The sequence below is a fragment of the Myodes glareolus genome, chromosome 1, assembly GCF_982192425.1.
Source record: "Myodes glareolus chromosome 1, mMyoGla1.1, whole genome shotgun sequence".
Classification (NCBI taxonomy): Eukaryota; Metazoa; Chordata; class Mammalia; order Rodentia; family Cricetidae; genus Myodes; species Myodes glareolus.
The window spans coordinates 75,876,522-75,945,057 of NC_142026.1; the positions used below are offsets into that span (position 1 = coordinate 75,876,522).

Here is a 68,536-nt window from a genome sequence, read left to right on the forward strand (position 1 = left end):
GACAAAAACCCTCCGGGCTGTACCCAGTCCTGGATGAGTTTGCACACCTGACCCTCTCAGATACCTCTGAGGAGGAGTTGGATCTAGAGGAGGAGGAAGAAGTAGAGGAAGTTGCCGTGGAGTATGAGTGGGGACGGTATAGTCCGGACAACTGGGATCCACCCCCATATTGCCCGTGAAAGGGGCAACTGACAGGGATCCCATCCGCGCCAGTTGCCTCAGGTGCATTTTTTATAAAACCCAGCACATGGAGTCGGCAGGCCAGTGCATTTCCAGTATTTGAAGACCCCGCTACGCAGAATAGGTATCATGAGACAGTAGGGTATAAGCAACTGAAGGATCTGGCTGAGTCGGTCAGGACGTATGGGATGAGTGCTAGTTTTTCCCTGGCCCTCATGGAGCGTCTTGCCCAGAATGCCATGACTCCTTCAGATTGGTTTGGCGTGGCTAAAGCATGCTTAACCTTAGGGCAGTATTTAGAGTTTAAATCAATTTATACTGACTTCGCCTATTCCCAGGCCAGAACAAATGTGATGAATGGGAATCAGTTCTGGACAGCAGACATGTTACTGGGACAGGGGCAGTGGATTGATAATCAGACAGCCCTCCCAGTAGAAGTCTATACACAAATTAACACAATAGCCACACGGGCATGGAAAGCCATCCCCAACAAAGGAGAAGTGGCCGGTAATCTTACAAAAATAATCCAAGGCGCCACAGAACCATTTTCTGACTTTGTGGCGCGTATGATGGAGGCTGCAGGCTGCACGTTTGGGGACATGGACCACGCCATGCCCCTCGTAGAGTAATTAGTGTACGAGCAATGTACTAAGGACTGCAGGCGTGCCATAGCCCCGTGGAAGGCAAAAGGCTTGCAGGCATGGATGAAAGCATGCAGGGAAGTTGGAGGGCCCTTGTCCAATTCAGGGTTAGCAGCGGCCATGTTGGCAGCTGCAAAAACAGTTGGTAAAGGGCGTGGCGGATGTTTTTGGTGTGGGCAGGAAGGACATTACAAGAAACAATGTCCAAACAATGGAGGGGGGAGCAAAACAGGAAATCGCAAGCCCGATGTTTGCCCTAGGTGCAAGAAAGGGAAACATTGGGCAAATGAGTGCCGGTCGGTAAAAGACATACATGGGCAGCCCATTACAACACCTCAAGGGCCAAAAAACGGGAACAGGGGCCCCCATCCCCAGGGCCCACGAATATATGGGGCACTGCAGAACCCGTCATTTCACCCCCCATCACAGCCAGGAGAGCAACCTCAGGCTCTGCAGGGCTGGACATCTGTGCCACCTCCAGAGTGGAGTACAGCCTGTAGAGTCAGATTTTAAAGGCCCATTACCCAAGGACACAGTGGGTCTGCTTCTTGGCAGATCCTCGTCTGCCTTGAAGGGATTGGTCATTACTCCAGGAGTCATAGATCCTGATTATGAAGGAGTTGTAAAAATACTGTGTGCTTCCCATCAAGGTATAACAGCTGTCTCTCCAGGGGATCGGATAGCCCAATTAATAATTTTACCCAGTCTGCATGCTAGCTTCCCCGCTAAGGATAAGTATAGAGGTGACAGGGGCCTTGGCTCCACTGGAGTTGATCTGGCATGTCTTTCGCTAACACTAGACAACCATCCGATAATAGATTTAAAGATAGAAGGGAGGACATTTTCTGGACTGTTGGATACTGGAGCCGACTACAGCATTATAGACAAAGGCTCTTGGCCTAAACGCTGGCCACTGCAGTCATCCTCCCAAACATTACTAGGCTTGGGCTATGCCCAGGCTCCAGAAATAAGTGCAAAGGAATTAACCTGGTCCTTTAGTGAGGGACAAAAAGGGAGATTCCAATCCTTTGTGGTGAATCTTCCCATTACCCTCTGGGGAAGAGATGTGTTAAGCCAAATGGACATGAAACTGTCTACTGAATATTCTTCGGCTAGCAAAAATATTATGATGAGTTCAGGATTTGTACCAGGAAAAGGGCTTGGAAAAGGTCTCCAAGGCATGACGGAACCTATAGAGGCACAAGGAAACATAGATCGTAGATGGCTGGGTTTTTCATAGGGGCCACTGGGGATGGAATTCCTATACCTTGGACTACCTCCACCCTGGTCTGGATCCACCAGTGGCCCCTCTCCTAGGAAAAACTGCTTGCTGCCCAGGAATTAGTCCAAGAACAGCTAGCTGCAGGTCATCTTGAACCCTCTCAATCACCTTGGAATACGCCCATATTTGTAATAAAAAAGAGATCAGGCAAGTGGAGGTTGTTGCATGACCTTAGGGCAGTTAATCAACAAATGCAGCTTATGGGCCCAGTACAACGGGGCTTACCAATCCTTTCTAGTATGCCTGCTGATTGGCCAGTAATCATACTTGACATTAGGGACTGTTTTTTCTCAATACCCTTGACAAAGGAAGACTGTTGCCGTTTTGCCTTTACATTGCCCTCTGTCAATCATGAACAACCAGACACACGATTTCAGTGGTGCGTCTTGCCACAGGGGATGGCCAACAGTCCCACTATGTGTCAGCTCTTTGTTGGACAGGCTCTTAATCCAGCACGCCTGAAGTATCCCAACATCCGAGTTTGTCATTATATGGATGACATATTAATAGCTGCACCAACGTCACTATTGCTGGAAGAAGCTTATGTACAGATCGTTAAGGATCTAGAAAACAAAGGCCTAGTTATAGCCCCCGAAATAGTACAGAGGGACGAAGTGGGGAAGTTTTTGGGAGCCCTTCTTTCATCAACTCAGATTCAGCCGCAAAAGATTCAGATCAGGACAGGTCAATTGGAGACTCTAAATGATTTTCAGAAGTTGCTAGGAGATATTAATTGGCTTAGGCCATATTTGCCTATAACTACGGCTGAGCTTAAACCACTATTTGCCATTCTAGAAGGAGACCCCAGGGTTACGTCTCCACGCATTTTAACCCCAGAATCACGGGAAGTGATCAATAAGGTAGAAAAGGCCATTGAAATGGCGCATCTGACACGCATAGTGCCTACCGAACCATTATACCTTTGTATTCTTCCCACCGTCTTGCAACCCACTGCTGTTTTATGGCAGAAGGGCCCGTTACTCTGGATTCATGAACATGCTTCCCCACAAAAAACAGTTGAACACTACCCTACTGCTGTGGCAAATCTAGCATTACAAGGTCTTAAGTCAGCCGTATTGCATTTTGGCATTTTCCCACATGTTCTGCTTGTACCATACACTCCTTCCCAAATTCAAGTTCTAGGGGATACAGTAGATGATTGGGCTGTACTTCTTTGTAGCTTTTCTGGAAAAAATAGATAACCATTATCCTAAAAGTCCCTTATTACAGTTTGTAACCCGTCACCCAGTTATTTTTCCCAAAATTACCTCCGCCAGGCCCTTGGCAGGAGTCAAAGACATTTATACAGATGGCTCCAAAAGTGGCCGAGGAGCCTATGTAGTGCTTGGAGAGAACCCAGTTGTTGTTCAATTTGAACCAGAGGCACCTCAAATTGTGGAATGTCGCATAGTCTGCCACGTTTTTAAAATGTTTTCGGAGCCATTTAATCTGATCTCTGACTCGCATTATGTTGTCAATGTAGTTTTACACCTTGAAATAACTGCAGATATCAGCCCAAAAAGTCCCGTGGCAAGCGTCTTGATTGAACTCTGCAGCCTCATTAGGCAGTGAATTAAACCCTTTTATATTGAACATATAAGAGCTCATACTCTCCTTCCAGGCCCCATGGCAGAACATAATGCCTTGGCAGATACTGCTGCTAGGACCCTAGCGTTGCCAGTCCTGACTGACCCAGAACTCGCTAAACAGTTCCATCAATTATATCATGTACCAGCTACAATTCTGCGCTTAAAGTTTAAAGTACCACGCCATGTTGCCAGGAAGATTGTGACTTCCTGTCCCTCTTGTGTAACCTTCCAACATCCACCTCATACTGGGGTCAATCCTAGAGGGTTACGACCTCGTGAGATGTGGCAAATGGATGTTACACATATTTCTAGTTTCAGGAGATTACAGTATGTTCATGTGTCTGTCGACACCTGCTCAGGCATTATCCATGCCTCCCCTCTTACAGGAGAAAAAACAGCTAATATTCTTACACATGTCTGGAAGCTTGGGCAGCCTGGGGAAAACCCAGGATTCTTAAAACGGATAATGGCCCTGGCTACACTTCAAAAGGTTTTCAAGCCTTTTGTAAGCAACTGCAGGTGACCCATGTCACAGGCCTGCCATATAATCCCCAGGGTCAAGGTGTGGTGGAGCGAGCTCACCGATCCCTGAAAGAACTCATACAAAAACAAAAAGGGGGAATAGCAGAAGGTTACTCTCCCAGGAACAAAATATTTATTACGCTCTTTACTTTAAATTTTTTGATTGTCAATGATAAAGGACAATCCGCTGCCTGTAGGCATGTGGATCCGATTCAGATAAAATTTCCTCCTGTAAAATGGAAGGATGTGTTGGATAACACATGGAAAGGCCCGGATCCAGTTATAGCCAGATCCAGGGGAGCTGTTTGTGTCTTTCCGCAGGACCAAGACAATCCTGTTTGGGTGCCGGAAAGACTGACTCGAGTGCTACGCCATGAAGACCTTCATAATAGTGCTGAGCCTGATGGCGATCCGCACAACTGTCGCCAAGAAGATGACGCTGTGGGCAGTGACCAGAACCTGGCCCATCCCGATGCCAGTGCATGCAAACTCTAGTGCACTTCCGGTAATTTTTTCTACATCCTGCGATATGGATGTGCCCTGCATGATTCCTATTGGCGGTAACCCACAACGCTTTAATGCTTCTAAGATTAACTTGTTAGGCTCCTATTGTTTTTCCCTGAACAATGCCAACTGCATTCTATTAAGGAAGAGAAATATTACTGCCTGGTTAAATCCTCTTCAGAATGATAGGGTCTCTGTCAGAACGATATTTTCCATCCTGACACGGGATATTCAAGGACAGCACACAGGCAGCGGCAGTGATGAAAATGGCTCAAACGCAGTAAATATTACCACCCTAGCCATTACAAGCACTACACGCATACCCCAACCTTATGATGGGACCCAGATTGGCACTCGATTTACAGCTTCGCCCCATTGTGAACCAGATACCTCATTTCCCCCGGTTTTTACCATATGCCAAAGCAAATCATGGGAGAAAAAAATCAGTTAGTGAGGGTTTTACTATGTCACCCTCACTAAAGCGATTTGTATGGGGAAGAGGAAATGCTTCAAGTGTTGGAGATGGTTGGCCTTGGTTTCAGTGGCTTGTCTCTAATGAGGCCGGTGTCGTGTCTGATATTTCCGCCTTGGCTCGGACCGATGACGTAGTACATAAGATGCTTAACATCTCAGGAACAGTAAAAACTGGGCGATTATATAATATCACTGTTAATGGAGAGAAGTCTAACGCCATTTATTCCAGAGCTGAGGTATGTGTGCAGGCACCTTTTGCGTTTTTACTTGTGAGTTCCACTAACCACATTGCAAATTGTGCTGAAGATCTATACTGGCTTGCAGAATGCTGGAATAATACCTGGCCAACTGCAGTGGTCATGAAAGTGCCTACTATAGTTCCCATTCCAGTGGAAGTAGATCCGGATACTTTTCCGCTGATGACCTTGCTAAGGGAACGTAGGGACTTTGGTATTACTTCTGCAATAGTGGCTGCCATAGTCTTTTCGGCAGGCAGTGCTATAACTGCGGCAGTGGCTATGGCCAATCAAGTACAAACAGCACAAACCATTAACAAAGTTGTGGAACAAACATCAAGGGTCCTAGAGACCCAGAATGTGGTTAACAAACACTTGCTGTCAGGCATTGTGGCAGCTAATCAAAGAATAGACTTAGTACAAGTACAAGTAGAGGAATTATATAGTTTGATACAAGTAGGATGCATTTCACAAATGAAACATATGTGCATAACCCCTTTGAGATTTATTGATGCAGGAAATAAGAGCAAAAGGATGGGAGACTATTTAGCTGGAAACTGGTCGCGAGAGGCAGAGCAACTCATTCAGCAGCAGCTGGTCCAAATTGCTGAACTTAATGGAACCCGTGTTGATCCTGTCACCCTCAAAGAACTGACCTCTTGGTTGACTTCAGTTCTCACCTTCTTTAAGGAATGGGTTGGGGTGGGATTGTTTGGCGCTTTAATATGCCTAGGCGTTTTCCTATATCTGTGGCTACTGTACCGTCTCCAAGCGCAACAGGCTCGAGATAAAGCTGTGATCGTTCAGGCGCTGGCAGCGATTGATCAGGGCGTCTCCCCCCAGGTATGGCTTGCCAGCCTTAAGAGGGATTTGTGAGGCCTCAGCCCTTCACCCAGCGACATTATTGTCATTGCACCTGGTAGAGTGGGGCTCTTGCAGAAAGCCAATGGCCTTTGCACCCAGATTGGCCTTGTTGCCCTTGCACTCGGGAAGGCATTGGTGGCCAATGGCCTTTGCACCCCAATCGGCTTTGTTGCCCTTGTACTTGGGAAGGCGTTGGCATCCTTTCCCTCCGGAACCACTGTCCTTGATCGGTTGGAGCATCATGAGGTTCTGACCTGATCGGATACGTGCCGGGCATCTATTAATATATATATATATATATATATATATATAATATATATATAATATATATATATAATATATATAATACATATATATATATAATATATATATAATATATATATAATATATATATAATATATATATAATATATATATATTATATATAATATATAATATATATATATATATATATATGGGGGAGATGTAGGGCGCCAAGGTGCAACAACCCTGCTGTCATTTCCTGCCTCTCAAGCAGCTTCGGCCCTGCCCCGAGGCGCTTGGCGCACTTTCCCCGAATGGCACGATCCAGTCACCAATCATGAGCTGACGCATAAGATCAGGAGCGGCCAGAGCCATTCAGACTCGGACAGGTCTCAGGCTTTGTTCTGCATGGCTTATAAGTCGTGCGTGCCAGGGTCCGGGGTCCTTCGCCATCAACCTCAAGTTTGTACGCTCCCAATAAAAGTACGTTCTGAGAAGAATCCTGTTGTGGTTGTCTCTTCTGCTGGCGGACGGGGCGTGCCACACCCTTTGACTTCTGCAACAAGTGTCTTGTACGTTACACCTGCTAATGTTATAAATGCTCCTGATGTGGTTGAACAGTTGAATGCATGTTTGGATGGCCCTTGGAATTCCACCTTTTTAAATTTCACCCTGCAGACAGCTTATCATATTGTTAGTATTAATAGCACATGAATCCCTGCTGTGTATGGATCAAGTCAGTAGAATGCCATGGCCCAGCTTGGGGGTTGGGTCCAGCAATTGTCTGGAATGCTCACTTATACTGATATTGCTATTGGGAATATCTGTTTTTGGATTCTCTGCTGCTTTATGTGGCAATCTCACATACATCACATAGTCACTCGACAAGTGTTGCTTGGACTGTCTTCCGGTAATCAGGAAGTGTCCCAAGTCTGGCTGGAGGTGCTGCAGTCATGAGGAATCCCTACAAAGGGCAACTGTCTTGGTTTAGAGAGCTACCCTAAGACAGGGATTTAGGCCTCCCATAGATGGGTAAGAGTCTCTATCTGGGGGAGTCCTAAAATGGGAGTTCTCATGGTTTGAAAATAAAAAGGGGGGAATTGTTGCATCTCTAGAGGACAGGCCTTCGCACCCCAACTTGATCTGGTTTGCACCCTTTTTTTGTACCCAGGCTCATATTTATTTTTTTTCATTTATTTATAAAAAAATTTCCACTTCCTCCCCTCCTCCCAATACCCTCCCATTCCCCCCACTCCCTCTACTCCGCCCTCTCCAGTCCTAAGAGCACTCAGAGTTTCCTGCCCTGTGGGAAGTTCAAGTTCCTCCCCTCTCCCTCCAGGTCTAGGAAGGTGAGCATCCAAACAGACTAGGATCCCAAAAAGCCAGTACATGCAGATGAAACAAGACCCAATGTCATTGTCAATGACTTCTCAATCAGCCCCCATGTCAGCCACATTCAGAGAATCCAGTTTGATCACATGCTCGTTCAGTCCCAGTCCAGCTGGCCTTGGTGAGCTCTCATTAGATCAGTCCCTTTGTATCAGTGGGTGAATGTGACCCTCACGGTCCTGACTTCCTTTTTCATGTTCTCCCTCCTTCTGTTCCTCATTTGGACCTTGGGGGCTCAGTCCAGTGCTCCAATGTGGGTCTCCATCTCTATCTCCATCTATTGTCAGATGAAGGTTCCCTCTGGTCCTGCCTTTCTTGCTCACGTTCTCCCTCCTTCTGCTTCTCATTTGGACCTAACAAATGGTGCTAGCATAACTGGATGTCAACCTGTAGAAGAATGAAAGTAGATCCATATCTATCACCATGCACAAAAATCAAGTCCAAATGGATTAAAGACATCACCATTAATCTGACCACTTTGAACCTGATAGAAGAGAAAGTGGGAAGTAGTGTACAAGACATAGGCACAAGAGACCACTTCCTAAGTAGAACCCCAGTAGCACAGACAATAAGAGAATCAATGAATAAATGGGACCTCCTGTAACTGAGATGCTTCTATAAAGCAAAGGACACTGTCAGTAAGACAAAAAGGCTACCTTCTGACTGGGAGAAGATCTTCACCAACCCCTCATCAGACAATGGTCTAATCTCCAAAATATACAAAGAACTCAAGAAACTAGACACTAAAACTCTAATTAACCCAATTAAAAATGGGGTACTGAACTGAACAGAGAATTCACAACAGATGAACTTCAAATGGCCAAAAGATACTTAAGGTCATGTTCAACCTCCTTAGCGATCAGGGAAATGCAAATCAAAACAACTTTGAGATACCATCTTACACCTGTCAGAATAGCCAAACTCAAAAACACCAATGATAGCCTATGCTGGAGAGGATGTGGAGTGAGTGGAACACTCATCCATTGTTGGTTGGAATGCAAACTTGTGCAGCCACTGTGGAAATCAGTGTGGCGGTTTCTCAGGAAACTGGGAGTCAACCTCCCTCAGGACCCAGCAATTCCACTCTTGGGAATATACCCTAGAGATTCCCTAACATACTACAAAAGCATTTGTTCTACTATGTTCATAGCAGCACTATTTGTAATAGCCAGAACCTGGAAACAGCCTAGGTGCCCCTCAATAGAAGAATGGTTAAAAAAGGTGTGGAACATATACACATTAGAGTTTTACTCAGTGGTAAAAAAAATAATGACATCTTGAAATTTGCATGCAAATGGATGGAAATAGAAAACACTTTACTGAGTGATGTAACCCAGACCCAAAAAGAGGAATATGGTATGTACTCACTCATAAGTGGATTCTAGACTTAAGTAAAGGTCTTTGAGCCTATAATTCATGATCCTAGAGAAGCTGAATAAGAAGGTGAACCTGAGAAAAATCATAGTTATCCTCCTGGATATTGGAAGTAGACAAGATTGCCAGGCACTTGGGTGCATGGGGGGAGGGGAGTTGGAAGAAAGGGGAGATGGTTAGAGAGATGGGATGGGGGAGGATTGGGGATGGCTTGGGGGAATGGGATGGGGGAGGGAGGGAGGATGGATATGGGAGCAGGGAGGTATATATCTCAACTAAGGGAGCCATTTTAGGGTTTGCAAGAGACTTGATTTTGGAGAGGTTCCCAGGCCCAAGGAGAGGTTCCCAGATTGTTCCCTGGGCAGCAGATGAGAGGGTGCCTGAACTGGCCTTGGCCCATAACCATACTGATGAATATTTTGTATATCACCATAGAACCTTCATCTGGCGATGGACAGAGATAGAGACAGAGTCGCACATTGGAACACTGGACTTAACTTCCTGGGTCCAAATGGTTTGCTCTCTTGGTTGGTTCAAAACAGGAACATAAACAGGAACAATCTGTTGTTTTCAGCAATGTTTCTAAGGATGTTTACCCCTAAGCCATGGAGTTAAGGTTACGAGCTTCCTGCTTTTGCTGGTTTGGCCTCCCCTGCTGAGGACTATATATACTGTGTGAGAAAGTCGAATAAAGGGCTTGTCTGCAGAACCTGAAGTTGTGTTCTGTGTTAATCCTGACATCCCTCACTCAGAAGAACGACAGTTGCCATGCTGGTGCAGCAGTCCCAGCAGTGTCTTTGTAGGTTATTCCATTCCTTCGTGTGACTGTCTGTGTCTTTTGAAACTGTTCTTGGTCTGCTCTGTACTGTTCTTCTCCAAGCCTCAGGTAGCCACTGAGTTCTCTTTTGGCCCTGTTCTCTTGGTCCACTCTGTGCAATCACAGTTTGTGCTTAATTGTTCCTTTCTTGGTCCTTTGTGTCTAGTAGCAGGCTGTTTCAGACTTCCACTGAGGTTGTGGTGGGATTCTAGGAAGGTTTGGTGTGGAGTGGGACTGGTAGGTTTCAGGTTCTGATGGATGAGATGGGATATTTTAGCAGCCCACTTGCAGAAACATTGCCTTCTGTTTAGAGAAGCTGACACAGGTGGGGGGTGCTGCGCCAGTGCAGCCTGGATGCTTAGACTGGTGGGGGATTGAGACAAGGAAGCTTCTTTTCAGGTGGAAGAACAGCAACCTTTATTTTTCCAGAGCTAAATCCTTTTATACCTTTACACAGCTTCCATGGAAAACCACTGGCCAAAAAGAACACAAATATCCTTTCTCAATTACAGACCACAAGGAAGTTCTGCTGTTGGTCAGAGGGGGTGAGGGGAAGTTAGATCACAACTGGAGGAGGGACCCAGGGTTTTATTCAGGTAGGGGGAGACTTGAAAGTGGGGTGTCCAACCATGTGTGAAGACATTCACCTCTTGGTTCTTTCTGTCAAGACTGCTAAAATTAAAGGTAATCTGATTAGTTCTGTGGAAAACAAATACAGATGAACCCTCCTAAACGATATACATCTCTGAAGGAGATCTAAATGAATTTACTAATGAATAAATGAAGCATACATTTTATCATTTGGTTGAGGTTATTGCCTAAAAGTGATACACTGGCTGTCACTAAACACCCCATCTACAGACAAGATTATAGATGATCATCCAAAGATTGATGGCAAGACCTTTTTAATAAAATTAAACAACTTCAACTTCACAACAGATTGAACATGCCATAGTTGATCTGGTGTTTTCATTGAGCTTTAACTCTGTATTCTAGTGTCTTTGGTACTAAAATATACTTTATCCTGTACCAAACATAAACTGTAGATAAAAACACATCCAAAAACCTTTTGATCTACAAAGATATCCTCCCCACAAGATAGATTAATGAATGGTTGCACAAAATTTCTAAGAGTAAGTAATTAATATCAGGTTAGATTGACTATCAGATCCACAAAATTGCTCCAACCAGAAACTACATGGGTGAAGAAAAATCAGAGGACTAGATGGTCTAGTTATCTACAGTAAAACCAAATCCTAATGTACAAAAAAAAAAGAACAAGTGTCTTGCAATGGCATTGTGTTGCACTTATAGATCAGGACCTTGCTTAGACATCATTAGAGAAACTTTCTGCAGCAGAAAGAAAAAAATATAGAAACCAGCAACCAGACATAGGGATGAGAAAAATAAACCTCAATTTAAAAGAGTTTTTCATTCACATTTCTTCCTGCAAGCCACAGAAAATAGTATGGAAGATGATGTACAGAGTATAAAAGCCAGGGTGGATGGAGGACACCAAAAAAAAAAGTCTTTTATATAAACAGAATTGAAACACAAAGGAAATCACAAAACCTGAAGCAACAGGCACAGTTCTTACATGTGTATTTCTCAGTTGTGGTTACATACCTGAAAGTAGAAGTAAACATAAGCTTCATCCTTAATCCTGAAATAATATCCAATTTATAATCAATGACTAATAATAATTCCCTTTCCTACTAAACGTCTCAATAGGGAATTTGAATGCCTAGAAAGAGATGTGAGCAGAAATTCACTCAACCTAATTCTTGGATGTTCTTGTCTCCCAGTGTTGTATCAGAGTTTCCCCCTTATCTCTAATTGTTAGCTTGCCATAGCATATATATGAACCAACACATACATTACATACATTATATATATATATGTATATATATTATATATTACATATGTATAACAATTCCTTCTTTTTAACCTACTGATACTTTGAATATTTATTATAGGTTTCAGGTTAAATTTTTATGGGAGTCATGAGTGTGCAAATGCATGGGTCTGATTCTCATTGATTCTCTTTAGATCTTTCCTAATGTTTCTTCATTTTGACCTAACATAATGTGTTAGCTTTTCTTAATCTTAGTATAAATTTTTTACTTTCCCATAGAAAACTGTTTTGAAATGAGATATAGAAGAGGTGGATAAAACATAAAGGGATTATGGGAAGGAGTATGGAAGAATAAAGGAAAAAGGCAGGAGAAGCCATAATGAGGGAATATTATGTGGGGAAAATATTTTTAATGAAGGAAGCAAATAAACCAGTGTTCCATTTCAGTGTTTCATAAATTCAATTCTAAAAATTATTTTAATTTCAATTAGGAGTATGTGTGTTTTTTGAGTGTGTTATTATGTGCACATCTGAATGTACATGTTCTTGGAAGTCAGGAGGAGGGCAACTCTTTTTTTATTAATTTATAAAAATTTCCACTTCCACCCCTCTTCCCAATATCCTCCCATTCCCCCCAATCCCTCTCCTCCTCCCTCTCCAGTCCTAAGAGCAGTCAGGGTTTCCTGCCCTGTGGGAAATTCAAGTTCCGTCCCCCTCCCTCCAGGTCTAGGAAGCTGAGCATCCAAACAGACTAGGATCCCAAAAAGCCAGTACATGCAGAGGAATCAAGTCCCAGTGCCATTATCAATGGCTTCTCAGACAGTCCCCATGTCAGCCACATTCAGAGAATCTGGTTTGATCGTATGCTCCTTCAGTCCCAGTCCAGCTGGCCTTGGTGAACTCTCATATGGATCAGTCCCCCTTATGTCAGTGGGTGAACGCACTCGTCAGATCCTGACTTCCTTGTTCATGTTCTCCCTCCTTCTGCTCTTCATTTGGACCTTGGAGGTTCAGTCCAGTGTTCCAATATGGGTCTCTGTCTCAATCTCCATCCCATAACCATACTGACGAATATTTTGCATATCACCATAGAACCTTCATCTGGCGATGGATGGAGATAGAGACAGAGACCCACATTGGAACACTGGACTTAACTCCCTGGGTCCAAATGAGAAGCAGAAGGAGAGAGAACATGAGCAAGGAAGGCAGGATCAGAGGGAAACTTCAATCGACGATGGATGGAGATTGAGACAGGTAGGGCAACTCTTTCATTGGAGTTATTGTTATAGGGACTTCAAGTTGTGGGGAATGGATAGTGAACTCACTTCCTCAGAAAAAGCACACATGAATTTAAATGCGGAGAACATTTTATCTTCCTCAATATCCTTTATATCTATTTATCATACATTGCTCTCTCTCCTAAATTTTATTCTTCTAACTCCTAGGATGCAACAGTATTCATTTTTTCTTTCCCCAAAATTGGGCATATTAGTTTCATCATCTGATAACAATGTTTAATATCTACTAAAAGATTTCTCTGTTTGCATTTGCATTCAAAGTCCCACATTCACTCATTTATTAATAGAATTACTTAGCATTTATTTTAATGTTGGCGGGGAATTGAGGAAAACATCCCTTATACACTAATTGTAAAAAATTGAATCTTATAAAATAAGTGGCTGTGTGGATCATTATAGATTAAAATGTACAGAAAAGTAGTATATATGACACTGCTGTGCCTCATCATTAGAAGACATGATGAGAAATTTAGCCATTCATACAGTTTACATTGTATTGTATTAGGTGGTTCTGTACCAATTCTGTAGTTGTCAGTTACAATTTATGAAATGTGTGTTTCAGGAAGATGTTTTCCCCCTTAGCTTTTGAAGAAAATTTCTCTCTGGTCTTAACAAAATTATGTAGCACTTGGGGATAAAAATGAATCCCAGTAGGCCTGCACTGGAAGCCAAGATGGACAAGACCTCCACAACCACCATTATCTTGCCCTTGGTGCTGTGGTAGACAGGGAGGAAGGTGATCCAGACGCTGCAAAACAACAGCATGCTGAAGGTTAGCAACTTGGCTTCATTGAATGTGTCAGGAAGATTCCTGGCCAAGAAAGCAACAATGAAGCTCCCTAATGCAAGGGAACCATGGTATCCCAGGACACAGTAGAATGCAGTAACTGAGCCCTTGTTGCACACAATGATGATTTGGCCATGCTCAGAGTGTACGTCTTTGTCAATAAAAGGAGGAGAAAATTGCAGCCAGATTGTACAGATAATAATTTGGATGAGCGTACAGATCGCAATGATGTAGTTGGGTACACCAGAAACCAGAAAATACCTCATCCTTCTTCCAGGTGCTGTAACTTTGAAAGCAAGCAGCACAGTCACTGTTTTGGCCAACACAGTGGAAACAGTCACAGTGAATACAACTCCAAATGTGATTTGTTGTAGAACACAAGTAGCTGAGTTGGGTTGCCCAATGAAAAGCAAGGGGACACAGGGAAACAGAAGATAAGTGAAATTAGCAAGATGTAGCTGAGATTCTGGTTATTGGCCTTCACAATGGGAGTATCATGGTGCTTTACAAATATCCCAAGAACCACAGTTGTGAATGCAGAGAAGAACAAGGCCATTAGGGTAAGAATCATCCCTAAGGTATCTTTGTAGTTTAGAAAGATCACAACTTTTTGAATACACTGGTTCTGCTCTCTGTTTGCATACTCATTCTCTGGACACCTTACACAGTTATCTACATCTGCTGGAGACAGAAAACATGATTAGTACAACTTCTGCCATTTATTGACAGAATATTTCAACTCAGTGTGTTGAGTAAACATTGTGATATTGGCATTCTTTGCTGATGATATATTTGAGAGACACTGATGCATAGCAAGACTTTCATTTCATAATATGCATTCATTATCTTTATGGGAAATGAAATAAAACAATATGCTAACTATGTGTTAATAACACCATTTTATGTTATCAGAAAGCACAGATATTTTCAGTACTTTCTGAATGCTATGATGAACTGACTGAAAGTAGTGAGTTTACAGAAATAAAATTATTAATCATTGTATTGCACAGAGTGTATTTTAATATCTCAGATCCCATGGTTACTGAGATGCCTCCTGTATTTCTATTTATTTTATGAATGCTTTCCCTGAAATAGGTGGAGATTGTGTCTTCTATTGGTACAAGTTATGTGATACATTTTCTAATATGAATTTACCAGCCCAAACACACTATATAGAAGAAACAGGAAACAGAATCTGTAGGGACTCTTGGAGTCCTGCACACAACATGCTAAGATCAAGTTCTCAACCTAAAGGATATTGACTTGTATAAAGGGACAATGCATAGGGAATAAGAATCAAAGACAGGATATAGAAAATGGATTAGGAGTTAATCAACAAGAGAGGAGGGAAGGGGGTTTTTGGTCAGGGAGAACATAGCATTGACTTTTGTTAGAGGAGACAGGTGTGGAATAAATGACAATAGCAGTTTATATAGGTAAAAGAGGAACTCGCTCACAGTACAGATAATTTAGCTTTGATTGGACAGGTTAATTAGAACAACCATAAAGTACATTTTGCTAGCTAGATTTCAATACTTTGATAGCTGATGGTGAGCATTGGGAGGAATAAGTGACCAAATAAGGTATTAGAGCTTGGTGGCTAGTTTAAGGGAAATACTAGCCATGTCATTGTTTCTGTTGATGTGAGGAGAAACCATGACCACAGTTACTCTTACAAATGAAAACATATAAATGAGTGTCCTAAAGTTTGGAGGCTCAGACCATATTATTATCCTGGGACATGTTAATATGGAGGCAGACATGGTGCTGGAGAAGGAGCTGAGGATTCTATATCTTTGATCCATAGGCAACAGAAAGTAAATGGTCTCACTGGTAATGAATTGAGCATATAAAACCTCAAAATCTCCCTCTTCTATGACATGTTTTTGCCAGTAAGACTTCAACTACTCCAACAAGTCCAGAACTCCTAAAGGGCCAGTTACTATCACTGTAATACAATGTTCTTTAGCACAGAAAAAGGAATGGGCAAAAAGGTCAGGTCTTGCTGAAATCACATTTTCCATTCTTGGACTGATAAAAGTTCCTTCAGAATCAGTAAGTTGTATGTGTGTGTATATGTACATGTATGTGTACATGTAAAAGTAACAACAAAGCTCGAATATCAAAGTTATTTAGTTTATATGGGCAAAGTAGAAAAATGGGAATGAGATAAGAAAGTTATATAAACATATTTTTTGTTTTAAAAAGCAAAATATAATTAAATAAAATAAAAAATGTTTTCACTTGTGTCCTATTCTGTTGTATGACTGTCAAAACTGATTTTTGAGAAATGGCCAGCTAATATAGACTCTCAATGAAAGTATCTTGTGGTGTGAAGTATGATTAATAAAATCACAGGGTCAGAAATTGGGCTCAACCAGAAGATCTGAAAACCAAAACTTCAGTCACTGACTCTCACCTCAACCTCAGTCTGAAATGGCTATCCTGCCTTCTGGAATCTCAAAAGAGACTGTGTCTGAGAGCTATCATCCACCATTTTATATTCCCCTCTAGGGCTTAGATTAAAGGCATGCACCACTGGGATAAAGGCATGCAACACCCAATTTCTATATTAACTAGGGTGGCTACTAGGATTAAAGGTGTTTGTTACCATAATCTTGTCTGTAAGCTTGACTAGTGGGACTGTTCTACTCTCAGATCTTCAAGCAGTATATATTTATTAAAATATAGTTGAACTGCCTCTACATTTCCCCTTTATGTAAAAAATAATAAAAAGGCTATTATTAATATGAGAAAACTATATACAATAATTACAATGACTATATACAATATAAATATACCCACAATATTGAGTCCATTTGCATTTGACAAGTTGAGAGAAAATATTTTGTAAATATCCCATCTTGGTGAGTTTAAAGGCTTATACAAAATTTACTTTCTATTAGTGGCTTACTTTTGCCACAAAGAAGGTAAACCCCATGAAAAATTTCTTCAATGTCCATTATCTTCTCTGAGGTAGATTGGTTTGCTCTATGCTCCTAATAATTAGTTGATAATACTAATTTTAATTAATAATACTCTTCTTAATTAATAATACTAATTTTCAAGGACGAGAAATTTGCATTACATTGTTAAATGAGCTATATAGGTCCAATACCTTGAACAAGATTCAAAATGCATATACAATATGCTTTAGCAAAATTAATATCAAATTTGTATCAATATACAAAATTTGTATAAAATATACAAAAGTAAAACCAATGTGAAACATTTAAAGCTAATAGTTGCTTTTTTAAAAATTAGAATCAATAATCTACCTCGGCATTGCTATATCCTCCCTTTTTCTTTCCAGAGTAGATTCAATAATCTATATCTCTATTTGATCATATTTCTATCTCCGGTTTTCTTTCCATTACTAATTTCTTTTTCTCTCTCTTCTTTCTTTCTCTTTCTTTCTTTCTTTCTTTCTTTCTTTATCTATTTATTTATTTATTTTTAACACAGTATTTTCCCAGTAGCTATAGAGCCTGTCCTGGAACTTACAGAGATCTGCCTGCTTATGCCTACCATGTGCTGTGATTAAAGGCAGGCATCACTACAGCCTGGCGCTTTTTTTTTTCAAAATAAGAACCTTGAATCTAATTTGTTTGTTTAGCTGTATTCCTGAACATTAGCCATAACAATTTGTAACAAATATTTTAAACAAAAATAAATACCCATAATCTATTAGGGGGGACTGGAGCATAGTTTTCTATGACTGGGGGTGCTGATAATCTTTTGTTACCAAAAGAGAATTTATAATTATGGTCAAGTACTTATTGGAGTATTCTGTGAGACTGGATCATTGCAGCCAGAAGTCTTAAGGCTGTTATGGATGTAGAACTCAGAGGAAACTGCAACAAATGTACTCTGAAGCATTGGATCATCTGGGTCATCCATTTCCACTAGAGATTTTTTTCAAGTAATCTTCCTTGAGCAAAACTTATTTTTCTTAACCCAAATGAATCCACAACCTCTCACCTTTTTGGAAATAAAAGTAAAACATCTCCAAAGTAACATATTTTTTGACTTACATTTTTTTATTTATTTTTATTTGTTTGTTTATAAAAATTTCCACTTCCTCCCCTCCTCCCCATACCCTCCCATTTCCCCCACTCACTCTCCTTCTCCCCCACTCCCTCTCCTCCCCTCCCACTCCCTTTCCTCCTCCCTCTCTAGTCCAAAGAGCAGTCAGAATTTCCTGCCCTGTGGGACGTTCAAGTTCCTCCCCCCTCCCTCCAGGCCTAGGAAGGTGAGCATCCAAACAGACTAGGATCCCAAACAGCCAGTACATGCAGACAAAACAAGACCCAGTGCCATTGTCAATGGCTTCTCAGTCAGCCCCCATGTCAGCCACATTCAGAGAATCCGATTTGATCACATGCTCCTTCAGTCCCAGTCCAGCTGGCCTTGGTGAGCTCTCATTCGATCAGTCCTCTTGTATCAGTGGGTGAACGCACCCCTCACGGTCCTGATTTCCTTTTTCATGTTCTCCCTCCTTCTGCTCCTCATTTGGACCTTGGAGAGCTCAGTCCGGTGCTCCAATGTGGGTCTCCGTCTGTATCGCCATCCATCGTCGGATGAAGGTTCCCTCTGGTCCTGCCTAGCTTGCTCACGTTTTCCTTCCTTCTGCTTTTCATTTGGATCTAGGGAGTAAAGTCCAGTGTTCCAATATGTGTCTCTGTCTCTATCTTCATCCATCGCCAGATGAAGGTTCTATGGTGATATGCAAAATATTCATCAGTATGGTTAAATCAGTGTGGCGGTTTCTCAGGAAACTGGGAGTCAACCTCCCTCAGGACCCAGCAATTCCACTCTTGGGAATATACCCAAGAGATGCCCTATCATACTACAATAGCATTTGTTCAACTATGTTCATAGCTGCATTATTTGTAATAGCCGGAACCTGGAAACAACCTAGGTACCCCTCAATAGAAGAATGGTTAAAGAAGGTGTGGAACATATACACATTAGAGTTTTACTCAGTGGTAAAAAACAATGACATCTTGCATTTTGCATGCAAATGGATGGACATAGAAAACGCTTTACTGAATGAGGTAACCCAGACCCAAAAAGAGGAATATGGTATGTACTCACTCATAAGTGGATTCTAGCCATAGTTAAAGGTCTTTGAGCCTATAATTAGTGGTCCTAGAGAAGCTAAATAAGAAGGTGAACCTGAAGAAAATCATATAGTTATCCTAATGGATATAGGAAGTAGTCAAGATTGCAAGGCAAACTTGGGTGCACGGGGGAGGGGTGGAAGTAAGGGGAGATGGTTAGAGAGAAGGGAGAGGGGGAGGATTGGGGATAGCGTGGGGGAATGAGATGGGGGGAGGAAGGATGGATATGGGAGCAGGCAAGTATATATCTCAACTAAGGGAGCCATTTTAGGGTTGGAAAGAGACTTGTTTCTGGAGGGGTTCTCAGGCCCAAGGAGAGGTCCCCAGATTCTTCCCCGGGCAGCAGGGGAGAGAGTGCCTGAACTGGCCTTGGCCCATAACCATACTGATAAATATTTTGACTTACATTTTGAGGACAAGACATTTTCAAAATATACAGGTTGGATCAATCCAGCAGAATCAATAAACAAATGCCTTTTGGCAGCTGTTGCTCCTTCCTCAGAAGTCAAACAATTCAAAGACAACACAATAGCACACAGTACCCAGTTTTTCTGTGTATTTTGGGTCTTTACATGGTAGCTAAGACAGGACAGATGGGATCTGGGAGCTCTAGCTTTTCTCCTGAACCCAGGTGGCAAGATTTGGGTCCAGCTCCTAGAACTGGAATTCCAATCAATCAGTGCCCCGGGCTGGTGTATAAAAATCATCAAGCAAACATCATTTTCATGAATTCATATCCCAAAAAAATCAGGTGCCAAAAGAAGCATGATAAAGAAAAACTCAGGGTCAGAAATTGGGGTTCAACCTGAAAATCTGAAAAGCAAAGCAGTCAGTCACTGGGTCTTACCTCAACCTCAGTCCGAAATGGCTATCCTGCCTCTCAGAATCTCAAAAAGAACTATGTTTGAGAGTGTCTTCCCCCATCTTATATTCCTCTCTAGGGCAGGGACTAAAGGCATGCATCACTGGGATTAAAGATTTGCAACACTCGATTGCTTTATCAACTAGGACAGTTACTGGGATTAAATATGTATGTCATTGTGGCTACTGGGATTAAAGGTGCATGTTGTCATAATGTGATCTGTAAGGCAGACCAGTGGGAGTGCTTTACTCTTAGATTTCCAGGCACTCTTTATTTATTAAAATACAATTCAATTGCCACTAAAATGGTATAACAATTTACTTAAAGTGACTTTGTTAATAAACATAGCCCTATAAAACTAACTTAGGAAAGTGATATATTTTATTTCTTTGGTTCTCTTTTGTACCATTTGATAATGCCAGTATGACTGAGAGAAGATGATCTATGTAATATGAAGGATTTACCTCTTTAGCAAACACTTACTCGTCTCATTAGAAACTTCATTCTGTGGGCAGGGGCTGCAATCAAAACAGCAGGCTGCCATTCCCTCCTGCAAGAATTTTCTGAATCCAGGACCACAATCCACACTGCACACAGAGGATGGCATCTGTGCAAAATCAGACATGCTACTGTCAGGAGGTTTACCTTCTCTTTCTAAGAGTCTATCCTATTATTATGTTTAAATACCCATAAACTGAATTTCTATACATCAAAGGAATGATCAGATTAAACTTAATATATTTTATAATACCATGCATACAAATGTACGGAAACAAATTGATGTAAATTTGAGTAGATTTCCAAACATACAAATTAAGGAGGAAGAATTGATTGTTTGATATGAACACTATAGAGATTGCAAAGTGTTTTTTTCTACTTAATTTTCATCACCTTGACACAAAGTACATTAATAAGTTAGAGGGAACCTTAACTAAAATATTTCTCTTCATTGAAATATCCTGCTGTCAATTTATTTAAGCATTTTATTAATGGGTAATTGATTTAGGACTGCCCTGACCTCTGTGGGCAGTGCTGTCCCTACATAGATCTGTGTGAGAAAGCCTCTTAGATATGTTCCTTCAGCATCTATGATTTAGTTGCAATCTCCACATGCCTGCCTGCCTTGTCACTTCTTTGCCATAATTCATGAGTCCAATCAACCCCCCCAAAAATATGATTTTGGTCAGTATTTAATCACAGGAACATAAGAGAAAGCTGGGATAAATGGACATCTGAAACAGGGGAGTATCTCTCTAAATGTCAAATAGCACACATGAACTCCAAAAACATCATGGCAAAGCATGACGTAGTGTAAAGAGGAAAAAGAACAGATAAATAGGCAGAGTGAGCAACGGCTTAACTGATATGCATTGAGCTTCAAGGAATGGTGTTTCCTGATGTGTTAATGCTTTAAAAGCCTGCAAATATTTGGCGAACCTGAATAAAAGTTTGATTTTGTAAAAATTTTATTGAAATGCTTCTAACAGTTTATAATAAAAGATCTTTTTATAAATAGAAAGCTTTCAATTGGGACCTATACACTGTTGTAGTTATCTGCTGATTGTTGTGTGCTCACTCGGCATCTTCTGATCAGAACTGAGTTGTGTGTCAACACCACAGTGTCTCCTCTGTATTGGTACTTTCATGTTCTCCACAGGATAATTAATTACAAATCTTCCTTTTTTTTCTTGTGGTTTTCTTGAAACAGAGTCTCAAATTTTAGTATTGGTAGACCTAAACTCCCTAAATAGAGTATATTAACTTAGATCACACAGAAATCTTCCTCTCCTGCCTTCTGAACACAGGGATTAAAATATGCATGCTACCAGTGTGCATATTTCTTCTCTTCTTTTCTTTATTTAAATAAAGTTTTACTATTTATTTTTTTGTATTTGCTAAGATATTAAGGACTATTTTCAAGAAGCATGGAGAAATGTCAATCTTTGTCTAATCTCTGTTTATTCAAGCCAGTGACTATGCAAACCTAGTTCCCTAGGACATGCTATGCAGGTCAGGCTGGACATAAACAGATAAAATGTTTTCTACCTCTGCCACCCAAGAGTTTTGATTAAACATACACACCAACACATACACCTGGCTTCAGTTAGGATTTCATTGGAAATTTTTTGAGTTTCTTTTCCTGTAGTACAATGTTGTCAAGATGATTATCATAGAAAAACTTTTTAATACGATAAGGCTAGAAAACATTGAGTAATTAATGGAAAAGTAAGCCTTATTAAGTCATTATGGGATCCTTCTATGTGTAAAATTTCATTTTATTTCAATTTTAACTCTCAATCAATGTTGAACTGTTGCAGGGAGTAGGCTGCTTGTTCATCCCAGCTGCTCAGCTAGCTTAGCTTCAAAATAACTACACAGATATTGTATTACTTAAATCACTGCTTGGCCCATTAGCTCTAGTTTCTCAGTGGCTAATTCTCACATCTAATTTAACCCATTTCTATTAATGTGTATTACCATGTGGCAGTGGCTTATCAGGTAAAATTCCCAGTGTCTGTCTCTGGCGGATCCATCGCATATCTCCCACTGTTTTCTTTCTCCCAGAATTCAATTCTGCTTTCCCTTCCTACCTAATTTCTGCCCTATCAACAGGCACAAAGCAGTTTCTACATTAACCAATGAAAACAACACAAAGACAGAAGGATATCTTACACTAGTTAACTTAGTTAAAAGTCATTTCTGCACATCATATTTGAATAATCATGTAGACCTGTGCTTGGGTCTATTTCTGAGCTACACTTCCTTAACTGTTTTAAATCTCTTAAACAATCATTGTAACCATGGAATAAAGTCATATTTGTCACAGGGATGATCTTTCTGTTGTGTTTTTGACGTATACTACTCAGTGTTTAGCTGAGAATTTTCCATTCAAGTTAATGAAATTGTAGTGTCTGATGTTCTTTATTATGTCTCATTTCCATAAGATTCCTTTCCTCCATCTTTATAGAAATGTCTTCATGTTAGTAACTAAAGTGGTTTTTCTTTGGAAGCACAAATGAATGCATATTTTACAAACCAAAATCTTGCTGTTAGTGTATTATGATAGGAGAATATGAAAATTAATATTTGGTTTTGAGAATAATTTGCTAATTGTTGTTCATTTTATTTAGCTATATATGTATTTTGGAGATCAGACATTTGTTTGATGCGGGGTTGGTGAAGATCTTCTCCCAGTCAGTAGGTTGCCTTTTTGTCTTAATGACAGCGTCTTTTGCTTTACAGAAGCTTCTCAGTTTCAGGAGGTCCCATTTATTCAATGTTGCCCTTAATGTCTGTGCTGCTGGGGATATACATAGGAAGTGGTCTCCTGTGCCCATGTATTGTAGAGTACTTCCCACTTTCTCTTCTATCAGGTTCAGTGTGTTCAAATTGATACTGAGGTCTTTAATCCATTTGGACTTGAGTTATGTGCATGGTGATAGATATGGATCTATTTTCATTCCTCTATAGCTTGACATCCAGTTATGCCAACACCATTTGCTGAAGATGCTTTCTTTCTTCCATTGTAGACTTTTATCTCTTTTGTCTAAAATTAGGTGTTCATAGGTTTGTGGGTTAATATCCAGGTCTTCTATACGATTCCATTGGTTGACTTCTCTGTTTTTATGCCAGTACCAAGCTGTTTTCAATACTGTAGCTCTATAATAGAGTTTGAAGTCAGGGATGGTAATACCTCCAGAAGTTCCTTTGTTGTATAAGATTGTTTCTAACAGTTCTTTTTTGTCCTGTATTCTAATGCTCTCATTGTCATGCTTGACCAAACATTTATATTAGTTGTCAGGTTTAGGAGCTTTTCAAGTGTCTTCCATTGTGGTCATAAATTTCTATAAATTGTATGCATCAATGAATATTCATCTATTTCTGGATGAGTTATGGTTCTCTAGAGTAATAGAATTTACAGTATTCTCTCTCTCTCTTTCTCTCTCTCTCTCTCTCTCTCTCTCTCTCTCTTTCTCTCTCTCTCTCTCTCTCCCCTCTCTATGTATGTATGTATGCATATGATATCATTTAGATTGTGGTCTAGCTCATCCAACAAATGCTAGTTAAGAATGGGATCTAAGAATACAGAAGCCACCCAGTTCATGATGCTGGATGTGTCAATCTTCAGTAAACACTTCAATCCTAAACATGTTGGTTCATTATAATGCCAGTGAAGTAATATCTCAGTTGATCTTCAGTAAACACTTGAATCCAAAAAAATGATGGCTCATTATAAAGTCAATGCAAGAATGGACTTGCTAGCAAGGTGAGAACCAGCCGACACAGTATAGCTTTCTCTTCTCTTTGCTCTTGTATAGGCTTCCAGCAGAGTGTGTAGCACATATTGTAGGGGATTTTCAAGATCAAAGTATCAAACTGCTCTTCCTGCACAGGGTGTAGCACAGATTATAGGAGGATTTTCCAGATCAAATGAAATAAGTGATTAAAGTTTTTCTTCCCAATTCAAGATTCACATAAATGATGCTTATTTTTCCAGATTAGATTAGATGAAATTTCATAGCATCATAGCATGGCTTCCTTTCCTTTCCTTCTTTTTCTTTCTCCTTCTTTCTTTCTTTCTTTCTTTCTTTCTTTCTTTCTTTCTTTCTTTCTTTCTTTAATTTCTCAGATTTATTTTAGAGGCATATTTCTCTTTCTAGCCCTGGTTGTTCTGAAACTTGCTATGTAGAAGAGGTTCCCTCAAACCAAGTGGTCCACCTTGCTCTGCCCCCTGAGTTCTGGCATTAAAGAGTATTACCACAACCTGATGTAAGGCATATCTTTCTATCTCAACAATCTGGGTCTCAATTCTATCTTCTTACTTCAAAATAATCAAAAATAACTCACAAGTGTGCTCTCCATTTTTGGGTTTTAATAAATTCAAGATGTAGTCAAATTTATTCCCTTGAAGAGATCTCAAAGCCTCGTTTGATTATAAAGGATAACTTTGTTGGGTACAGTAACATGATTTTGCAAACATATCTCTAAGTCCTTGAATTGGATCACTGATACTCTGCCCTTTTAAAGGAATTGATGAGGGAATCTTCTGTTATTTATGAGAGGTATTTCTATGAAAAGGATTTCTATTCTGAACCCTTCAATTTCCATTCAGTACCATTAAAATGCAAATTAATTTAAAATATATCATAGGAAGGTTTTTTTCTGATAATTTGTGTATAAATGCCTCCTGTTTCCAGTTGGCCATGTATCTCATTGTATTTTGGGAAATTACTGTTGCATTTTATTGAACACATTGTTAATTTCTTCATTAATTCTTCTTCTGTCTAGTTTTAATAACTTTGATTATTTAATCACATCCCCTTTGTCTCATATATATTTCAATTGTTCTTATTTTTACCTATCATAGTTTCAGTGTTCTAATTCTTCTGCTTGTCTCTGATCCTTGCCATCCTATACTCAACTTGAAATTTTCCCTTATGAGAAATTTTTTTGAGATAGTTATTGGATTTCTTTTTTGTTTCCTTTACATATGTTAGTCTGAATATTTTTATCATATTCTACCATTTGGAAAGTATCTATCACATGCTCACTCAGTTCTTTATGATATGCAAGATTTTATGATTTCATTGCTTTCTTCTGGAATTGATTTGTGTTCTGTTTGATGACATGGAATTTTGTTATTATCATTCTTTGCATTTTTCTAGTATGCCATTGAACATACATCATTTTAGCCTATGACTATAATATTTGTAGTTGTGTTGGCTTGAAGTCTCATTTTTTATTCATTTGGTTTTTCATTGAAATTTGCCTATATGGGAGATGAGCACTGGTTGCAGGGTTCATAATCTTCTGTATCTTTCAGTGGATATTTTTGCAATGCTCTATTTGGCTTGGAAACAGCACACTTGAAAGTTCATTGTTGCTCCCTGATGCATTTGTCTGTCAGTGGCTATACCTTCAGTTCATATGTTCTATTCCCTGAGAGTAACTCTCCTCATCACTCTGAGATAAAATAGTATTTTGTAAATTTTATGCTACCTCAGTTATCTAATACAATTTCAGATCTAGTTTGACGAGTTTCCTGAAATTAACTCCTTTATTTTCAGCCATATAATATTGGAGAAGTTTGAATTGGATATCTTAAAACCATTCACATCAGAATTCACACTTGTAGCATACACTAGACCCATAATGGAATTCATCTTTTACACATGTCAATTAGCCATTTCTTTTATTACAACTATTTCCTTCCTACATAGTTAAGGTAACTAGACACACTCTTTGCTTTGAGTAAAATATGAAAGAATTTACAGGACCAAGCAATGTTCCTCTAGTTAGCAATTACTTTAACAGATATTCATCCATTGGCACCACACATAGCAGTGTTGCACAGATATACATACAAAGAAAGCACCCATATCAACTTAAAACCGAAAAGAAAGAATAATGAATAAAGTTATAATCACAGGGTTATGAAAATATTACCTTAATATATTGTTCAAGATGTTGGAAATTTAGTACCTGCTGGTACAGATATTTAATAACAATTATGTAATAAAAAATAAATGATTTCTATATGTTTACTTTCTCTTCCCTTACATTTACCCTCAGTCTTTCAACTCTTGTGTCAATTGTTCTACAAAATGAATGACAATCACTGTCTAGCTATCAGAATTGTACCAAGAAAAAATAGGTCTATTTACTAGAAAGAATATAGCACAGTAGTAACAGTCATTATACATTATATATTAAAAATAAGAAAAACATTCTGGAATGATAAATATTCATTGTATGCATAATAAAATGTCACATCAAAAAGGGAAATGTACAAACATAAAATATGAGATCACAAAATGCTTTGTAATGTGACTATTTCTTTTAGTTGGTTACAAGACAACACAAATTGTTTTCATTGTCTGTGTTACTGCTGTGTGATGCAAAATAATGCAGTTAAGTCAGACCCACCTGTCTACTTCCTGTAACCTGCTCTATCATGTCTTCATATAAATGCAGTTGTTGACCATATGGAAAATATGAGATAAACTCTCCTATTTTCACCTTAAGTCCAAGACCATATGGTAAATTCCAAGTCTGAAAAATGTCATACTCTTCCTGAAGTTTTTCTTTCTGGTTCATAATCACTCTGTCTCCAACTGGATTAGTGAAGCGTGTTTTCCTCAGAAAGGAGTGCAGCTGAAAGAAACAAACCATGCTAAAATGTGTGTGCCCTTTCTTGCATTCATAAAATGCATTTTATTTCATACTAAAGGCAATATTATTGAAGGTATCCATGGGAGAAATATCAATGAATCAAGTGGACTAATAAAATTATTATAATGTTCCTAGAAGTTAAGCTCTTTCAGAAAACATACCCAAACAGAAACACAGACATATATGCAGATACCAAACATCAATATGAAAATACACACACACACACACACACAGCATGAGAGACTGAGAGACAGAGACAGGCAGAGAAAGAGAGAGACAGAGATTAACTTCCATACAGACATACAAAATGCAGCTACTTACATTTTGTACAGACATAAACATAAATGCCAACACTCACACATGGAAACAAAACTACACACAGTGAGTCATATGCACCAAAACAGACACACAAAAACAGAAAGCTGCAAAACACATGAAAAAGCCCACAAATACATGTACAAATTAATTTACATATACACACATGGAGACACTCACAGACAAAAACACCCACACGGAAACATATTGATATAGATGGATTTGTGCTCACATACAAAGACTGATTCAAGAGGTGGGTAGGCAGACAGACAGACAGACAGATAGAAAAAAAGAAGGATGGAGATAGAGACAGAGACCCACATTGAAGCACTGGACTGAGCTCCCAAGGTCCAAATGAGGAGCAGAAGGAGGGAGAACATGAGCAAGGAAGTCAGGATCACGAAGGGTGCGTCCAACCAATGAGACGGTGGGACTGATCTAATGGGAGCTCACCAAGGCCAGCTGGACTGGGAGTGATGGAGAATGTGATCAAACTGGACCCTCTGAATGTGACTGTCAATGAGGGCTGACTGAGAAACCAAGGACAATGGCACTGGGTTTTGATTCTACTGCATGGACTGACTTTGCGGGAGCCTGGTTTGTTTGGATGCTCACCTTTATAGACCTGGATGGAGTGGGGACGTCCTTAGACTTCCCACGGGGCAGGGAACCCTGACTGCTCTTAGGACTAGAGAAGGAGGGGAAGGTGAGGAGGGTGAGGGTAAAAAAGGCGAGGAGGAGGTGGAAATTTTTAATAAAGAAAGAAAACAAAAAAAGATATACATATGTGTAAGCAATATACAACAGTGAGATCAACACATATAAACATGTGCACTGACAAAATACTCAGGAAAGTATTTACAGGAGGAGGAGCTTGGGCGTTCCCCGACCCCATAGACGCCCAGGTCGCCCTGCAGTGCTGGCTACCCCCTCCCACCTGCCTTCCCAGCTCCCATCCAGGTACGAATTCCTATATTTCTCCCTTCCCCCTGGGGCCATAAAATTTCCCCAGCTCAGCTGCCTTGCGAGCTGGGCCTGGGCTGCAGGCACATCCCAGCTGGAGGCAGTTGCTGGGTCTTAAAGGCCTCCCTGAGGACAGGTGGACCAGGGGCCAGCTCAGCCACATTCCTGACCAGCAGGAGCCCTGACTTCTAGCAGAGGGCCATCTGAAAGGTGAGTTTCCTTTGGGCCGGGGCAGGGTCCCGGTGAGGAGGAGGTTGGGTGTTCCCCGACCCCATAGACGCCCAGGTCGCCCTGCAGAGCTGGCTACCCCCTCCCGCCTGCCATCCCAGCTCCCATCCAGGTACGAATTCCTATATTTCTCCCTTCCCCCTGGGGCCATAAAATTTCCCCAGCTCAGCTGCCTTGCGAGCTGGGCCTGCATTGTAAGCACATCCCGGAAAGAGGGAGTGCATGTGCTTCAATAGCCTGCCTGAGGAAAGGTGGGCATTCTGTCAGTGAAGTCCCTGCCCAAGAAGGGAACCTGACCCAGTAACAGAAGTTCCAATAGAGAACATTTGAAGTAAGTGATGGGTAGACGCCAAGGCAGGACCTCATTCAACAATCTGAAAAACAACATGAAAACACCAGATCCCAAGGACCCTACAATAGAAGGACTTGAACACCTTAACCCAGAAGAAGTGGAAAAAAGTGCCATTATGAAAGCAATAGAGTCCCTTAAACAGGATATGAATAACTCCCTTAAAGAATTGGATGAGAAAAATAACAAAAAGTTTGAAGAAATGAGTATAGAATTAGATGAGAAATATAACAAAAAGTTTGAAGAAATAAGTAAATCCGTGAATGAGACCCTGAGAAACCAAGAAAAAACAATCAAACAAGTAAAGGAAACAGTCCAAGAATTGAAAACTGAAATGGAGGCAATGAAGAAAACACAAACTGAGAACCGGCTGGATATGGAAAACCTAGGTAAACAAACGGAAACTACAGAATCAAGCATAACCAATAGAATACAAGAGATAGAAGAACGAATGTCAGATTCTGAAGATACCATAGAGAAAATAAATGCTCTGGTCAAAGAAAATGGCAAATCCAACAAATTCTCTACACAAAACATTCAGAAAATCTGGGACACAATAAAAAAAACCAAATCTAAGAATAATAGGGATTGAAGAAGGAGAAGAACTGCAGATCAAAGGCCCAGAAAATATATTCAACAAAATTATAGAAGAAAACTTTCCCAACCTAAAGAACGATATTCCTATGAAGGTTCAAGAAGCATACAGAACACCGAAGAGACTGGATCAGAAAAAAAAATCCCCTCGCCATATAATAATCAAAACACAAAACATACAGATTAAAGAAAGAATTTTAAGAGCTGCAGAGGAAGAAGGTCAAGTAACTTATAAAGGTAAACCTATCAGGCTTACACCGGATTTCTCTATGGAAACCATGAAAGCCAGAAGATCCTGGATAGAGGTACTGCAGAAACTAAGAGACCATGGATGCAAACCCAGACTACTATACCCAGCCAAGCTATTGTTCACTATCAACAGAGAAAACAAAATATTCCAGGATAAAAACAAACTTAAACAATACGTAGCTACTAATCCAGCCTTACAGAGAATATTAGAAGGAAAATCACTACCGAAGGAATCCAACATTCCCAACACAGCCTACAATAACTCGAACATCTAGCGACCATTCACAAGCACAAATCAAAGAAGATAAACACATACACTCTACTACCTAAAAAAAAAAAATGACCGAAGTCAACAACCACTGGTCATTAATATCACTTAATATCAATGGACTCAATTCACCTATAAAGAGGAAAAGACTTAGAGATTGGATACGAAAACAGGATCCAACATTCTGCTGTTTACAAGAAACACACCTCAACCACAAAGACAGACACCTACTCAGAGTAAAGGGTTGGGAAAAGGTTTTCCAAGCAAATGGACCTAAGAAACAAGTGGGCGTGGCCATTCTAATATCTAACAAAATCGACTTCAAACTAAAATCAATCAGAAGAAATGGAGATGGACATTTCATACTCATAACTGGAACAATTCATCAGGAGGAAGTCTCAATCCTGAATATCTATGCTCCTAATATAAAGGCACCCACATATGTAAAAGAAACTCTTCTAGAACTCAAGGCAGTCATCAAACCACACACACTAATAGTAGGAGACTTCAACACTCCTCTCTCACCAATGGACAGGTCAATCAGACAGAAACCAAACAGAGAATTGAGAAATTTATTGGAGGTATTGAATCAAATGGACTTAAAAGATATCTATAGAACACTCCACCCAAATAGGAAAGAATATACCTTTTTCTCTGCAGCTCATGGAACCTTCTCGAAAATTGACCACATACTCGGTAACAAAGCAAACTTCCACAGATACAAAAAAATATTAGTAACTACCTGTGTCTTGTCAGATCACCATGGACTAAAATTAGAATTCAACAACAATGCTTCCCCCAGGAAGCCAACAAACTCATGGAAGTTGAACAGTCAACTACTAAATCACCCCTGGATCAAGGAAGAAATAAAGAAAGAAATTAAACTCTTCCTTGAATTTAATGAAAACAAAGACACAACATACTCAAACCTATGGGACACTATGAAAGCAGTGCTAAGAGGAAAGTTCATAGCACTAAGTGCCCAATTAAAGAAAACGGAGAAAGCACACATTGGAGACTTAACAGCACACCTGAAAGATCTAGAAAAAAAAGAAGCTGATTCACCCAGGAGGTCTAGAAGACTGGAAATAATCAAACTGAGGGCTGAAATCAACAAAATAGAAACACAGAAAACAATCCAAAGAATCAATGAATCAAAAAGCTGGTTCTTGGAGAAAATCAACAAGATTGACAAACCCCTATCCAAATTAATCAAACGGCAGAGAGAGAACATGCAAATTAATAACATCAGAAATGAAAAGGGGGACATAACCACAGACACAGAGTAAATTCAGAGAATCATTAGATCTTACTATGTAAGTTTATATGCCACAAAGTTGGAAAATGTAAAAGAAATGGACATTTTTTTAGATAAGTACCATATACCAAAGTTTAACCAAGAACAGGTGAACAATCTAAATAGACCTATTAGTCGCGAAGAATTAGAAGCTGTTATCAAAAATCTCCCTACCAAAAAAAGCCAAGGACCAGATGGTTTCAATGCAGAATTCTACCAGAACTTCCAGGAAGAACTAATACCTATACTCCTTAACGTATTCCACAATATAGAAACATAAGAGTCATTGCCTAACTCCTTTTATGAAGCTACAGTTACCCTAATACCAAAACCACACAAAGACACAACAAAGAAAGAGAATTACAGGCCAATCTCACTCATTAACATCGACGTGAAAATTCTCAATAAAATACTGGCAAACCGAATCCAAGAACACATTAGAAAAATTATCCATTATGATCAAGTCGACTTCATTCCAGAGATGCAGGGCTGGTTCAACATACGCACATCTATCAATTTAATCCATCATATAAATAAACTGAAAGAAAAAAAACCATATGATCATCTCACTAGATGCTGAAAAAGCTTTTGACAAAATTCAACACCCATTTATGATAAAGGTGTTGGAGAGACTGGGGATACAAGGATCATACCTAAATATAATAAAAGCAATATACAGAAAGCCGACAGCTAACATCTAACTGAATGGAGAGAAACTCAAAGCCTTTCCACTAAAATCAGGAACGCGACAAGGCTGTCCACTCTCTCCATACCTCTTCAATATAGTGCTTGAAGTTCTAGCAATAGCAATAAGATAACATAAGGAGATCAAGGGGATTCGTATTGGAAAGGATGAAGTTAAACTTTCGTTATTTGCTGACGATATGATAGTTTACATAAGTGACCCCAAAAACTCTACCAAAGAACTCCTACAGCTGACAAACACCTTTAGTAACGTGGCAGGATACAAGATCAACTCCAAAAAATCAGTGGCCCTCCTATACACAAAGGATAAAGAAGCAGAGAGGGAAATCAGAAACATCACCTTTCATGATAGCCACAAATAGCATAAAATATTTTGGGGTTACTCTAACCAAGGAAGTGAAAGACCTATTTGACAAAAACTTTAAGTCTTTGAAGAAAGAAATTGAGGAGGATACCAGAAAATGGGAAGACCTCCCCTGCTCTTGGATTGGGAGAATCAACATAGTAAAAATGGCAATTCTACCAAAAACAATCTATAGATTCAATGCAATCCCCATCAAAATCCCATCAAACTTCTTCACAGACCTTGAGAGAACAATAATCAAGTTTATATGGCAAAACAAAAAACCCAGGATAGCCAAAACAATCTTATACAATAAAAGAACTTCTGGAGGCATTACCATTCCTGACTTCAAACTCTATTATAGAGCTACAGTATTGAAAACAGCTTGGTATTAGCATAAGGACAGAGAAGTCGACCTATGGAATTGAATAGAAGACCCAGATATTAACCCACAAACTTATGAACACCTAATTTTCGACAAGGGAGCTAAAGGTATACAATGGAAGAAGGAAAGCATCTTGAACAAATGGTGCTGGCATAATTGGATGTCAACCTGTAAAAAATGAAAGTAGATCCATATCTACCACCATGCACAAAAATCAAGTCCAAATGGATTAAAGACATCAACATTAATCTGTCCACTTTGAACCTGATAGAAGAGAAAGTGGGAAGTAGTCTACAAGATATAGGCACAGGAGGCCTCTTCCTAAGTAGGACCCCAGTAGCACAGACAATAAGAGAAACAATGAAAAAATGGGATCTACTGAAACTGAGAAGCTTCTGTAAAGCAAATGACACTGTCAGTAGGACAAAAAGGCTGCCTTCTGACTGGGAGAAGATCTTCACCAACCCCTTATCAGACAAAGGTCTGATCTCCAAAATATACAAAGAACTCAAGAAACTAGACACTAAAACTCTAAATAATCCAATTAAAAAATGGGGTACTGAACTTAACAGAGAATTCACAACAGATGAAGTTCGAATGGCCAGAAGACACTAAGGTCATGCTCAACCTCCTTAGCGATCAGGGAAATGCAAATCAAAACAACTTTGAGATACCATCTTACACCTGTCAGAATAGCTAAAGTCAAAAACACCAATGATAGCCTATGCTGGAGAGGATGTGGGGTGAGAGGAACACTCATCCATTGTTGGTGGGAATGCAAACTCGTGCAGCCACTGTGGAAATCAGTGTGGCGCTTTCTCAGGAAACTGGGAGTCAACCTCCCTCAGGACCCAGCAATTCCACTCTTGGGAATATACCCTAGAGATTCCCTAACATACTACAAAAGCATTTGTTCTACTATGTTCATAGCAGCACTATTTGTAATAGCCAGAACCTGGAAACAGCCTAGGTGCCCCTCAATAGAAGAATGTTTAAAAAAGGTGTGGAACATATACACATTAGAGTTTTACTCAGCGGTAAAAAAAAATGACATCTTGAATTTTGCATGCAAATGGATGGAAATAGAAAACACTTTACTGAGTGAGGTAAGCCAGACCCAAAAAGAGGAACATGGTATGTATTCACTCATAAGTGGATTCTAACCATAATTAAAGGTCTTTGAGCCTATTATTCGTGATCCTAGAGAAGCTAAATAAGAAGATGAACCTGATGAAGATTATTTAGCTATCCGCCAGGAGGTAGGAAATAGACAAGTGTCCCAGGTAACCTCGGGTGCATGGGGGGGGGGTGGGAGGGTTGATGGAAGGGGAGAGGGTTAGAGAGAAGGGAGTAGGGGAGGAATGGGGAAAGCTCGGTGGCCTGGGATGGGGGGAGGGAGGAAGGATGAATATGGGATCAGGGAAGAATATATTTCAACTAAGGGAGTCATTTAGGGTTTACAGGAGACTTGATTATATATGGGCTCCCAGGTCCAAGGAGAGATCCCCCAGATTGTTCTCTGGACAGAGGAGAGGGTGCCTGAATCGGCCGTGGCCCATAACCATACTGATGTATATTTTGCTTATCACCATAGATCCTTCATCTGGCGAAGGATGGCGATACAGACGGAGACCCACATTGGAGCACCGGACTGAGCCCCCCAAGGTCCAAATGAGGAGCAGAAGGAGGAAGAACATTAAAAAGGAAATCAGGACTGCGAGGGATGCTATCACCCACTGATACAAGGGAACGGATCTAATGAGAGTTTACCAAGGCCAGTTGGACTGGGACTGAACGAGGACGTGATCTAACCAGATTCTCGGAATTTGACCGGATTCTCTGAATGTGGTTGGCCCGAAGTCTTACTGAAAAGACATTGACTATGATACTGGGACTTGTTTCCTCTGCATATACTGGATTTTTGGGATCCAGTCTGTTTGGATACTCACCTTCCTGGACCTGGAGGGAGGGGGGAGGAACTTGAACTTCCCACAGGGCAGGAAACCCTGACTGCCCTAAGGCACAAAGAGGGAGGAGGAGAGGGAGTGGGGGGAGTGGGAGGGTGTTGGGAAGAGGGGCGGAAATGGAAACTTTTATAATTTAATAAAATTTACTTAAAAAAATTTAAAAAAGTATTTACAGGAACAAACTCCCATACAAAAAGATATTAACACAAGACAAATTACAAATTTATGTTCAGTTCCAAATACAAATAAATATGCAGATATACAGAAACATATCTTTACACAGTAACACAGATACAAACAGAGATACCCAAAACACACAAACATACAACCATACACAAAACGAACCATGCATTCACACATATGAATACAAATGTAAGTCCTTAACTGAAAAATGACACTGTTTACTGTGTAATTACTTTCACTCAAGATGTGAAATGAGGTCACTTGTGGAAAAATTATCTCATAAACTGATTATCACATATCTGACAATAAATACACAAGGATTTATTTTCTCATAAGAAGAGGATTAAGGAGAAAGAACTTAGGCTTACAGTTTTTGAAGTGGTGTGGTGTTACTCTGTAACAAAATTAGTGATCTTCCTTTATAAATTGTGCCTTCCACACCATAGATTTTGCATTAAGATTTATACCAGCATCCAGATTTACATCACTTCAGAGAAAAGTTTCCAGAAATCTTTCTATTTTATGAAATATTCCCTAATCTAGTAAATTGGGGCATTTGACAGAAACAAAAATAATTGGACATTGATGACATCAAATATCATCCAAAATAAGAAACACTACCTTCGAGCAGTAAGTATCATGTCCTTTTCCATTATTCATTGCTTGAATATATACATGCTGAATAAGCATTTCATGGAGGGCATGGGCTACTGTATATACCGCATTATATATGTCATAACTCTCATCACTAAAGGCCATGCCAAAAGTCTGTACTTTTAGCCACTGAAATGAGGCATTGAATAAGCAATTCTTCAAGGTCTTACACATAGAAGCTGAGACTTTGCAGTTCAAGTTCATCCACTCTTGACTGGCCAGAAATTCATCAGTGTATTTGAGAGGGTTCAATGTCTGGACAAAAGTTTTAAAACTAGAAATCTCAGAATGGTGGTGTGCAAAAGTTATTTTCCCATTGAATGAATTAAGTGGGAAGTCATTCTTACTTGTAGTGCCATCCCACTGTGAGGTGGTGACCCATATTCTCTGTAAACCTAGAGATTCCCACTTTCTAAATCCTACAGCTAGAGTACTGTCTGGGTCACCATAAATGATAACTACATTTGTTGATGATGTCATGATTTGGTTACAATACGCATCAGCTCTTGGTAAAAATAAATCCATCTTGACTGGGATCATACTCACAAAGGCAAAACAAAAAGTTATTTTTTCCATCTCTTCTCTTAACTGTGTGAGAAATTGAGTACCCTGGTCATTATCTGAGATGGCCAGCCCAATCCAGTTCCAGTTAAAGTAAAGCATCAAAGAGATCATGGCCAGGGCTAAAGATGTATCCTTGGCAGCCATCTGATACAGATAGGGAAATTGTTCATGATTGTTGAGGATGGGGTGAAAAGGTCCATAGGTAATCTGAAGGACCTACAACACAGAGAACAGCATGAGGTAACACACACGCATAAGAACTTGGAAACACACTTTCGGCGAAGAGTTCCTTAAAAGCTTGTTATCTGTTACTTTTTCCCTCACCTCAGTTTCAAAAAAGGAAATGAAGCCCCATCAAGACTGAATAACAACCATGAACTACCTATTTAACATAAATTTGAAGGTAGTATACTCCTAACAATATTCTTAGCATCTACGACTTATAACAGCAGAATCAGAATTTCTTGAAAACTCACAACACAAAACCTCACCTGTTGAGGTGTGAAGAGGTTGAGCATGGTCCCTGCCATCACAGATGTTGCCAAATTTGGTCCTGTAAGCACCATGGAACATATAGTCTGTTCATCACAGATATAATTAAAGGGAGTATCACGAAATTCATCAGAAAATTGCAAGTGACTATATAATTTTGTCCCAGTTGCACAACCACCTTCTGGGCATTCAAATATGAATGATGAATTTGGTAAAAGATCAGGGTTCCTGTTGACTTCATCCATGGAAAAAGCTAAGGCCAGTGCAAGCTGGATGTTTTTAGTTGTTCTGTAAAAGAATATGATTCTTAATATGTACAAAAATCTACAGATGATACTGTGTAGTCAATGGATGCACTATTCTGAGCTGTACAGTATTCCAAACCATTGTCAATACTGTAACAATGGCCTATGCTTTGATATTGGAATAAGTAGCTGGAAGCTTGTAAAAAGCTTTAAAAGTTCATCAGAGTGCATCTTCCATAAATAAGGTAAGCCATCGGCATCTTTCTAAGTGTGTTTTTTGAGCTTCTGGTTTTTGAATGCTAACTCTAAAGATAAAGACAACAAAGAGGGTTTGACCAAAAATATAACTTTTCATGTATTCATTTTGAAATCATCAAGCAATGTGAAAAATTCAAGAGACATGTGAGCCTATGAGTTTATCATATTTTCTACAGATTAGACTGTCCTCAAATGTACAGAGATATGCCAGCTCCAGGTTCTTAGTGCAGAGATTAAGGCAATGTACTACCTTCTTTGTATTCTTCACCTATTTTATGTTTACACAGAATGTCATATATTCACACTGGATATATCTGAACTATAAATTTTATATTACAGATCTGCTTTTACTACCTTTCCAGTACACTAACACAACAATAGTAGTCTACATTAATTTGTATATGCCGGTTTAACATCTTTGTAAAATAGAAGATGATAAAGTGTAAAATATGATGAAAATATTTATGAGGCCTCTTTTGTAATAAAATTGGGTCACAAGCATGCTGGGGGGGAATAATACCAATTTGTGTAATTTGGGGGGGAAGATCTTTAACTTCTGTCTCTTCCTAGTCATTTAATATCATCTGAGTGGTAAACATCAATCATACTCCTTCATTCTAAATGATTTACTAAGAGTAAAATAAACCTATTTCCCACTTAGATATTGTACTACTATGTTGTATTTATGTATTTACCTATACCTTTTCAAATTAAAAACAACTTTTGAATATTTTTTAAACAGAAAAGTGTCATTGAAAATTTTAGTAACACACAACATGAATTTGAGAATAGATCTTGTGATGCTCAAACACTAATTCCTTATCCCCAAACATTAAGAAACATAAATCCCTTGAGCAGTTAGAGTGTCCCAGTGAACTAAATTTCTGTGTTTGATAACAACTTTTTTTGTTTGTTTTTGTTTCCTTTTACTTTAAAATAATACCAATCAAAATTCCCACTCCCCTCCTCCCACTCCTTCCCCTTCCCCCAACATACTCCCCCTTCCCTCTCCAGGTCTAGGAGAGGTCAAGGCACCATGCCCTGTGGAAAGTCAAATGTCCTCCCCACTACAACCAGGCTGAGCAAGGTATGCATTTAAAGAGAATAGGATCCCAAAATGCCAGTACATGCAGTAGAGACAAATTCCAGTGCCATTGTCATTGATCCTTTAGTTTGCTCTTACTGTCAACCACATTCACAGTTTTATCCCATGCTCATTCATTCCCATTTCAGCTGGAGTTGGTGAGTTCCCATTAGCTCAGGTATACTGTCTCAGTGGGTGAACCCCTCATGGTCCTGACCTCTGATCATATCCTTAACCTTCTGGTCTTCAACTGGACCTTGCAAGCTCAGTCCAGTGCTCTGCTGTGGGTCTCTGTCTTCATCGGTCACCAGATAAAGTTTTTATGGTGATATTCAAGATAGTCATCAGTCTGACTATGGGACACTTTCTTTATTCATTCTTCTATTGAGTGACACCTAGGTTGTTTCCAGGTGTTGGCTATTACGAATAATGCTGCGATGAACATAGTTGAACAAATGCTTTTATAGTATGATTGGGCAACTTTTGTGTATATTCCCAAGAGTGGTATTGCTGGAACTCAGGAGTTAGGTTGACTCCAAGTTTTCTGGGAAAGCACCACACTGATTTCCAAAGTGGTTGTACAAGTTTGCATTCCCACCAACAATGGATGAGTATTGCCCTTACTCCACGTCCTCTCCAGCATAAACTATTATTGATGTTTTTGATTTTAGTCATTCTGACTGGTGTAAGATAGTATCTCAAAGTTGTTTGATTTGCATTTTCCTGATAGCTGAGAAAGTTGAACATGTCCCTAAGTATCTTTTGCCCATTTGAAATTCTTCTTTTGCAAATTCTCTATTCATTTCATTACCCCATTTTTTAATTTGATTGTTTAGAATTTTAAGTTTCTTGAGTTCTTTATAAATTTTTAGCTCAGTCCTTTGTCTGATGTGGGGTTGGTGAATATCTTCTCCCATTCAGTAGGTTGCCTTTTGTGTCGTATTGACTGTTTCCTTTGCTTTACAGAAGCTTCTCAGTTACAGGAGATCCATTTATTCATTGTTGCTTTTATTGTCTGTGCTACTCGGGTTATTCGTAGGAAGTGGTCTTCTGTGCCTATACATTTAAGGCTACTTCCCAGTTTCTCTTCTATTAGGTTTAGTGTGCTCAGATTTATATTGAGGTCTTTAATCCATTTGGACTTGATTTTGGTGCATGGTGATAGATATAGATTTATTTTCCTTCTTCTACAGGTTGACAGTCAGTTATTAAGGACATTCTACCCACGCTTTAGGACATACACATATGGATGTCCATCAGTTGATTGTACTCAATGACCATTTCACTGGGCCAAGATAGGATGATATTAATTGAAATAGAATGGGGTTTTACTTAATAAGTCATCTCCTGCTACAGTGCTATAGAAACTGTAAAGTGGATAGCTATATATTATGGAACAATGTAGAGAGTCCTTCTTTGAGTCAGCATTCAGTCTTGTAAACTGGAGGATAACTGTGTTTAAAACTGAACAATTTTTGGACAAATTAAAAGTAAAAAATAGCATTAATTCTCTAAAAGAATTTGGGGTTGCTTATTGGTGAACAAGTTGTAAAAACAGGACAGAAAATTCATACCATTGTTCTGATTTTCAGCATCTAGCCCTCCAATAATATCAGGGTGGCATTTCATATAACATACTAAGGAACATATTGTATATTCAAAATATTGTTTAAATGCTCTTTTTTTCACATGCCAATACACTACTACAAGTGATCAGGGACAAACTGTCATCAAGACTCCATCCTAATCTTCATTCTCCTTTCTTCTCCAAAAACTTTTGGAATGAATGAAACTGACCAAAGAAAAAAGTAGAATTTTTTAGCACAACAAGAGAAAAATAATATTTTTCTAGATGTATTCCAGGACAGTATAATTGTGAAATGTCTTTCATATGAGTTTATAAAATAGGCAGCTGTGTATTCCCAAGTGCTGTTATTTCTGTGGGCAAAGGCAGACACTTGTGCATTCTTGATTCCCTCTTTTTGACAGCATTTTTCAAGCATTAAGATCTTCAACACTCTTCTCAGAGGCACTGCAACTGAAGTCTATGTGATGAATGAATACGAGACAAATTCAGGTAGTTTCATGACATTACTCATCTTTGTAGACATTAAAAACCCTGGGTTGATGCCATTTTGGAAAAATTTGGTCATATGACTTTCTCATCAATCTGTTTATGCTACTGTCTTTAGATATGTTTTGGGGATATTTATTATGTGATTCACAGTGCAACTTCTGTTATTGTTTCAAGAGGACTTATAATTCAGAATTCATAGCTACACAATGATCACATTATTACAAAGTTTATGTGAGGGAAGTTAGACATGGCAGTCTGACCTATGCTTCATCTATGTTAGGTACAAAATATTTTATCAAATCTTGTTTTCCCATTATCTTGAGAACCAATAACCAAACCACATCTAGAAATGTCTAAGTTCTAATATTCCCAAACTATCCAGCTCATCATAAAACCATAGGTCTTTTGCATGTTAAATGTTGATGTTTAAATATTCAACAAAATCTGGAGAGAGCCCCAGACTTGTGTAATTCATTTCATCTACTACATAAGACCAATCACTCTTCCTCTTCTTAAAAAATCATGAATAATGAGAAGGCAATCTGAATATTTATTATCTAGCACATTATATCCCTCCATGACCCTCTATTGTCACAGATCAATAACATTTGTTGACTGATTTTTTTCTGCTTTATCTTTCATTTCCTTTTTATTTATTTATTTTTGCCTAATTTACAATCCAGTAGTTGCTGCAAAGAAGTCTTTTGTCAATTATCTTAGAAGCAAATGGAAAGTAGGAAGTGATGTTCTTATATGATTTCTCTAATCATGTATTTAGTTTTCTCTCCAGAACCTTCATTGCCAGTGGGATGTAGGAGGAGACACCCATTTGTAATGGGTGCCCAGAATCAAAATAAACACATAGAAACTGTATTAATTAAATCACTGCTTTGCGCATTAACTCTGCTTCTTATTGGCTAATTCTTACATATTAATTTAACTCATTTCCATTAATCTGTGTATCACCATGTGACAGTGGCTTATCAGCAAAATTTCAGTGCCTCTGTCTCTGGTGGCAACAGCTTCATGGTGTCCCTCCAACTCTGCCTTTATCTTCCCAGCATTTTGTTTAGTTTTCACCACCTACCTAAATTCTGACCTATTATCAAGCCAAGTCAGATTCTTTATTCGGTAATAGTAATCACAGCATACAGAGGGGACTCTCACATCACCTCCACTTTTATGTTTAAATGAAAAAGAAGGCTTTTACTTTACCATAGTAAAAGTACATATAACAAAACAGGTGTCAAGCAAGAACTACAGTTACAATATTGATATCTACTTTCTATCTATTCTTCAACACCATCAAAGACTCCAGAAGGATATACAATTACCTCAGTTAACAGGAAGTGCATTAAAAGGAACTTCCAAAATTCTAGAATTGACAGAGACTCTCGCTGCCTGGAAGTCACCCAACGTTCTTCTTTACTATTGGCATATCCATCTTCAGTCTACAGGCCCATAGTGTCCTGCTGACTTTTCCATGAAGCAGGCAATTTCAAAGACAGTTCCTCCTATATTAGCAGCTTGGCAGTCACTTTCTTCTTTATTCTGCAGAATGTCTCGTAGGTTCTTTCATGAGGCAGTAACCCTGAAGGATCATTTCACCTTTAGGCAAGTTCAGCAGTCATTCCTCTGTGGATCCTGTATGTTCATTTTATCTAACAATCTCCATAAGGAGCCTCTTCAATGCCCATCTTCCTCTTGAAGTAGATTGGTGATGCCAGGAGCAGATGTGTCTCACTGTCATGAAAAGTCCTAAATTTTTAAAAACATTTTAAATGCAATATTCTGAAGGTCTCTGAAAGATTTGAAGAATACCTATATAAATGAAATTTATCTCTATATATCTAGAAAACCTAACTAATATATCTACAATTTTGACTATTACAGATGATTATCTATTAACTTATATTTCTTAATTTTACATTACATGTTTGAATGAGCTATACAAACAGAATACCTTAATCAATATTAAAAATACTGGTGTCTTTGTGTTGCTTTCATTGGTTGAATAAAGAAACTTTCTTGGCTTTTTTATAGGGAAGCACTTGGGTAGGTGGAGTAGACAGAATGGAATGCTGGGAAGAAGAAGGGCAGAGTCGAGATGCCATGAATCTCCTGGCTAAAATGGATGTAGGTTAGAATCTTTCTGTTAAGCCGCAGTTACATGGTGATACATAGATTTAATAGAAATGGGTTAATCAAGATGTGAGAATTAGCCAATAAGAGGCTAGAGCTAGTGGACCAGTTAGTGCTTAAATGAATACAGTTTCTGTGTGCTTATTTAAGGTGTAAGACAGCCGGGTGGCCAGGATCAAAAGCAGGCCTGCTCCTCCCACTACAGCAGAATGGCACCCAATGTGGTAAACAAACTCCACAAAAAACCTGAGAGGGTTTATAAAGGAATTCTAGACACAAATACAGAATTTAGCACAGCTGGTGATGTGCCATAGCTTCTTTAAGATTAAATTTTCTGACTCAGCAGCTATAACAACAACAACAACAACAAAAGGTGCACAGTTTTAAAACATGGTTTCCTGGGCCCTGCTACTGGTGCCAACTTTGGCTATGGGGCATTTGTTGGCCTGGGCATTTGTGTGCCCGCTTGGGACCAGGAGGAAATTAGCTGAGACCATTCTTGCGGCTAAGCTCTTCCAGCCTGGATAGACAGTAGGGTCAGGCATGGACAGGTGGAAGAGCATGGAGGATTCCCACCACCATACACAGAGATGTTTTCAGGCTGCACAGTGCTCTATGTGGCAGATTTAGGGTAATCCAGATAAAAAGAGCTTATGTGCTGCAAGCTCATTCTCAGAGTTAAAGTGCTGATTGCAGTTCCTACCTGGAAGACCCAGAACTAGGAGAAATGGTACATTCACCATTTTGAAATTGGAGAGAGGTGGAGCTAACATCCAGAGCAGCTGCAACTGAGCAGCTTAGCATTTTAAAAGCTCTTCAAGACAGTAGAGAATTACAGACAATGCAATAGGACAGATTCAGACATAAGCGACCTCTGAATGGGTCACAATGTTGGATAAATACATGTAAGATTTCAAGAGAAAATAGAAAAGAGTATATAGAGTCATAAAATAAAAGTAATGCTTTAAAAAGGGGGTAAAGTCTTTAAAGAGACAGAGTACAGATAGTCATAGATTAAAAGAAATAAAAAAAGCCACGTAAAAGAGGAAAATTCACACAGAGTCTGGATTCTGTGTATTATTGTGTTTTCTTTGAATTTTTTGACTGTGAAAGAGCTAATTGCAGAGAGACATTTCATTGTATGTGCTGCTGAGCTAATCCAGCATCTATATTATAAAGTTATCTTCACTTCAAAATTTGTGTATAAGGATATGGTGCTTTGTAAAAGAGGTTCTGCTTTAGTTTTCACAGAGGATGATACCCTATGGATTGCATCTAGACAAATATGGTTTGATAGGTTTGGCCAGGCAGTGTTTAAATGAATACAGTTTCTGTGTGGTTATTTCGTGTGTAAGATAGTGGGGAAGCCTGGACCTTAAGCAGGCCTGCTCCTCCCACTACAACAAAATACATATACATATAACAAAATTGACCTTAAATTTGTATCAATAAACCAAGATCCAAATCAAAGCAAATTATTCATCGCTATATCATATTCTCTTTTAAGTTTAAAGAAACATTTATAAACAATATTTGGGAATATGGGCATAGTTATTTCTTTCCAAACTGCTTCCTTTTTTATTAGATAAAGTATTTTCTTTGTGGGGGTGTTCACAATAACAATTCAGGGGGTCTTGTTCCATCACACCACATCAATCTGGAAGCATACCATATGTTCTCCATTTCTGTGGAAATAAGAGAAAAACCTCTGTTCCAAAGCCACATATCCTTTGACGAAAATTGGGAAGTCATTATACCTTTATAATATACCTGTTGGCTTAGCTTAGCAGCCCATACAATGAAATTTCTCTGTATGTAGCTCCTTCACATTCAAAAATTCAAAGAAAATACAATAATATATTAATCCAGACTCTGTGAATTTTCCATCTTTATGTGACTTATTTTACTTTACTCCTTTTAATCCATGACTTTCTATACTTTGTCTCTTTAAAGACTTTACCCCCTTTTTAAAGCATTACTTTTATTTTATGACTCTATATACCCGGTTGACCGGGATGGGGGGAAGGGAGGAAGGATGAATGTGGGATCAGGGAAGAATATATTTCAACTAAGGGAGTCATATTAGAGTTTACAGGAAACTTGATTATATATGGGATCCCAGGTCCAAGGAGAGATCCCCAGATTGTTCTCTGGACAGAGGAGGGGGTGCCTGAACCGGCCTTGGCCCGTGACCATACTGATGAATATTTTGCTTATCACCATAGATCCTTCATCTGGCGTTGGATGACGATACAGATGGAGGCCCGCGTTGGAGCACCGAACTGAGCCCCCCAAGATCCAAACGAGGAGCAAAAGGAGGAAGAAAATGACGAAGGACTGCGAGGGATACTATCACCCACTGATACAAGGGGTCGGATCTAATGAGAGTTTACCAAGGCCAGATGGACCGTGACTGAACGAGCATGTGATCCAACCAGATTCTCTGAATGTGGCCGGATTTTCTGAATGTGGCTGGCCTGCAGTCTTTCCGAGAAGCCATTGACAATGACACTGGGACTGGTTTCCTCTGCATATACTGGATTTTTGGGATCCAGTCTGTTTGGATGCTCACCTTCCTGGACCTGGAGTGAGGGGGGAGGAACTTGGACTTCCCACAGGGCAGGAGACCCTGACTTCCCTAGGGGACAAAGAGGGAGGAGGAGAGGGAGGGGGGAGTGGAAGGGCGTTGGGAGGAGGGGCGTAAATGGAAACTTTTTATAATTTAATAAAATTACAAAAAAAAATAAAGACTCTTTTTTCAGCTCTATATACTCTTTTTCTTCTCTATTTTCCAAGCCTATATACATTTACCCAACACTGTTACTTGTTTAGAGTTCTTTTATGTCTGTATCTGTCCTTATTGTGTTATCTATAATTCTCTATTGTATTGAAGAGATTTTAAAATAGTAATCAGCTTGGTTGCAGCTGTCCTGGATGCTGGCTCCACCTCTCTCCACTTTTAAAATGGTGGAAGCACCAACTCTGTTACCTCTGTGTCCACCAGGCAGGAGTCATGCTCAGCACTCCAACCTTGAGAATGAGCGTGGAGCACATAAACCCTTTTTATCTGAGTAACCACTAAATCTGCCATGCATAGCACTGTGCAACCTGGAAACACCTCTGTATATGGTAGTGGGAATCTACCATGCTTTCCCACCTGTGCAAGCCCAGTAGACCTGATCCTGCCACCTCCCAGGCAGGAAGCACTGAGTCACAAGCATAGTCTCAACCACTTTCTTTCCAACTCTGATTGGGCACACAAACACCTGGGCCCACAAATATCTTTAAAATGCTTCATAGCCAGAGTTTGTGCTGGCAGCTTGTCCCAGGTAGATGCACTTCAAAATGCATGGCTTTTATGCCCTGCTATGGTAGAAACAGGAAATCCTTTCCCAAAGGAGCCATGTCTCTAGCAAACAGAGCCCATCCAAGAAAATGTCACTACCACACCATGGTTAATACTGTTCTTTTGTCCTTTTTAAGCATTCTCAGGTTTTACATGTATTTAGTCCACTACATTGGCACACCAATTGTTTCAGGAAATTTCAAGTGGTTTTATCCCATTTCTGGCTCCAGGTGATGTGGAAGTCCCCTCTGTGTGCTGTGATTACCATTAACGAATAAAGAAACTGCCTTGACATTTTGAAAGAGCAGAACTTAGGTAGGTGGTGAAAACTAAACAAAATGCTGGGAGAAAGAAGGCAGAGTTAGAGGGATGCCATGGAGCTGTTGCCACCAGAAGCAGAGGTGCTGAACCTTTGCAGGTAAGCCACTGTCACATGGTGCTACACAGATTAATGGAGATGGGTCAAACTAATATGTAAGAGTTAGCCAATAAGAATCCAGAGCTAATGGTATGAGCAGTAATTTAAATAATACACTTCCTATGTGATTATTTCAGGTCTAACATATACAGGTAGCTAGGAACCAACAAGCAGCCTCCCTCCAATAATGGAAGAGTGTTATTTGAGTTTCGGCTGATTAGCATCTTTCAATGGATATGCCTGTAGAGAATGCAGGAAATTATGGGACAAGTCTTTTTTATGGGTGGTGTTATGTCTTATTTAGTATTTATGATGAGATAAATAGGACTACTATTCTTATATAGATATTATTGTACATTACAAAATAAACAGATAAAAAGTACATGACTCAGGTTCTGTGATAAGCTGTACTGGGGGCCCACAATGTAGATAGAGAGGAAAGAAAAAGGCAGATACTTTCATAGGAAGAGAACAAATTCACCATTCTAAGACAGTGCAAATAAAAACTTCAGTGGTTCAGATTCAGGATGGTATCTGGTTTTGTTTTGTGCGTAATTAATAATTACTTTTTAATTAATAAAGCATAAATAGTTTTATTATGGAAATTTACACATGTGTTCCATATTCTTTGTTTACCACAATGGGATTATTAGTTCTAACCACACAAGAATCATTGACAAGCAGTTCTCATAACTCCTACATGCTCATTAATTTATTTGTTCATTTTTAGTTTTTCACACTCATTATGATGTGAGAATCCTCTCTTAACAAAATGTTTCGGGGGGGCTGGAGAAATGGCTCAGCAGTTAAGAGCACCGACTGCTCTTCCAGAGGACCTGGGTTCAATTCCCCAGCACACACATGGCAGCTCACAACTGTCTGAAAATCTAGTTCCAGAGGATCTGACACCTTCACACCAATGTACATAAAATAAAGATAAATAAATCATAAAAAATTAAAAAAATGTTTCCAGTATTAGAGCTAAAATATTTGTATGTATTTTTACACTAACATAGTCTGAAATAATTAAAAAAGGGAAGTAAAAATTATTAGTTGTAAAGAAGCTAGCATTACTAAATTATCATGTGGGTCATAAGCTATCTTTAGACTCCATTCATCTGGTTGATTCACATACTTACATCTGTTCTTCACATACTTATTATCTTCAGTACTTTTCAAATGAAATGGTGTTAAATTTTGCTATCTAATGAGATTATCACATGTTCTTTCTTTCTCTATTTTTTAGATCATTGAAACATTAGTTGATTTTTATATATTGATCCATCCCTGCATATCTGTAATGACTATTTTGATGAGATATTGGATTATGTTTACAATTATTTTACTGAGTATTTCTGAAGTTATGCTCACAAAGGAAACTGATCTGCCATTCCCTCCTTATATTGCTCATCTTTGGAATGGTTACCATATCAGGGAAATATAGTTATCAGGGAAACTACACCTCATAAAATGAATTAGGCAATATTCATTTTATTTCTGTTCTATGGAATAACTTGAGAAGCATTTGTGTTGAATCATCTTGGAAAATATAGTTCTATTTTGTACTAAAAACATATGACTGCTGGCTTCTCATTCTTGGGAGATTTATAATGACTGATTCTGTTTCACAAGGGGTAATAGGTCAACTTGCACTGTACATCTGATTTTGAGTTAGGTTTGATAGGGGGATGTATCAAGAAAATTATCAATTTGTTTTTGATTATCAAATTTGATGGGACATAGGTTATAAAATTGTGTTTTTAGGATTCTCTGGATTTCTTCAGTATTTGTTGATTGAACCCTTTTCTTTTCTCTTGCATTTTTCAGTGATTATTCCTTCTGCTTCTTTTAGTTAGGATGGATAAAGAATTTTATGTCTTGCTAATTTTATGCAAGAACTAGCTCTTTGTTTCAATATTTTTTTGCTTTGTTCATTTTTTATTTTATTGATATCTACCATAAATTTGAATATATCATTATGTATGCTCCTCTGGGGTGACATTATTTATTTGGCAAGTATCTTCAGGTGCACTGTGAAGTTATAAGTATGTGGTATTTCCAAGATTTGTATATAGGCACTTGATGCTCTGAACTTGCCTATTAAAACCACTTTTTTTTCCTGTTACACAATTTTGAGTATGAGGTGTATTAATTTACTTTGATTAGCATGTCCCTATTTTCCTATTTTCTTTTTTATTTTCATTCCATCCTTCTTTTAATTACTAGAGAGTTGTTTAGTTTCTATGATTTTGTAAGATTTTGTTGCTGTTTATATCTTAATTTATTCAGTAATGTCTTATCTGATGCAATAAGTAATTTTAATTTTTCTTTATCTGTTGAGAATTGCTTTGTTTCTAAGAATTTGATCATTTTTTAAGGTAGTTTCATGCTGCACAGAGATGAAGGTATATTCTTTGGTTTTTGGGTGAAATGTTCTGTAAGTATCTCTTAGGTCTTTATAATTTATTATGTCTGTTACTGTCAGCATTTTTCTGTTTAGTTTTTGTCTGTCTATTAGTGATAATTGGTATCAAAATCTTCTGCTATCAATGTTTGTGTGTGTAAACGAGTATTGATGTTTCTTTAAATCCCTGGATTATTTGTCTTAAAGGCATAAATGTAAAAATTTTATTTCTGTGGATTTTTCCTTCGGTGAGTAGGCACTGGCCTGCTTAATATTTTAGACTAGTTTTGATATGGTAATTATAAATTAGACTGAGAGGAATGGAAGGAGAGTTTAATATCTGTGGATAGAAAATTTCTTATCTGGTCATAGTATCCTGAGTGATTCCTAGTTATTGTTACTTAGGTTGCATGACTGGAATAAAGCATATGGTATGGAGAATAAAGTTTGGTATAGAAGACTTATTTGATCCACTGGAAAGGTTGATGTTGCTGGCTGAAGCAGTGGATCTACTACAGTGTTGAGTACATGAAATGACACTGTTTATTTTTTGAGGAAATGAAGAAGTGAAAAATTTTCAATAAGACTTCATGTTTCCCTTACTAGACTTGGATGTGAGTATCTAGAAATTTTCTTCTGGAGTTTAGGGTTTTGTTAAAGCAATAAGTGATAGCTGAAAGATAGGAGAGAAGATCTCTGTGTTCCATTGGCAAGAGGGTCAGTGTTGAAGATTTGATTCTACAACAGGCAATCTACTGCTAAGCAAGGGAAGAGACTGTAAGTTAAGATTTGTTGGAGGGGAAGGAATGGTAATGGTCTGCAGTTAGTCTAATAACATGCATGGTTTTATGGAACGCAAGGCACAGAATATGCTTGGTGTGTGTTTATCTCTGCACCACAGTCCCATGATGCATCTTGTGAAGCACTGTAAAAAGTATCTGAGTACTTTTACTTTTAGTTTTTACATACTTTTTTGCTAATTTCCTGTTCAGAAAAGATTTATTGTTTCCACAAGTGAATTGAAAGTTGTGTAAACTTTCCTTGGGCAGTCAAACAGTTGACTATTCACCACAGATAAAGCATCAGTGACAGAGCAAGTTAATGATTCAACACAACCCTGCATTGGTTTATCAAATCTTTAACCTGGGAAAATGCTTGTCACCATAAGTCCATATAGGAGACTTGTATATTGAATTCCCCAAGGCTCTCATTTTCTCTGTGCCATTTTCGTCATATCTCATGTCTTTGATTTCCCTTTCTACATTATCCCACTGCAACAGGGACAGTCTCCCAGCTCTACTAGAGACCACAATGGCCACTGGATTTCCAGATAGGTCACTCACCTTTGAATGCCCCCTATTGTCCATGTACCCCAAATGCTATTTCCCATTCCTAAGCCCCCAGACCAGAGTGCTTCTGTTCTTCAATACTGTAAGAGAGTCTCTACTGAACCAGAGAACAAACGGGAGTGTTAGTGGTGTCATTGATGACCTATCCCTATTCAATCCCACATTTTAATGCGCTACCATATTCTCAATCCCAAACCTCTATGCATCAGACAGCCCAAACCTCAACATAAGAAGAGCCCCGTTGCTGGACCAGAGGCCAATATTGCCACCAGACATTCATCCTCCAACTTCATTGGAGAGGCATTTAAAATCTTCATGTAATATGTGCAAGATGATGAAAAAGAAAACAGAAACAAAGGAATAAAGCATGTATCCAAAGATGAACTCATAAATAAGCATCTAGGTCTATATTCACCACAAAGTCAGATTCCTAGACAACCGTGTTACTATACTATCAACAACAGCCAAGGTAATATGTCACTACCAATGCCAGTTATCTTACTACAGCAAGACCTGACAGTTCCAGCACAGCTGAAGCATTGAAGCATAAGAAAAGTCTTTAAAATCAATTTCATGAATTTGATTGAGGACCTTAAAAAAGAAATGAATAAATACATGAAATAAATTGAAGAAATAGCAAACTAAAAAATGTAGTAAATGAAATGAGTTCTTTGAAGAAAGCAAAAAAAGCACAATCAATTGAAAGAAATGAATAAAAACATTTAAGACCAAAAATAGGCAGCCAATACAATAAATAAAACAAAATCTGAAGAAATTGTACAAAATGAAAGTCTAGGTAAGACAACAGAAACTACAGACACAAGGATCCCAAACAGAATACAAGAGATAAAAATATAGAAACAATTATCAAAGTCAATGTTAAATCTAAAAAATTCTTACATGAAGCATCCAGGAAAACTGAAACTCTTTGAAAAAAATCACACATAAGAATAACAGAAATAGAAGAATGAGAAGATTCCCATAACAAATTCCCAGAAAATATCTTTTACATACTATAGAAGAAATTTTTCATAACCTAGAAAAGGAGAACCCTAAAAAGGTACAAAAATTGCAAAATGTTTAATAGATTGGAACAGAAAACAGACCCCTCACAAAATAGTAATTAAAATGTTAAATAAACAGAACAAAGAAAGAATATTCACTGGTACAAGGTAAAAAGGTCAAGTAACACATAAATGTAGACTTATCTGAATTTCACCAGAATTTTCAATGATGACTATAAAAGAAAGACACAGTGATGTTTTCAATTGACCTGTAGATGCCAAGAAAGCACAGATTTCAACCCATTTCATTATATCCTACAAAACACTCAATCCCCATTGACTAAGAGAAAATATCCATGATAAATTCAAATTTAACCAATATCTACATATAGAGCACTGCAGAAGGTACCACAAGGAAAACTCAAACCTGAGAAGTTAATTACATGCATAAAAACACAAGAAATAAAGAACCTCTTCCTAGGAAAACAAGAACAGGAAACACCCACACAAACCACCACCACCAAAACAAGTACCGCAACCATCAACAACAAAAAAATAACCAAAATAGAAATTTAACCATGGGTGGTTATTGGTATTTAAGTGGTATTGACTCCAAAATAAAAAGACACAGACTAAAAGAATTAATGTGGAAGGAGTTCATCCTTCTATAAATAATAAACATACCACCAAAACAAAGATAGTTATACCTCAGAGTTAATGAATGAAAAAAATGTTTTCATGAAAATGACCTAGGAAACAAGATAGTGAATGCTATTTAACATCTAATGAAATATACTTCAAACCTCAAATTAATAGAAGATGATAAAAAGATCCTGCATTTTTATTATAGTAGGCATCCCAAAGTTCACGTTTTACTTCATAATGTCTTTAGTTTAATGCATCCTGACTCACATTTGTAAAAGAAATATAATTAAAGCTTAAACCACACACTGTCTTTCAGATATTTCACCATCCCACTTTCTCCAAAGGACAAGTCATCTGAACAAAAGTAAAACAGAGAAATACTCCTGTGAAAAGATATTATAACAAAATAACCTAACAAATATCTACAGAATGCTGGATACAAACACAAAAGTATTTACTCATTTCAGGATCTTATGGAATTTTGCCCCAAATTGACCACATACTTGGTCACAAAGCAAATCTCAAATGAGGCAAGAAAAATAAAATAACCATTGTTGTGATCTAGCTGCCCTCCCTCCCCTGACCCACAGTGGAACTTTCTTGTGATGTGTAATTGACAAGGATGTTTGTGTTCTTTCGGCCTGGAGGTTTTCCACAGAAGCAGTAGAGGTATAAAAGTTTTTTTGCTGGGGCAAAATAAAGTTAGCTGTTCTTCCACCTGAAAGAAGCCTCCCTGTCTCAATCCCAGCACCCCCTGCTAGTATAGACATCCAGGCCACACCAGCAGCACAACAAGTGGAGATCCCACTAAGATCTGGAAAGTGGGAATAAGTGAATGGGGTTGCTCCATCTGCTGGCTCAATTGAGGAGCATATTGGGGAAGATAATTTTTTTTCATCCCCAGAGATACTCTGAGGGACATCCTCCAAAAGACTAGCAAGTATAAAGAAGAGGTGGAAGGGTGAACTGAAGGCCTTATAAAGTTAACTGAGGTGGCGCGGGTGGCGGGGAGAGCTGGTCCCTTTGGTGCTGAGGCTCCGAGCAGCCTGCAGTCTGCCTGCCCGCCCGCCTGCCATGGATCCCGCCCCGACGGCACAGCCGCACCCAGCCCCACTGCCATCCGCGAGGGCTTGTTCCAAGAGACCTGCAGCCTGTGTCCTGGCCAGGCCTTGTCGCTGCAGGTGGAGCAGCTGCTGCACCACCAGCGCTCGCCTTACCAAGACATCCTCGTCTTCCGCAGTGAAACCTACTGAAGGGGCGAGGTCGATCGGTAATTAATGATCTCCCATACTAGCTTAATACAAAAGATACAGCTTTAATAAACAGAAGGAAAACTTACACCAGAATCCCAACAGTCCATCCGGGAACGCAGGAGCCAAGCGAGAGAGAGCGAGGGGAAACGCACCCGCCAGGTTTATAGTTACATTTTTGCCTTAGGGCATCATGCCCCACGGACAGAATGTGATTGGCTGAACTCCCCTATCATCTCCCCCTTTTTTCTAAAATAAAACAGAACAAAACCAAATACAACTATATGCAATAGAAACAAATAATAAATATAAAGTTAATGCCTTAAAAAAGGGTAAAGTCTTTATAGTTATAGATTAAAATAAATAAATAAAAATAAGCCATGTAAAAATGGAAAATTCACAGAGAGTCTGGATTATGTACATTGTGTTTTCTTTAAAATTTTTGACTGTGAAGGAGCTACGTACAGAGAGACATTTCATTATACGGGCTGCCAAGCTAAACCAGAATGGATTTCATAAGGGTATTATGACTTCAGAATTTGGGTCTAAGGATATGATGCTTTGGAGATGGTCTTCTTTTATTTTCAAAGAGGATGAGACCCTATGGATTGCTTCTATTCCAATATGCTATGATAGACCACGTCCTCCTGAAAGCTTGCTGTGAACACCTTCAAAAAATGCCATTCAAGTTATACCATGAAAGACTTGAATACCAGCGACCCTATTCAGTATGAAGCAGTTTGGAGAGAGATAACTGCGCCCATATTCCTAAATATTGTTTATAAATGTTCTTTTACATTTAAAGGGGGATAGATATGATATAGATATGAATAATTTGTATTGGTATGGATTTTAAGGTCAATTTTGTTATGTGTATATGTATTTCTGATCTTGATTAAGTTATTGTGATTGTATAGTTCATTTTAAAAATGTAATGTATAATTAGAAAATATAGGTTGTTAATGGATAATCATCAATAATAATCAAGTTTGTAGTCATGTTAGTTAGATTTTCTAGATATATAGATAGGCATTCTTCTTATCTTTCAAAAACTACAGAATATGGTATTTACTATTTTCATAACTTAGGGTTTTTCATGACAATGAGACACGTCTGCTCCTGGCAATATCAATCTACTTCAAGAGGAAGATGGGCATTGAATAGGCGCCTTATGGAGTTTGATAGTCATTTGGGCAAGAAACTACTCTTGCCTGGACTTTTGGATAAACTGGAGACAAAGAACCAACAGAGAGAGGACTGCTAAACTTGCCTAAAGGTGAGATGATCTTTCATGAAAGAGTCTGTGAGACATTGTGCAAGACAAAGCAGATACTGACTGAACTGCCTTTAAAAGTTCCTGCTTCATGGAATGTCTATTGGATACTATAGGCCTGAAGGATGGAGATTGATGCCCCAACGGTACAAAGTAACTTTGGGTGACTGTCCAGGGAGTGAGATGTCTCGGTCATTTCTAGAGTTTGGAAGCTGTCTATTTCTTGTTTGCTTAGGTAATATTATATCCTTCTGAAGTCTTTGATGGATTTGAAGAATGGATAGTTAACTGCTTTTGTTAATTTTACCAACCAGTTAGTGCATACTAGATGGTTGCAGTGCTGGTCTGGCTCATTGGTGCTGTCAGTCCTGGGGATACTTGGTTTAGGGCTATGTGTCTGAGTACATCATAATCTAATTAGATGCCAAAATTCCTTTGACAAATTCCAACAGACTATCATGAAAATAGACTGTGGGAAAGTATGAATTTAGGGAACAGTCCTCAACATTGAAAAGCTATTTACAGCTTTCCTAGGCCCAACATAATAACAATAGAAATAAAATTTAAAAAAATTCTCTTTAAATGAGGACCAAGTCAAAGTTGTCTATTCTCTAGATGTCTATTCAAAATATTATTAGAACTTTTAGTAAGAGCAGTAAGGCTGTCAAAGAACATTAAAAGGCTACAAATTGAAAATAAAAATTTAAAATATACATATTTGCAGAATGTATGATAGCATATATAAGTGATTCAGAAAATTCTAGCACAAAATCCTTACAGCTGAAACACTCCTAATGTGGTGGGATACATTAGAAAGTAAAAAAAAATGTGACCCTCTTATTTAATAATGACAATGAGACTACAAAAAAATAAGTTGAACAACACTCTTCATGATAACCAGAAACGTAAAATATTTCTATGTTTCTCTACAAAGTAAGTGAGAGACTTTTATATTGTAAATTTCATTTACATTCAAACTATCATATTACATTCAATTTTCCCAAGAGTTACTATAAAGTTTGTGTTGAGTTGGAGAGTGTAGCTAGCTACTAGTTGACCAAAATTAACCACGGAATTTTTCCAGGTGTGAGGACAGATAGTCACAGGAAGTAATAGTGGGACTCTAGAGAGGGACTTGACTCTTTTGGGTGGGGAAAGAAAGAGATAAGTTGCTTCTTCACTACTACTCAGATTATTCAGGCTCTTACATTGATAGATGACCCCTGAGTTTTTATTGATAAAAAATAATTTGCTAAAAACATCATCTGGCATTCAACTCTGGACACAAAATCAAGAGTTAGCCAGGCACCCTGGGCTTTGCAGCTACTTTAGTGACTGCCACCATAGCTGGCGTTTTCTCCCTTGCCTCCAGTCATTGAAATAAGTCTGTCATCTTTCTTTTTCAGTCTCGTACAAGAGTCCCTAGCTGTTGCCCATTCCCTGAGCCCAAATGCCACAACCCTTAAAGTTCACAGGCATGTGAACTCGTAATCTAACTATAGTAGCTGGCTGGCCATTGACAAGTTCTTCCTAAAGGCAGCCCCATTCCCTCACATCTTGAAGCAGTTTTCTCTTTTGCAAATTTAAATGTCTTGTTTAATGGCTTGTTCTCTCTTTCCATGGTTTGCAGGCTTTACTTGGACCCCATATTCCAGCTGCTTCTACTTCAATTAAGCTGCTTCAGCATAGATATGAACTGCACACACATACACACATAAACACAGAAAGTGCTGCACACAGAGATACATCCATAGATAAATAAATGCATATTATAGACACATACTCATTTATACATACTCACTCATTTGTGCAATGACACAGAGATAAACACAGTGGTATGTGTAGACAAAGAGACATATAAAACCCAAAGAAACACAGAAAGAGAATATGCAAAAGAGATACATAACACACATACATGCATGTTCTCAGAAAAATACAAACAGGGAGAAATACACAGATATAAATAACCATACAATGAGCCAGTGACATAGACAACTATATACATATATAAAAAGACATAACAGTAGATACACACAGAGCAACACAATATACATATTTGCAAGCACATACAAAGAAATATGAAGAACATACACATAGGCTCATGAAAAGACATTTATTGACAAATGCACAAGGAAGATATACATTAAAAGGCTCCCATATGGAAAGACATTGACATAAGGAAAATTTAAGCTCACTTCTAAAAACAGATAGAGATGCAGCTATACAGAAGCATACACCAAACACACACACACACACACACACACACACACACACACACACATATATATATATAAACATGGAGAGTATTAACAACTAAGGACTGATATGTTTTGAGTATTAGGATGAGATGATGATATTCATGTGCTTTGTAGCAATCACTGATTTTTATTGATAATTAGTTTGTCCATATACATTGTCTGTATTAGAAATTTATATTGAAGTCTAGATTTGTTTCCACCCCAGAAAAATGTTCAGAAATCTTTCTATTTGGTGAATATTTCTTAAAGTACTAGATTTGGGCATTTGAGAGCCTCTATGAACTATGGCACTGATGACACCAAATATAATCCAATTAAAGAAACTCTACCTTCAAGCATTTTTTCCTATCATCCACTGACTGATTATCTTATTGAAGAATCTCATTCACTACATGGGACACAGCATTCACAGCATGGGCAACAGCATACACAGCATTGTATACATCATAACTACTCTGACTAAAAGCCATGTCAAAAGTCTGTACCATTAGCCATTTCAATGAGGCATTGAATGAGAAGTTCTTCATTGTCTGACACATAGAAACTGATACTTCTAAACCTCAACCACCTAGTCTTCCCAGATTTTCATCTGAATTTTAGAAATTGGTCCATGTAAGGTCAAAATTTAAAAAACATAATTCTCAACAGGATGGTTTTTAAAAGTTAACATCCCAATGGTATGAGTCAAGTGTGAAGTTTCTACTTCTTATAGAGATATCCAGCCTACTGGGAGGTTGTGATTCATGTTCTTTTTATACCTAGTGATTCCCATGTTCTAAAGCACACAGTTCAAGTACTGTCTATGTCACCATAAATGAAAAATAAATTGTCAATGATGTCATGATTTGGTTATCATATACTTCAGGTCTTGACAAGTATAAATGCTTGTTGACTGTGATCATATTCACAAAGACATAGCAGACTGTATATTTTCCATCTCTTTTTTCAATTATGAGAGAAATTGAGCATCATCTTCATTGTCTGAGTTGGGCTGCCCAACACAGTTTCAGTTTAAGTGAAGCATGAAAGAAATCATGGCCTGAGCAAGAGATGCATCTTTGTGGGCCATCTGATACAGAGAGGGAAACTGACAATGATCACTTTGGATAGAATGGACAAGTGCATAGATAAGCTGAATAAATGACCCAAGGTCATAGGTAAGCTGAATGAACACAGGGAATAGCATGAAGTACTTGCACTCCTGAGAACTTAGAAACACTGTTCTGTCAAGTGTTCTAGAAAACCAACTCACTTGTTAAAGTTTTCTCATCTCTGTTTCACACAAGGAAATGCAAAAGCCCCATCAAGTTTCTGAATAGTAGCTTTTAACTACACATTTTGACATACATATGTGGTCATTATCTTCGTCACACTCTTCTTAAGATCTGGGAATGTACAAATGGAGACAAGGATTTCTTTCAAACATCCAAAAACACTCACCTGCTGAGATATGTAGAGGTACATTATTAGTCCTATTGTGACAGATGTTGTTCAATAATGTCCTCTAAGCTACATAGTACACCTGATCTTGTCATTACAGACATAATTTGGGGAAGTTTCTTTATTTTGTTAAGATTCAATGAATGAGACTGTGTAATTTTGACACATTATTACACCACCATTGCTGGTAATTGAAATACTAGTGACATATTTGGTAAAAGATCAAGGTTCTTGCTGACATCACCAATGCTAAAATTCAAGACCAGATCAAACTGACAGTTTTCATTTTGTGTTCTATAAAAGTCAACAGTTTTTATTATAGACAGAGATCTACAACATGATTATGTGTAATAAATACAAGGATTATTGTATACTGGAAAGTATTCCCAACCTCCCTCAATAATTGAAATATATATCCTGTTTTGTGAGGTTTGAATGACATAAGTTGCTGGAAGTTTAAAAAAAATCTTTAAAAGTTCATGAAAGTAAATCTCCAATAAATAAGATGAGCCATTTGCAGCTTTCACAGAAAGGGTTGTCCTTGTCTGGTTTTTGAGTGCTTTTACTGAAAATAAATAAAGGGTAAAAGTTTTGATGAAACAGAAAACCTGGTCATATATTCACTTTAAAATTATTTAGCAAAATTAAATGTACATGTGATGCATTAGTCAAGATTCTGGAAATTTTTGTGAAACGAACTGAACTGGATAAATCACTCAAAAAAATGACAGTGCATAGTAGTCTTCTGGAGGCAAAATTGGGCTCCTGTACTACTAATTTGTTCATATTTAATGGACAATATAGTTAACAGATTATAGATTCATGTCTATCATCACCATCTTTTATTTTTTCTTTATCGATTAAAGGTACAAAATGTTCTTTAAATATTTAATTTTTAATAAATTTAAATACCAGAACAGTTGGTAAATAGATTCATCTGTGCGAGTGGATATGAGAAGTACTCATATAAAACTTAAAAAGGGAATGGATTTCATTGTTTGCAGTAACATTTGTCTTTAGTTGCCACTGGCCTCGAATGCAGAATAATACACCTACTCCATTTTATAAGTGCAGAGTTTAAGGATAATTATACCAGGTATATCTGAACGACATACATCTTCTTGTAGAGAGGAACTTTTGTCTACATTTGAGATAAGAACTTATGGAAGTGAAACACTAACTTCTACACACTAAACATCAAGAAACATCAATTATTTGAGCTCTTGGTGTGGCATAGTGATCTAAAGTGCTATATTTGAAAAGAGCTATCAAAGTTACACAAAATCAAAAGGGCATAGTGTTCAAATTGGTAAAAGACAAAGCTATAATAAGTAAAATTATTGAAAAGAAAAAAATAAGACGTAAATAAGATATAGTTGACAGTGAGTAAACAGTTTGGACTTATAGACTTATAGACTTATAGTTTGGACTTATGTGCTTCATAATAATAGCAAAGAGCTGGTCGATCAAAATTCCCAAGTGTTGAAAAATATCATATGCTGCAGCTGCCACTCAGGCAAGTGTTAGGAAGGTAAGCAGTCACCACTATTAGTGATACCTCATATTTCAAAGAATGCAAACATATCATTTGTTCTACAAATATTCTTGGTTTACTTTAAAGAGACGGTGAAGAACTATACTGTGAAAATAAAGGCCTTTGGTTGTACATAAGTGAAGTATGGAGAAACAGAATCATATAAGAATTTAACAGTGTGTAAGTCTCCTGTTTTCCTTCTTTATGCAGAACTAGAAAGCACAGTGTGTCCACATACAGAGCATCTGAGAGTGAAACTGAGTATCTACCTAAAAACTCTGTTCATCTAGGGGTGCCACACATATTAGTTGCTCTGGGACATGCATTTGAAGCTGCAAGGTCATCAAATTATCTAATCAACATCAGTTTAGTTGTTCCATTTAGTATACTAGTTATTGACTACTATGGGATTTCTTTCGATAAGATATTACTGGCTACTCAGTTGTGGAAACAGTCAAAAGCAGAGATATACATGGTGATTAAAGTTACACAGTCCCCTTTTCCCTCAGCTTCCAGTATTACAAGTAGGAGGGTAACTAGGAAAATAATATTACACCCTCTGCACAAACTAAAAGTAAACAAAAAATTAGCAATGGGTCTCAAAGAACATGGGATTGTTTCTTAAGTGTGCAAATTGAAATAACAGAACAAAAGATTCTCAACATTCTTCGGATTCTCATTTTCTGACCCCCTATGAAATATTTATGTTGACATTTACATAGACAATTCAAATAACTTACTGTCTATTAAGAATGTGGTTGAAATGATCTATCTCCGCGGGCTGCTGCACTGTTATAAGAAAGAAGATACAACCTGTCAACAAATCGTCATCCTTGTCTTTATTCTCATTCATTCTCCAAAAGCACCTGGGTTGAGTGAACCTGGACACAAGAAGTGGAATGTTCAGAAAAAAGAAGAGAAAAATCAAAACAAACATCTTTGTCCTCCTTGAAGCCTGGGCAGTGTGTGTTGTGAAGTGCTCTTCGGATCAGGATATTATATGGGTACCCATGTTTTCCCACTTGCTTTTATTTCTGCAGCCAAAGGAGAGGCTATTTGTGTATTCATGATTCCTTTATTTCCCAATTGATTCCTAGCCATTGGGGAATCTTGGACACATTCTTCCCTGTGGCTGTGCACCTGATATGCATGTGATTCAAATATGATTCAGAAATATACATGGGTATAATTCAGGTAGTTTCATGACATCATTTAATGTTGTGGAAATTAAGGCTCCTTGGGGATGTCATTTTGAAAAAAATTGGGGGTCATGACTTCCAGAACTATCTTTTTTATGCTAATACCTTTAGAAATTATGTCAGTGGCTTTTATTAGATGATCTACATTGAGACATGCAACAATGTTTTAGGGAGGACACACAAAAGTTGGAATTCCTAGTTGCACACTGGGAATTCTTTCACAAAGTCTCTGTCAGGGAACAACAGTTCCATAGTTAGAGAAACTGAGTTTCACACAACTTGAACAGTGGGGCTTATACTACAGGACTGACAGTAACAGATTATCTAACCAAATACTGTGCTTCCGTTGTCTTGAGAACAAATAATCAGCATCAATTCTAATTTTTTCTGAATCCTGCTGTCCTACCATTATCCAAATCACCACAGAATCAGTTACATTTATAGCATTACAATATGTTTTTGAATATTCAACAAGATCCCTTCAGATTCTGTGTCCTACATTTCAAACAATCAATAATATCTCTCACTCCTCCTCTAAACACAAATATTAAATAGAAGATAAGGCAAATATTTTATGTCTAAGCATAATTTCCCTCATAATTTCCCTCCATGAGCCACAGTTTTCATAGATTAATTAATAATTTGACCAAATTCTTTTGCCTTATCTGTGACTTTCTACAGTGTTTTTCTCATTTTAGATTCTTGTAATTGTGAATATATTTTGTTAACAATCTACAAAGGAAATAGATACTGTGAAGAGACCTTGGGCTCAATGCATATTTTCTTCCTTTTTTTGCCAGAATTTAAGTAAGCTTTTATTAAAATTTACATATTGACCAAGATGGAATTTGCTCAAGACAAAAAACAGGAAACTTTCCAGGTTAGTTACTCATAAATTCTACTTATAACATTTTCCAACTTGTGTCTTTTTGCTTGCCTTCTAGACCATGCATTGCCATTGTGAGGGTTCATTGATGAATGTGAGCTGATAAGTCTCTTTAAGTGAATGTATATGGACTGTAGTAAAAGCAGTACAAAATAGGGCATGACGGCACAGATATATGAGCTTATTTCCACATTGATCAAAAGTCCCAAAGTAGAACATACCTCTATTCCTTCAAGTTTATTTTACTTCTACCAAAAACAAATGTCCCACCTAGATTTAGGTCAAAGAGTTCTGCTTTCTCAAGGTTATTGTCAACAGGTATGGCTAATAGCCAGGCCTTATATTTCAGGAATAGAGAAGTAGACATGTTTCTACCTCAAGTAAAAGTCGAAGGATTCAACTAAGCTTCCATTTCTTTTAAGGAGGTAACATTGGATTCCACCCATGGAATAGTTTGCTTTTAGAATCCTTTGAACTAGGGTATGAGCAAGACTTGTTTTGTTCTATCAACAGAATGTTTAACTATGGCTGTAGCCCATGAACCTCCACTGTTCTATTAATTTTCTTGTATCATCCTAATGCAGGTTTTTTATCTTACTCCTACATTTTAGGGCCAGGAGTATCTCATGCAATTAGAAATTATATGCGGGCAATTTCAGTATTTATTGGAGCTCGCTGCTAGCACTATTCTCTGTTTTATTATTTTAAGATACATCCTTGTATACTTAATAAATTTTTCTAAATCCATACACCTCTATCCTGGCAATGATACTTTTGTAGAGGCTGGTCCCTGACAGTAGTATAAGAATTTCTCTGCATGGTTGTAAGATTTACTTAGCATTTGATGAGGCAAACAGGACTAGGGTTCTCCTTTTGAATTTGGTACATTTAAAGATCGTCATGTTAAAGGACATGACCTGTGATTCTGTGATGAGCTGTCTCTGTTTAGATATCTACCCTACTTTATTAGATTACTTTATAATTTGCTGTCTAATTTATTGAGGTTTTAATATATTTGGGGATCAGTCCTCTTCGATGTGAATCTGGTGAAGATATTTATCCATTCAATACACTTCCATTTTGTCTTAGTGATTGTGTCTTTTGCTATAGCAACATTTTAGTTTCAGATGGTCCCATTTATTAATTGGTACTCTCAATGTCTATTCTTCTGGGGTTATATTTAGGAAGTGGTCTCCTGTGCCCATATGTTCATGGATACATCCCACTGTAGGCTGTGTGCCTAGAGATGGGGCATTGTACATGGCTCTCAGAGGAGGAGTGCAGCTCTGCCTTGCTGTACTGAGTGAGGCAAGTAGGAAGAGGTGCCCCTAGCAATGACACCTCTCAAGTTTTTCAGTAGCACTCCTGAACAGTAAAGATTTACAGATACATAAGAGGACAGAATCCGACATAAAAGACCTCTAAATGGATTACAGGGTAGGATAAATGTACATAGGCTTGGGAAAATGAAGAAAAAGAATATAGAGAATTATAAAAAGAAGTAAATGATTTTTTAAAAGATAAGGTCTTTAAAGAGACAGAGTACAGACAGTCATAGATTAAAGGAGTAAAGATAATAAGATAAGTATTAAAAAGTAATAGAGTAAAAATAAACCATGTAAAGAGGATTATACACAGAAAGCCTGGATTGTATATATTATTATGTTTTCTTTAAATTTTTTAACTGGGAAGGAGCTGAGTACAAAAAGATATTTTATTGTACAGAGTGCTAAGCAAAACCAATGTAAAGATATATTGACTTTAAAATTTGAGTCTAAGGATATTATGCTTTGGGAAAGAGGTTCTTCTTTTGTTTCCACAGAGGTTGAGAACCTGTGAATTTCTTACAGACAAATATGGTTTATAGACCATGAACCCCTGAAAGATTACCATGAATACCTCCAAAATTATTTTGTCTAACTGATGACTGACAAAATATAGCACACAGTATATACCAGGACAAACCTGATTAACAGCACACACAATTAACAGGACCAGTATGGAGAAAACTATGCCCATATTCTCAAATATTATGTATAAATGCTTGTTTACATTTAAAGGGGGATATGATATAGATATGAATTATTTGCATTGCTATGTATCTTAATTTATTGACACAAATTTAAGGTTAATTTTGTTATAGTATATTTCTGCTCTTAATTAAAGTATCATGTGTGTGTAGCTCATTTTAAAATGTAATGTATAATTTAAAAATATAGGTTAATAGATAATCATCTATAATAGTCTTGCTTATAGCCATGTTAGTTAGAATTTCTAGATGTGTAGAGATGAATTTCAATAAGATAAGTATTCTTCGAATCTTTAGACACCTTTAGAATATGGCATTTAAATGTTTTAATAACTTAGATCTTTTCATGACACGAGATATGTCTGCTCGTGGTAGCACCAATCTACTTCAAGAGGAAGATGGTCACTGAAGAGGCTTCTTATGGAGTCTGTTAGACATTTGTGCAAGAAATTTATTTTGTCTGGATTGCAAGCTGGACATGCAGAACCCACAGACAAATGACTACTGAACTTGCTTAAAGGTGAGATAATCTTTCAGGTTTCCTGCTTCGTGAAAGTGGCTGTAAGACATTAAGCAGGATACAGAAAAATATGACTGACAAACTGCCAATATAGGCAGAACTGTCTTTGAAATTTCTGGATTCATGGAAAAGTCTGCTGGATACTATGGACCTGTAGGCAGAAGATGAATGCCCCAAAGTAAAGAAGAACTTTGGAAGACTGTGCAGGTAGTGAGATGTCTTTATCAATTCTAAAATTTTGAAAGTTGCTCACAATACACTTTCTGCTTACATAGGAAATATTATATCCTTCTGGGGTCTGTGATAGAGTTGAAGAATAGATATAGTTCTTCTTAGTTATGATAAAAGATAAAGTAGATATAAACATTGTAACTTTAATTCATGCTTGATAACTGTTATATGTAATTTTACTATGTTAAAGTTAAAGCCTTCCTTTATGTAAACAGAAAAGGGGAAATGTTGTGGGACATCATTCTGTTGTTTTTATTGGTTAATGAATAAAGAACTGTTTTGTCCCTATGGCAAGAAAGACCAAACCGAGTCAGAGAAAGCTAGGCTGTATGCTAGGGGATAGAATGATGGAGTCAGTAAAAAGGCCTGGAGCTACCAGAGATAGAAGCTAGGAACTTTACCAATAAGCTACAGCCAGGTGGCAATATACAGATAAATAGAGTGGGTTAAATTAATATAAGAATTAGCCAATAAGAAGATAGAGCTAATGGGCCAACCAGTACTTTAATTAATAAATTTTCTTTTCATCAGTATGGTCATGGGCTAAGGCCAGTTCAGGTACCCTCTCCTCCACTGCCCAGGGAACAATCTGGGAACCTCTCCTTGGGCCTGGGAACCCCTCCAGAATCAAGTCTCTTGCAAAACCTAAAATGGTTACCTTAGTTGAGATGTACACCTCCCCGCTCCCACATCCGTACTTCCTCCCTCCACACATCCCACTCAACCAAGCCATCCCCAATCCTCCCCCTCTCCCTTCTTTCTAACCATCTCCCCTTACTTATACCTCCCCATGCCCCGTGCACCCAAGTTTGCCTGGCAATCTTGTCTAATTCCAATATCCAGGAGGATAACTACATGATTTTCCTCCGGTTCACCTTCTTATTTAGCTTCTCTAGGAACATGACTTATAGGCTCAAAGACCGTAATTGGTGTTTCTAAGTTTGGCTATTCTGACAGGTGTAAGATGGTATCCTAATGTTCTTTTGATTTGCATTTCCCTGATCGCTAAGGAGGTTGAGCATGACCTTAAGTGTCTTTTGGCCATACGAAGCTCATCTGTTGTGAATTCTCTGTTCAGTTCAGTACCCCATTTTTTAATTGGGTTAATTAGAGTTTTAGTGTCTAGTTTCTTGAGTTCTTTGTATATTTTGGAGATCAGGCCTCTATCTAATGAGGGGTTGGTGAAGATCTTCTCCCAGTCAGAAGGTAGCCTTTTTGTCTTACTGATGGTATCCTTTGCTTTACAGAAGCTTCTCAGTTTCAGGAGGTCCCATTTATTCATTGATTCTCTTATTGTCTGTGCTACTGGGGTTCTACCTAAGAAGTGATCTCCTGTGCCTATGTCTTGTAGACTACATCCCACTTTCTCTTCTATCAGGTTCAAAGTGGTCAGATTAATGTTTATGTCTTTAATCCATTTGGACTTGAGTTTTGTGCATGGTGATAGATATGGATCTACTTTCATTCTTCTACAGGTTGACATCCAGTTATGCCAGCTCCGTTGGTTAAAGATGCTTTCCTTCTTCCATTGTATACCTTTAGCTCCCTTGTCAAAAATCAGGTGTTCATATGTTTGTGGGTTAATATCCGGGTCTTCTATTCGATTCCATAGGTCGACTTCTCTGTTCTTATGCCAATACCAAGCTGTTTTCAATACTGTAGCTATGTAATAGAGTTTGAAGTCAGGAATGGTAATGCCTCCAGAAGTTCCTATATTGTATAAGATTGTTTTGGCTATCCTGGGTTTTTTGTTTTGCCATATAAACTTGATTATTGTTCTCTCAAGGTCTGAGAAGAAGTTTGATGGGATTTTGATGAGGATTGCATTCAATCTATAGATTGCTTTTGGTAGAATTGCCATTTTTACTATGTTGATTCTCCCAATCCAAGACCAGGGGAGTTCTTTCCATTTTCTGGTATCCTCCTCAATTTCTTTCTTCAAAGACTTAAAATTCTTGTCAAATAGGTCTTTTACTTCCTTGGTTAGAGTTACTCCAAGATATTTTATGCTATTTGTGGCTATCATGAAAGGTGATGTTTCTCTGATTTCCCTCTCTGCTTCTTTACCCTTTGTGTCTAGGAGGGCAACTGATTTTTTGGAGTTGATCTTGTATCCTGCCACATTACTAAAGGTGTTTATCAGCTGTAGGAGTTCTTTGGTAGAGTTTTTGGTGTATATTATGTACACTATCATATCGTCAGCAAAGAACAAAAGTTTAACTTCATCCTTTCCAATACGAATCCCCTTGATCTCCTTATATTGTCTTATTTCTATTGCTAGAACTTCAAGCACTATATTGAAGAGGTATGGAGAGAGTGGACAGCCTTGTCATGTTCCTGATTTTAGTGGAAAGGCTTTGAGTTTCTTTCCATTCAGTTTTATGTTAGCGGTCGGCTTGCTGTAAATAGCCTTTATTATATTTAGGTATTATCCTTGTATCCCCAATCGTTCAAACACCTTTATCATAAAGGGGTGTTGAATTTTGTCAGATGCTTTTTCAGCATCCAATGAAATGATCATATGGTTTTTTCTTTCAGTTTATTTATATGATCGATTACATTGATAGATTTGTGTATGTTGAACCAGCCCTGCTTCTCTGGAATGAAGCTCACCTGATTATAATGGATGATTTTTCTAATGTGTTCTTGGATTCGGTTTGCCACGATTTTGTTGAGAATTTTTGCGTCAATGTTCATGAGCGAGATTGGCCTGTAATTCTCTTTCTTGGTTGCGTGTTTGTGTGTTTTGGTATTAGGGTAACTGTAGCTTCATAGAAAGAGTTTGGCAATGACTCTTCTGTTTCTATATTGTGAAATACATCAAGGAGTATAGGTATTAGCTCTTCCTGGAAGTTCTGGTAGAATTCTGCATTGAAATCATCTGGTCCTGGACTTTTTTTGGTAAGGAGTTTTTTGATAACAGCTTCTAATTCTTCACGACTGACAGGTCTATTTAGATTGTTCACCTGGTCTAGGTTCAACTTTGGTTTATGGTACTTATCTAAAAAAAATGTCCATTTCTTTTACATTATCCAATTTTGTGGCATATAGGCTTTTGTAGTACGATCTAATGATTCTCTGAATTTCCTCTGTATCTGTGGTTATGTCCCCCTTTTCATTTTTGATCTTATTAATTTGCATGTTCTCTCTCTGCCGTTTGATTAGTTTGGATAGGGGTTTGTCAATCTTGTTGATATTCTCCAAGAACCAGCTTTTTGTTTCATTGATTCTTTGAATTGTTTCCTGTGTTTCTATTTTGTTGATTTCAGCCCTCAGTTTGATTATTTCCAGTCTTCTACTCCTCCTGGGTGAGTCTGCTTCTTTTTTTCCGGAGCTTTCAGGTGTGCTGTTAAGTCTTCAATGTGTGCTTTCTCTGTTTTCTTTAACTGGGCACATAGTGCTATGAACTTTCCTCTTAGCATTGCTTTCATTGTGTCCCATAGGCTTGAGTATGTTGTGTCTTTATTTTCATTAAATTCAAGGAAGACTTTAATTTTTTTCTTTATTTCTTCCTTGACCCGGGGTGATTCAGTAGTTGACTGTTCAGCTTCCATGAGTTTGTAGGCTTTCTGAGGTTAGAATTGTTGTTGAATTCTTACTTTATTTCATGGTGATCCAACAAGGCACAGGTGGTTACTAATATTTTTTTCTATCCGTGGAAGTTTGCTTTGTTACCGAGTATGTGGTCAATTTTCGAGAAGGTTCCATGAGCTGCAGAGATGAAGGTATATTCTTTCCTATTTGGGTGGAATGTTTTATAGATATCTGTTAAGTCCATTTGATTCATTACCTCTATTAATTCTCTTATTTCTCTGTTAGGTTACTGTCTGATTGACCTATCCATTGGTGAGAGAGGTGTGTTGAAGTCTCCTACTATTAGTGTGTGTGGTTTGATGACTGCCTTGAGTTCTAAAAGTTTTTCTTTTACATAAGTGGGTGCTTTTATATTAGGAGCATAGATATTCAGGATTGAGGCTTCCTCCTGATGAATTGTTCCTGTTATGAGTATAAAATGTCCATCTACATCTCTTCTGATTGATTTTAGTTTGAAGTCAGTTTTGTTGGAAATTGGAATGGCCACACCTGCTTATTTCTTAGGTCCATTTGCTTGAAAAACCTTTTCCCAATCCTTTACTCTGAGTAGATGTCTGTCTTTGTGGTTGAGGTATGTTTCTT

At 38.3% G+C, this 68,536-nt stretch overlaps 1 pseudogene; it reads right to left on the reverse strand.

The window, feature by feature from the left end:
* Positions 1-13,825: 13,825 nt before the first annotated feature.
* LOC125411769 (vomeronasal type-2 receptor 116-like) lies at positions 13,826-60,432 on the reverse strand (annotated as a pseudogene).
* Positions 60,433-68,536: the final 8,104 nt, after the last annotated feature.